General features: G+C 34.4%; 3 protein-coding genes, 1 long non-coding RNA gene and 1 pseudogene across 4 annotated transcripts; 2 read left to right on the forward strand and 3 right to left on the reverse strand.

The window, feature by feature from the left end:
* Positions 1–12800: 12800 nt before the first annotated feature.
* Positions 12801–13502, reverse strand: LOC124941311. The gene is made up of 3 exons (XR_007099636.1): positions 13431–13502; positions 13259–13357; positions 12801–12912 (listed from the first exon to the last, which is right to left on the reverse strand). It is a non-coding gene; the product is annotated as an uncharacterized LOC124941311 (long non-coding RNA).
* Positions 13503–17450: 3948 nt separating this feature from the next.
* Positions 17451–27413, forward strand: LOC124943357 ((-)-alpha-terpineol synthase-like). The gene is made up of 6 exons (XM_047483872.1): positions 17451–17729; positions 25437–25549; positions 25732–25956; positions 26350–26488; positions 26702–26884; positions 27105–27413. The coding sequence occupies exons 1-6, from the start codon at positions 17451–17453 to the stop codon at positions 27411–27413; spliced, it is 1248 nt and encodes a 415-aa protein (XP_047339828.1).
* A 6108-nt stretch (positions 27414–33521) lies between these two features.
* LOC124941692 (enoyl-[acyl-carrier-protein] reductase [NADH] 1, chloroplastic-like) lies at positions 33522–36881 on the reverse strand. Its single transcript, XM_047482039.1, has 13 exons — positions 36688–36881; positions 36292–36578; positions 36090–36199; positions 35951–36006; positions 35783–35867; positions 35676–35723; positions 35041–35115; positions 34856–34967; positions 34701–34752; positions 34551–34602; positions 34287–34344; positions 34105–34203; positions 33522–33804 (listed from the first exon to the last, which is right to left on the reverse strand). Exons 2-13 carry the CDS (start codon positions 36575–36577, stop codon positions 33653–33655), a joined length of 1185 nt encoding a protein of 394 aa, XP_047337995.1. The 5' UTR covers position 36578; positions 36688–36881; the 3' UTR covers positions 33522–33652.
* A 1507-nt stretch (positions 36882–38388) lies between these two features.
* LOC124942034 (activator of 90 kDa heat shock protein ATPase homolog) lies at positions 38389–39941 on the reverse strand. Its single transcript, XM_047482439.1, has 3 exons — positions 38964–39941; positions 38815–38894; positions 38389–38719 (listed from the first exon to the last, which is right to left on the reverse strand). The coding sequence occupies exons 1-3, from the start codon at positions 39846–39848 to the stop codon at positions 38626–38628; spliced, it is 1059 nt and encodes a 352-aa protein (XP_047338395.1). The 5' UTR covers positions 39849–39941; the 3' UTR covers positions 38389–38625.
* An 8520-nt stretch (positions 39942–48461) lies between these two features.
* Positions 48462–51871, forward strand: LOC124943358 (annotated as a pseudogene).
* The last annotated feature ends 20218 nt before the right edge of the window (positions 51872–72089 follow it).

Genomic DNA, 72089 nt, shown 5'->3' on the forward strand with positions numbered 1-72089 from the left:
CTATACCATTGTTTAGGCGCTTGCTTGAGCCCATACAAGTTTTTCCTCAACCTGCAGATAAGATCTTCTTTGCCTTTAACTTTGAAACCCTCAGGTTGTTCCATATATATCTCTTCCTCCAAGTCACCATGAAGAAATGCAGTCTTCACATCTAGTTGTTCAATTTCCAAATCTTGACTAGCAGCTAATGCTAACACAGCTCTGATGGATGACCTCTTCACAACCGGTGAGAAGATCTCTTCAAAATCAATCCCCTTTTTCTGTCCAAAGCCCTTCACAACCAGTCTTGCTTTGTATCGAGGTTGTGAGCTATTCTCTTGATGCTTTAACTTGAATACCCACTTGTTCTTCAAAGTCTTCTTTCCTTTCAAAAGTTTCACCAAGTCATAAGTCCCGTTCTCTTGTAAAGAATTTATCTCTTATTGCATTGCCACCGACCACTTGTTCTTGTTTTCATGAGACAATACTTCTTGATAGGTTTCTGGTTCTCCCTCGTCAGTCAACATCACATACTCCTTGGGAGGATACCTACTAGAAGGTTGTCGCTGCCTACTAGATCTTCTAATATGTTGATCATCAGGTGGCTCTAGAGAACTATCATCATCTTGTTCAGCTTCCTCTGTTGGCTCAACATCAACTAGAGGAGTCTCATCAACCTCAATTTGGACATTTTCCACAACATTGGGTTGTGATTGTGGTGTACGAATCCTACCATTGTCAGGCAATTATTTTCTCAAAGTCTTCAATGGTCTGATCTTCAAAATATACAACATCTCTACTTCTAATGAGTTTCTTGTTAACCGGATCCCAACATCGGTACCCAAATTCTCCGTGGCCATACCCAATAAAGATACACTGTCTCGTTTTGCTATCAAGCTTAACTCTCTCATCTCGAGGAACATGAACAAACACTTTACAACTAAAAACTCTCAAGTGATCATAAGAGACGTCTTTACCTCTCCAAACTCTTTCTAGAACGTCGCCATCTAAAGAACTTGAGGGTGAAAGATTTATCAGATCAACCGATGTCTTCATTGCCTCTCCCTAAAAGGATTTTGACAACTTAGCATGTGACAATATACACAAAATTCTCTCATTGATAGACCTGTTCATCCTCTCTGCGACTCCATTTTGTTGAGGTGTTTTTGGCAGTCTTTAAAAGCTTGATCCCATGACTTTTACAATATTCCACAAATGGCCCTCTATATTCGCCACCATTGTCCGAACGAACGCATTTCAACTTCTTCTCAGTTTCTCTCTCCACTTCAGCATGAAACAACTTGAAGTAATTCAATGCTTGATCCTTAGTCTTCAAACAATATGTCCACACATTCCTTGAACAATCATCGATAAAAGTGATATAATAATGAGCACCTCATAAAGTCAAGGAATCCATAAAACATATGTCTGTGTGAACCATATCTAGGATATTGGGCTTTCTAGATGGAGAAAAACTTTTGAAGGAAACTCTATGTTGCTTACCAACTAAGCAATCTTTGCATATCTTTAAATCTGTGGACTTTAAGCCTTGAAGATCGATTGTCTTGGAGAGAACTTGCATGTCATTTTGACTTAAGTGACCAAGTCGCTTATGCAAAAGTTGTGCTGAACAATCATTAATTGCATTTGCTTCTCCCCCGTAAGACTTAGTCTCTGTCACATAAAGAGAACCGACCTTTTTCCTTTAACTATACCAAAGACCCCTTAGTGAGTTTCTATTTTCTTTCACCAAAGTAACTATGATAGCCCTCATCATCAAGAATACCAGTAGAGATTAAATTCATCCGATTATTGGGAACATGTCGAACATTCTTCAAAAGTAGCTTGCACGAAGTGTTAGTATCCAAACAGACATCTCCTTTTCCAACAATCTTACACGTAAAATGGTTTCCCAACGTGACTGAACCAAACTGTCCACTAGTGTAAGAAGCAAATATATCACAACGATTGGTGACATGATAAGAAGCACTCGAGTCTATCACCCATTGTGTATCTTGAGAAACAAGGTTGATACTATCATTGTCGTAAACAATATCGATGTCGTTACAACCCACATCTACAACCTTACTACTTCATCTTGCTTATTCTTCTTTTGTTCCCACTTTAAAGATCTGCACTGATACTTCTTGTGTCCTGGCTTGCCACAATGATAACATGTATTTTTTTTTTCTCGAGCTGGATGTTCCCCGTGACCTGTCTGAACTGCCACTGCGTTTTTTTGGAGTTTACTTTTACTTCTACCACTTTTCTCAGTCACGAACACCTGACTTGGTGTCGAGAAGCTCTGTTCTTTTCTTCTAGCCTCTTCATTCAGCACGCTCTCTTTCATCATTTTCAAAGTGAGCTTATCTTGTGGAACATAATTGGTAATTGAAACCACAAGTGTCTCCCAACTATCAGGCAAGGTAGAGAATTAATCAAACACATAGCATGAAGCTCATCATCAAATTTCATTCTTATTGCAGCCAACTCATTTAGAATCCCCTGAAAAGCATTTAGATGCTCGGACATAGAAGACCCATCTTGATATTTCAACGAGTAAATTCCTAAATAGAAATGCTCTATTTTGAGTGTTGTTCTTCTCATATAGCTCACTCAACATAGTCCACACTTTATGAGCATTAACCTCAGTAGCTACATGCTGATACACACTGTTGTCAACTCATTGCCTGATTTTATCAACTGCCTTTCTGTTTAGCTTCTTCCAATCTACATCTGTCATAGTCTCTGGTTTGCCTTTATCACCCAAAATAGTGTCTTCATAATCATACTTACACAATAAGTCCTCCATCCGTGACTTCCAGATTGTGTAATTGGTAGCTGTGAGTTTGATCATCGTGTCATTACTACTCAACGATTCTTCCATTTGAATTATAAGAAAATCACCACCAAACGAACTCAGCTCTGATACCACTTGTTGTAGAAATCGAATAATAGAACATGTTTAGCAATCCAAAAATAGACAAGCTACAACAAAGGCCTAACAATTCTTTTTCCCCTTTTGTGTAATCAAATAGGCAGTCAATTCAATTGAGCATCAAACAATCAAGAAATCAAAGAAACAGAGAGCAAGACACCAAGATTTTACGTAAAAAACCTAAATTAGGTAAAAAACCACGGGACACTTCGGCCACTTAAATCATCCACTATATCAAATGGGTATACAATGTTGTTCAATACAAGTCTAGAGGTAATCTAATCAAAATTATCAATTATCCTCATCCTAACTTGTCATTCACATACATTATCATCATCATTAAGATGGCTAACCAAATGGAGAAGAAATTAGAAGAAGATCCTACTGCTTCAATTCAATTGATGACTTGCTGCTTCAATGGAGGAAGAACTGTTAGAAGATGGAGAGAGAACAAAAACTATTTGTTGTTTTTTTTTATTAAATATGCCCTAATGGGGAAATTTGATGAAATGGCCCTCATAAGTGGCTTAATTCCAAAAAAGGCCCGTGTCCGCTAATGTTTGCAAAATGGGCCTTTTTGACTTGCGAAATGTCCATTTTATCCCTGTAATTGCACTTACTCGAATTACACTTACGCGTAATACACTTACGCGAATTACACTTACGCGAATTACACTTACGCGTATTACACTTACGCGAATTACACTTACGCGTAATATGTAATATGCGTACATTGAAAAACGCATATTACATATACGTGCATTATGTAATATGCGTCTTTCATACTATATAAAGCGCCTAATTTTGACCCTCATTTTAAATCTCCAATTTTTAGGGTTTCGACTCTCTGTCAAACCCTATCTCCTTCGATCTCCTTCGATCCCGCTGCTCCGCTAAGGTAAGACATTCTCGTCTCAATGCCTTCTTATGTATTCTAGGATTTTGAATATTATCCAAGTGCTATTATGTTGGATGAGGATTTAGGATTTTAAGTAAATCTTACAAATTTATCTATGTAAATGACAATCAACAACACATGGGTTTGTACTTCATTGATCTATGAAAGTAGAAGTTAAACATTTTGACGGATATGGAAATTGAAGAGGAGAATCCGACGGAGCTTAACACTCTCAACATCGGTAGAGGATTCGCTAGCGTAGGCACATTGATGGATGGAGTAGGCAGAAAGTCAGATTGGACGATGAACCATGAATTCAATGCTCATTTATATTAAAAACATGCTCTTTCATTTTGTCTTCCATCTTCCATTGATGACGAACCTATTCCTATTTTGATCTTTTAGAAGGTGCATCCATATATTTTCTGCAAATTTTCCTTTTGCTGCAATTAAGTAAATAACTTAACATATGGATTAATTACTATGGTACACATTTTCCATTTTCTGGTTTTTTGAAATAAATATAATTTTTAGTTTGTTTGAACATTATTTTCTATTATTGCAGGAGATTCTTGATGGAATTGAGTTTGCTAGGGGTGACTCCAAATCAACCTGGGGTTCTATGCGTGCAGTAATGGGGCACCCATAACCTTTTGACTTGAAATATGTTGTTATTCGAATCATTTACTTGAGATATCATGTTGGCTGCTCGTAGATCTGAAACATTATTTTCTGAATTTGGTCAAAACATGCTGACATTATCATTAGGTTCGAGGTTTTGATTTGCTGACATGGATATATTTTTCATCTTCTTCTGGTAGGTCGGGAAGACGTCATTGATGAATCAATAAGAATCATGTGGTACCCTACATTCTGATAATGATTTCTTTTGTTGAAGTTCTTTGATGTATTTCTTTGTCTAGTGTTTTATTTATTGCTTCGACTCTGTAAGTATGTGAATCGTAAGTTTAGCAATCAGTATAAGGCTACCATTGGAGCTGATTTCCTTAGTAAAGAAGTTCAGCAATTTAAAGTTTGAAGACAGAGCCTTCACTTTGCAGGTCAGCTTTCTTCACTATTAGATTTTGATTGGATTATTTAATTGGTATGTAATGTCAGCACTAGATTCTTTTTTTCAAGATCCTTAAACACATTAAAAAAATGTATTTGGTGGTCACAAAATGATAATGAGGTTAAATTTTGTGTCATTTTCTTTAGGGTTTAACAACGAGATTCAAACACCTAATGATTTGCAATGAACAAAATGTTTATGTTGAATATGCCAATATGGTCATATATACTTGATATAATGGCTAGATGATAATTTATATTCATTTTTCATTCTTTAATAAGTTGAACATGGAAATGTCAGTTTGGTGATGGACTAAATGTCTCACTTCTACTTCCAATTTTCATTACACAAGTTGTTATATATTTAATTTCTCAATATTCTTAGTATAGTAATCAATCCCTGCAAATATGGAACACAGCAGGACAAGAAAGCTAAAAAATTGTATTTTTATATAAGAAAAAAGGATTTTGTTCGAAACCTTAACCCTTCTAGATGGAAAGCTGCATAATAACAGAAGTCTATGAAAAACTAATAGATAGCTGCTTAATATTATTGTCAGGCTGAGGAGAGGCACTGTGAGATTTTTGGCCGACTAATGTGCACTGCCAAAATTGTTGTCAAGCAGGAAGGCCTTGAAGATGGCTTTAGAGTTGTGATTAATGATGGACTAGCAGAATGTAAATCAACACCTTCATGTCCATCTCCTTGGGGGACGTCAAATGAACTGGCCATCAGGCTAAGACTTTATGAAGTTACTTATTAGCTGTGTGAACTTGTGAACTCATAAGACACCGACCGACCAAGTAATTTCTGTCATATGATATTTGTAATAATAACATTGTTAAAAATGTTACATTAGACAATCATAATGTGAGATAATGGTCATCTGGTTTGTGATCTTTTGTTAAAAATATTACTATGACAGTGATATCTTTTCTTTAAGCTTGTGGCTTAATTCTATTTTCTTGTTTGCCTTTATATTTCCCAGAATGACTGGTTTGAGATCATTTCTACATATTTTTTGCCTTTTAAGTGCAAGTACTAAAAGAAACCAGATTAATTTTGACCCTTAAATTAGTAAGAGATGTTTTTCTCAAATTCAAACATAAACAACAGCCATAGAATAAAATAAACATGCATCTGTGCAGTGCAGTCCAAGAGGCACAATCAATAATAAAGAAGTCAAACATATATATAATTAATTAACTACTTTGTAGTGATCATAGTTATACATCCCCACAATTTTATTACTGTATTTCAAGTAAGATAGATTGAGTCTTTCTCATGTTGAAAGCATTGACTGTAGTGGCGTTGTCTGATATTGTATGCAGATGGTTAAACTGATCAATTGTCAAGTCTAAACACGTAAACGAATGCGGGGAGATCGTTACATCTATTTTCGTGTCTATGTTATCAAACACACTCTGGATTGGAGCCAACTGCACATTGCAACGAACTTATATATGGGTGAAATTCTCCTTAAATCTGCTGTTCCAGATTATGTGTTCCATTATGTACCACGTTCACAAAATATGTTGACTCTTCATTGGGATCATATAAAAAAATAGAGTATCACTTTGATATAAACACCATCATTAGTGTAATAGTATTATAGTAGACAAGAGTCAAATAAAACATATGCACCTGCACCTTTTATCATTGGAGTTAACAAACAGAGGTGCATAACTGACTATTGACACAACATCATTGCATTCAAGTATCAAAGGCGAGCAAAGAAAGGTTAAAAATCCGAAAAAGCAAAGAAGATATATAATTGCCTCCTTGTTCATTTTTTGCATATCAGTGGAAAAAAACTATATTTACATATAACCAAGTATTATCATCTATAGGCAAGCTTTTAATGATCTTATTTTAGAATTATATATAAAAAAAACTATTCTTTTCTACACCAATAAGGAATCCAGCTTCAGCTAATGCTGCTAGAAGGCTTCCTTGACCAACATCTTTTCCTGTCACAGCGTATTCACTAACGAAAGCCTGAAATAATAGAGTCGGCCTCAGAATCATCTAAATGTTTCTTGCAATAGTTATCTTTTTGTTAATATATATTTATGGAATTAAGTAAATATAAGACAAGATTTAGCGCGTACCTTTGGGCCATTTCGTGATGTTTGATCAAACTTATAAGTCTTAGAGAAGACATCATCTGCATTGTTATAAATTTGTTGAGAAAATCAATCTATTAACAAAAAATTTAATAACAGAAAGGAAGATTGTAAGAATATTCAGTTCAAATTCTAATCTATACAAAATTACTTATCTTACATGAAAATCATAAAAATCATCTGGATGATCCAATGGTTGAGAAGAACCGTCACAGATTGTCATTATCTGGATGTCTGAATAGGCGTGTTTTATGGCAGAATAGAACTGGAGGTAATTCCCTGAAACAACATAAGTTTTCGCAATTTCAAATAGATTATGCATTTCATTTCAGAATTTTGCCATTTGATGGTTTCACATTCGCAGATCATTGAATACTAACATATTTTATTACTATTCATAAAATATGGATCTTTTTCAATAAAAAATATCATTGAATAGTAACAAAGTCTTCATTCCCAAAGTCTTCAAGTCAAAAGGTTATGGGTGCCCCATTGCTGCACGCATAGAACCCCAAGTTGATTTGGAGTCACCCTTAGCAAACTCAATTCCATCAAGAATCTCCTGCAATAATGGAAAATAATGTTCAAACAAATTGAAAATTATGTTTATTTCAAAAAACCAGGAAATGGAAAATGTGTATCATAGTAATTAATCCATATGTTAAGTTATTTACTTCATTGCAGCAAAAGGAAAATTTGGTAGAAAATATATGGATGCACCTTCTAGAAGATCAAAATAGGAATAGGTTCATCATCAATGGAAGATGGAAGACAAAATGAAATAGCATGTTTTTAATATAAATGAGCATTGAATTCATGGTTCATCGTCCAATCTGACTTTCTGCCTACTCCATCCATCAATCTGCCTACGCTAGCGAATCCTCTACCGATAATGAGAGTGTTAAGCTCCGTCGAATTCTCCTCTTCAATTTCCATATCCGTCGAAATGTTTAACTTCTGCTTCCATAGATCAATGAAGTACAAACCCATGTGTTGTTGATTGTCATTTATATAGATAAACTTGTAAGATTTACTTAAAATCCTAAATCCTCATCCAACATAATAGCACTTGGATAATATTCAAAACCCTAAAATACATAAGAATGCATTGAGACGAGAATGTCTTACCTTAGAGGAGCAGCGGGATCGAAGGGGATAGGGTTTGAGAGAGAGTCGGAACCCTAAAAATTGGAGATTTAAAATGAGGATCAAAATTAGGCGATTTATATAGTATGAAAGACGCATATTACATAATGCGCGTATATGTAATATGCGTCTTTCAATGTACGCATATTACATATTACGCGTAAGTGTAATTCGCGTAAGTATAATTCGCGTAAGTGTAAATCGCGTAAGTGTAAATCGCGTAAGTGTAATTCGCGTAAGTGTATTACGCGTAAGTGTATTACGCGTAAGTGTAATTCGAGTAAGTGCAATTACAGGGGTAAAATGGACATTTCGCAGGGCAAAAAGGCCCATTTTGCAAACATTAGTAGGCGCGGGTCTTTTTTGGAATTAAGGCACTTATGAGGGCCATTTCATCAAATTTCCCCCCTAATGGGCTTTATGAATTTGTCAGGCCCAACTTCTAAATGAGCTGACCCAACAGACTCGCAGGTTAACCATGGTTGCACGAAAGAGTGATCTAAGAACAAGGTGATTTACAAGCATTGAAATAGAGGAACAACCAAGAGAAAACGAAGTTGTTATAAGAGTCGAATTCATAGACCTTAAGGAGATGATCGTCCAAATGTCCAAGCAAATGGCGCTCCTAACCACCAACTCAGCTTAAGATCATGCAAGCACATCTATGAACGAACCAGAACCCCCTCTCCAAACTTACACGAACTCCAAATTCATAACTTTTCTAATCCACCTATACCTAATGTCGAACCTGTCATCAAGGAAGTCACGTACTATAATGATTCTGATTTAGATGGTGAACCGTTTGTCAACTAAAGAAGAGGCCCGATTACAAGAACTAAAAAAGGGGACAACCTGAAGGAAAAGAAAATTCGATTTATGGAGAGAGATATGCTGGTTCAATAAACAGACCTCTTACACCGCAAAAAGAAAATATTATTCAGCTTGAGACTACACAGGGGAAGATAAAAGTCGATTTCCATAAAATAATGAAAGGAAAGAATGTTAAGACATATGACGATTAGAAAGTGGATTAGAAACGTCGAAAAAGCCACAATCCCAAATGATTTTACATTGCTTAAGATTAAGATGTATATTTGTAAGAGTGATCTGTCATTCTTCGTCATTCTTCATAAATGGTTATCTCTCATCCATGATCCCTTTGATGTTAAACTGTAACTTCACTCCAGATCTTTCAAAGATATCTCGATGATATTTCCCTCACATGGTACTTGATAAACAATGCGACACAATTTGAAATAGTAGATGACTTAATTGAGGAATTCATATGCAGATTTATCATGCACCCGAGCTTATACAACCCAAAACAGGACTTGAAACATGTCAAACAAGTCGAACATGAGAAGTTCGCCAAGTATGCCGCTAGATGTATCGAAATTGCGTTAAGCATAAATTATCTCCATACTAGTACTCAATGATTTAATTTATTATTAAAAATATTATTTTAACTTATATGCGCAAGTAAAATTAAAAAAAAATGCTAAAATTTATATATATATATTAATGTTAGTTTATTTGTGCAAATAAATAAGGTAAATAAAATAAATATATATTAATTTTGATTTATTTTATAATTTTGTAGAGATTAAGAAAAATAGAAGTGAACAAAAAAAAATGAGAGAAGCCACGGTCAAACTAATAGTAATATTTACTACTATACATTCCAAAAATATTCTCAATATGTTAAAATTCATCGTGAGACAGAAGAATTAAGACCACTATAAATAGCCAACTAAGACAATAAATATAAGAGAAAAAAAAGACTGAAAAAAATTAAATGAAATCATATTCACAATTTTTAATTTTCAAGCTTTTGTGTAAATTTTTTATTTTGTATGTGCGGTTATTTGAGCGTTAATTATCTGTACAAAAAGTTTATAACATTTTAAGAAAATTACAAAGTAACGGTGATTGTTCTTGCTCTTATTAATCAAAAGAGATGACCAAGATACAAGTAGGGGGAAATTCCATTGTCCGCTCAAAATGCATTTGATTTAAACGCATTGAATCATTTGTTAGCTCATTTACGTATTCAAAAAAAACACATACAATAAAAATAATATAAAAAAAATGTTAGTATATTTAAACAATAAACATTATATTTAAAAAATATAAAAATTAACTTATCATAAAAAATGGAATACAAACTCTCGTAGTTGTAGTCGAATCAATTTTCGTCTTCAAATGACGAACATGATTCATTGATTGAGTCAAGAAAACGGCTCCCCAAGCAAAGTTTTTTATTTCATCAATGTTTCTCAAAAGGTCGAGAAACATGGATGAAACACCGGAGGGATTCATCGATGGACATATAAAACATCCTATTATTATTTGCAACACATAGACCGCAATAACTCCAAATCAATGTGGATATTTTGTAGGTTTCTCTTAACCCCTTCAATAATATTTCAGTGTCACTACGACCTGAAATATAATAGCTGTCGCCCAATAACTCATAACATAATTTTTCAGTTTTTTCTTTTCCAAAGACAGCTTCGCCATCAATGTGAAGACCCATAATTCTCAAAACGTCCTCTAAGGTGGGCATTATACGACTACCTCCGACAATAAAACAATGTTCCTACCTTAGAGGACGTTTGAGAATTATGGGTCTTCGCATTGATGGCGAAGCTGTCACTGGGAAAAATTTTGAAAGAGAAGAAACTAAAAGATTATGTTACGAGTTATTGAGCGACAAACGCTATATTTCAGACCGTAGTGGCATTGAAATATCATTGAAAGGGTTGAGAGAAAACCTACAGAATATCCCCATGGATTCGGAGGATATTGACATATATGTGCGCACCTATGTGTTGCACATAATAAGATGTCTTATATGTCCATCGATGAATCCCTCCGGTGTTTCATCCATGTTTCTCGGCCTTTTGAGAAACATTGATGAAATAAAAAAACTTTGCTTGGGAAGCCGCTTTTATTGGCTCAATCAATGAATCATGTTCGTCATTTGAAGACGAAAATTGATTCAACTACGACTACGGGAGCTTGTATTCCATTTTTTATGTTAAGTTATTTTTTATATTTTTTAAATATAATGTTTATTATTTAAATATATTAACATTTCTTTTTGATATTATTGTTATTGTAGGTGTTTTTGTTTGAACACGTAATTAGGCTAACAAATGCCTCAATGCGTTTAAACCAAATGCATTTTGAGCTGCCAATGGAATTTCCCGTGATTGTTACTTTGTAATTATCTATAATAAATGCGACCTTAGTGTTGTATCAAAAAATAATTTAAAATATAACGTTTTAAAAAAAATGTAATCATAATTGAACAACAGGTTTCTCATTTACCAAAGTTTCTATTTACTGCATAATGACAGCAAGATATATGGAATCGTGTGAACGGGTGATAAAGAGAATTGGTTACCTTTGGATCTCCAGCTCTTCCTAGAGTTGCCTGCATTAATCTTCATTCTGAGAACTTAAAGCTCTTATCTGAACTTCATGTTCATTCCTGAGAAATGTAATTTTCTAGAAAATCGTCCAAATTTGGAAGTTAACAATGTCTCTATCACTGATAGTTTCAGACATAAGCACAAAAAAGTAATAATAAGCCAGCAATAATCTATCAACAATCTATCAATCTACTAATAAATGAGGAGAGAATCCAAGAAATTAGTAATAAGTTGTTGGTCTTATTATATTATCTTTTTGTGAAGTTGTTCAAAAAAGCAAGAACCCTATAGATCTTCTTGCTCTAGAAGATAAAAGGATGAAAAGTTCACTGCATCCCAAATATCAAAGAGAAGAAACACGAATGAGCCAGCACCAAAAATTAAAGCAAATAGTAATGTATAATAGTAGAACCATACCAGGAAAAAGGATGTGAAGACAGAATTGAATACAGCCTCGCTTATATAAGCTTTATCCTGTCCAAGTTCCTGAAATAGAACGGAAAACAGTTGCAACAATTTAGCAATCATTCTTATATAAAACTAAAAAAAACATTAAGCAATATAGCAGGCCAACCAGAAGAAGATAAAAGCCAACATCTTGAAGAATTGGCCCTGGTCAATGTAAATAATGGACTCCTCTAGCAGAAACCGCATGAATGTACTGAATAGACAAAAATAAATTCATTTTTACAACTTACATATCTGGAAAAACATACATGGTGGAAGATAGAAATATGAGCAAATGAGCTATTGGATCATTGCCAATAATTCAAAATTCACTGATATTCTATTATACTAAATTAGTGTCTCTATAGGCAGGTTCAGTGTTAAGATTGATTTACATAATTCAATCTGGGACACCACATAAACCATTTCAAAAGTTTTTCCAATTTGGTTGAATATGAGCGTGTTCTTCAATTGTTTGGCATGGCCGGGATTTTCATGCTTCAAGTTGAGGAGATTTTCTCGTTGGAAGTTCTGAACAAACAGCTTCTCTGACACCAGGTCGACAAGGATCATGCATTGATCAATCAATTACGCAATAGCCTTCTTCATATTATAATTTAGTTTAGTTTCGAGCTAAAAGACAAAAAGCTAGTGATGAGACTTAGATCAAGATGCTAATATGATTAAACATGAAATATGACATCTGGTTACAGAAATTATGGTAGACTAGATGCACACCAGTAATGAATAATACCTTCAGGCCAACAGTGGCTAGCAACACAACGCAGTAGACACTTTCTCCTCAACATGTGGGATGTTTTCGAAATTTTCAGGTCTGTATGCAATCGCAACACAACGCAAACTTCTGGCTGCAGGCAACAGAAATTTTCACAAGATAGGAGTTAAATTTGAAGTGTGGAAGGCATCAGGAACATCTTAGTTAAGTCCACCAATTTTATTTGTATCAACTTGAAGTTGAAAAAGGAATAGAATTAAGATCACACAATCACAAATGAAAAGGCTATATCATCATCATGTGTAAAAATGATGCTAAGAGTAAGCTTCAAGTCCCTATATATCTATAGTTTCATAAGACAGCATCAAAACCCTAAGAGATACTTAGAATGATTCAAAGGAATGCGTATAATAATGAAGGTTTAACACTACTTTGTAGTTTAACAAATTATTATCTGTGAATACATTATATTGTATTACCAGCTTCAATGCAACACCTCCGCGTTTCTTCTCCGAGTTGAATGTAAATGCTTGGAGGATAGAACTAGCTTTTCTAATTCCTTCAAAGTCCATCCCAATCTACAATTGTGAAACTACAGTGAGGTTCTCTATAAACTGAAATAACAAAACATATATAAATTATCAATCATACGTTGACACCCCACTGGAGAACGGCTTTCTCTGTAGAGGATCAAGAAAATTTCTACATTCACAGGACCTTGAAAAACAGCATGAACAGAAGAAAATTTGTCTCGTCTTTTAAAGAGCTAAAATACTAAAGTTCTAATAACCCTAATGAACCTGACCAGTAACAGAAAATTGACACACATAACACCAAGGAATTTCTTTCCTAACCTGATTTATCATCACATCAACATTCAAAACAAAAATGAAAGAAACAAAATACATAGCTTCAATGATCAGGTTGTCAGACTCCTGAGTGTTGAGTTGTGCTATCAAGGTTCGAGTGTGCGACCGGCGTGGATCTGCTCTGGCGCGGTCCGAAGTCTGGAGAGAGAGTGGAGAAGATAGGTCTAGTCTACAGAGAAGCCAAAAGGCACGAACTAATCCGAAGAATGAAAAGGAAATGGGCTCTTTGAATTGGTTTGGGCCTATTTTTGTTTTTGAGATATTATTGGTCCATTGCTCGCAAAATAAAAATAAAATTAAATTAAAGTTAAACAAAAAATTTAATATATACATAATTTTAAAAATATATCTAGAATATTATTAATTATAAAAAAAAAATTTACTAAGATATTAATAAATATATATAATTTAAATAAAATAAATTATTCAAACTTAACTCAACTTACTACAGGACAAATATAATTATATTTGTTAATATATATACATAACTTAAAAAAATTCAAAAATATTATTTTTATTTAAATTAATATCTAATAAACTATTAAAAAATATATTTTTTAAATAAAATAAAATTAAAAATTGTCCAAAGGAAAACATTTCCAAATAGGACATATATATATTACTTCTCAATTTCTCAACAAACCTAATTCAGCACCAACTCTAGACTACTTGGAGGGTTTTTTTAAATAGGTTCATATATTTTTTTATTTTAATTTGATTTAAGTCATTCTTATTTTTAACATTATAAAATATTGTGTTTTTTATTAAAATATTTATACTAATTATAAACTTAAAAATATTATAGTCAATCAAAAATATTAATATAATAAATTGTAAGCAAACAAATATATATCATCTAAAGAGTTTAGGACTCAATTTAGAATTTAAATAGCTAAAACAAAAAAAAATTAGGATAAAGATGATAAATAATAAAGTGAGAGGGCCTAAAAACAATTATGATAAATAGTTTTATATAATTAGATGCGTTAATATTATAATCATATTTTGGGGTTATATATATATATATATATATATATATATATATATATATATATATATATATTAACATTTTAAATATTTAACCTTCTAAATATTTAACAATCTAAATATTTACTGTATATCAATATTTTGGTACGATAATAGTATTATATCATTTATATCGAAAAAAATATATTTAGACTTAATGTGTTTATTTTGAAAAAAAAAATATAAAGCCTTCTATAGTGAAATCAAATTAGTTTCATATATGGTAATAAAATATTGATGTATTTATATATTGAATAATATTAATGTTTAATTTTATTTTGATTTCATTTTCAAAAATTAAGTTTCTATAATTGAATTAAGATCAAGTTTGTTTGAAGAATAAAATAAATGTATTAAGGTCAGAGACATTAAATAAAAACATTGAGGATTAAGTTTAAAATTTATTTGGATAATGAAATAAATTTAATGAGATTAGTTAATGTTTAATTTTATTTTGATTTCATTTTTAAAAATTAAGTTTCTATAATTGAATTAAGATCAAGTTGGTTTGAAGAATAAAATAAATGTATTAAGGTCAGAGACATTAAATAAAAATATTGAGGATTAAGTTTCAAATTTGTTTGGATAATAAATAAATTTAATAAGATTAGTTAATATATTTATAACCGTTTAATTTTGCTGAAAAGTTGATCATAGTTAAGGGAATCTAATTTTTAAAATTAAAATGTAATTATTGATAATTTAATTAGTAATTATTTATTTATAATTATTATATATATAATTTATTAATATTATTTCAGTATTTATGCATTTACCAATATAACAAAATTTTAAAAATTTGTACATTTATCAAATACCAATTTTTTTTTTTTTTTAAAAGTACTCTACATTAACAATTCAGAATACCAACACATAATATTTAGGATATTTTATGAAATTATCCTAATCCTTATTCTCATCAATGAATCGACACCTTTAATAATAATAATAATAATAATAATAATAATAATAATAATAATAAATCAACAACCTTTTGCTTAAGTTAAAATATTTATGATAAAGCATATGGTAATAGTTGATACCTAGACAAATAGATACCATACCCTAAACTAATTATAATAACGATATCAGTTACTAATGTAACTTAATACCATTGTTGAACCATCATTACAACGAATTTTGAAAACAGTCATTATAGGTTGCGGTAAATATTATGTATTAGCTATCTATTAATAATCTAGAAAAAACTTCCTCTTAAGTCGCATATTTAGCTCGTTACTTATTTAGTAGAGCACTCTCTCAACACTAGTGTTAAAACAACTAAGAAGATTTTCGTGTGATGCACACGGATAAAAATATATTGTTATAACGTCTCACGTTCATCAAATTTGGTGTTAAATTTAAAATATAAAGTGTAATTAACCTAGTTGGTTAAAGAGTTGTATTTGTTTTTGTTAGGTTGGGAGTTCGAAACATACCTATAGCATTTTTATTTTTAGTTTTAAGTTTATGGGCGAGTGAACCCAGAATCCGACTCAAATATTCATTACTCTCACATATATATCCAAATTAACCACATTTTTCGACCCGACAATTCGGACTTTCAAAATTAAGTATATAATTATATATATATATATAGATTTGTTGTTAGTATGTACACATATTTTTCAACACAGATAAAACCCTACTTAAAAGTTAGACAAATATATATATATTTAGATAACCCTCCATTTTAATTTATGTTCTTCCCAAGCCAACCATAACATCAGAGTCCGTCCTGAGACAAGTTTAGTTATACCCTACACTAAGGCAGACCCACCTCCTCCTATCCAAAACTAAAATAAAATGATCCATTTTTATTCTTTTCTTTTTCCAATTCAAGTAGTATACTTTTTTTTTACTTGTGTCTAGACTCTAGACAATCCACAATTTTGTTTATCATGTCAAGTTCTTTTAATTAAAATGTCTTATTTTATTTCTATGATTTAAAATATATATTTATTCAAGTGATTCTCATCCGATTGTTCAAAACATATCTTTTGAACCGAGAAACAAACAATCATTTCGTTTTATTTTTTTGTAAAATATTAAATAATATGAAAGTAGTAATGAAAAGGGGTTGGAAGGGATTTTATCAAAATGTGCACAAATTGATTAGGGCATGCCAAATAAGGAGTAGTGGGGTGAATTGCCTTAATGAACCACTCCGACCAAGGTCAAACTTATCCTAACTAATCCTTCACCATAAGATAATACTTTCGCTTAAAATTTCGAGCATAATTTAGAAAAAAAAAGTAATAAAAACGCGGTTAGCTCATTGGTAGAGCACAAAACTCATATATATATGTAAAGTCATAAATTAGAGCTTTTATAACCCGGTTTCTTAAAAGTTGTAAAGTCAACCATCCTGGATATCCATTATCAATGGTATACTTAATCGTAGCCCAACTCACCATATTGGGGTTTCATATCTGAGAAATTTAACCTATTTGGGACTTGAAGCTAGGAGAACATGCAAGTGGAAAGAGGGGCCAAAGAGTTCTTGATTACTTGTAACCTTTCGGCTTTAAACAAGACTTTCCTATTCCATTTTGTTTTAATTAATCTAAACTAAAACAAACGGACCCGAATAAAAACAAGAGAAATAATATTAATATACATTGTGATCTTTCTCAAGATATGATCATTAAAGAGGGTAATGGATATTTTAAGTCTTATTTTATTTTGGGTTCATTTATAAGGCACTAATTTATTCTAATCTTTACTAGGTACCAAACTTCTTATGACATTTAAAAGGGTATTGAGTGGACTAACTATGTCATCTTTTGCAGATGTTTTTGACAAATTTATAGACAAAAATGGGAATTTTCAGAAGTCTTTGTCTAATGATACTATGGGGTTGTTGTCCTTGTATGAGGCCTCGTTTCTCGCAGCTAAGGAAGAGAGTATATTGGATGAGGCGAGAGGCTTTTCTACAAAACACTTAGAAGAAAACTTGAAGAAAATAAAGAATCCATTTTTGGCGATGCTCGTTAATCACGCTCTCGAGGTTCCTCTCCATTGGGCGATGCAAAGATTCGAGGCAAGATGGTTCATAGTGTAGGTTAATTAGATGTTCGCAGCGGAATAATTTATAAATCTAATCTAAACATCTAATAATATGATCATGCATAATTAATAGAATCATAATATATAATTTATATAAATATACCTTTGATGCGTGAACCGGATCAGATCTGGTAGTAATAAATAGTCGAGAGCCTCACGTGTTGCTCCTCTACTTGGTCCACACGAGCCCGACTAGATCTCTTTATTTTCGACTGCTAGGACGAAAAAGACAAAGGGGAAGCAATCCAATTGCTAGATTAAAAGATGATTTCTTCCTCTTGGAGTTCTCACCGTAATATAGCAAAAGTCGTTTTAAAAGAGGAACAATTCTCTCTCTATTCACTTCGTTTTCTTGCAAATAAGTGAATCTTTTGTATTAAATAAAATTCCATAATTAACCATTGATTATATATTATTTTATTTCACAAATAAATAATATTTCTTATTATTAATAATATCTAATATGTATTAATTATATATTATTTTATTTCACAATCTTAACTCTATTAACCATTAATTATATATTATTTTATTTCACAATCTTAACTCCATAATTAACCATTAATTATATATTATTTTATTTCACAAATAAATAATATTTCTTATTATTAATAATATCTAATATGTATTAATTATATATTATTTTATTTCACAAATAAATAATATTTCTTATTATTAATAATATCTAATATGTATTAATAATTAACCATCTTTCTCGTTTATCTAGTCGATCAACTCTAAGTGTGTGACCTCATATGACCCGATTACAATAGTTATAGGTTTAACCCCATTAATCGTAGTTGGCTTCTAGCAAAGCACTACGACTCCTAAAATAATCGGATTAAATTATATCTATTAATTTGTCCTATCCAAGTTTAGTCATTGCACATTAAATTAAAGGACACAATTACTTCAATCTCCCACTTGTCCTTAAACAAGTGTGCAATATAAGATACCTTTGTCTCTTAATGTCTTATTTGATGATATGGTAACATTCATACCTTTCTATCAAATATGTTTCTTGAACTCTGAGTTTGAACTGTCAATTAAACGGATGATTCATATTAATCCATCCGAGCATGGCCATGCATTTTCAGTTCACGCTCTTCAAGTGGCCGAGACACCATTCCTGTTCAATGTATCACAGTATACATGAAGTAGGAGGACTTCTCCATTCTTGTATGACTATGGCTCCCACTCAATTTTTAGCAATCCCAACTATTGCCTTTATAACTCCCTTTTACGGAAAGCGTTTAACAGTGTCAAAGAAATACCAATCATCAAGTGAGGCCACAACATACTCATGTCTGAGGAATCTACTAAACATGGTTTAACTTAAAACTCTACAATATCTTTTGGAGAGTCTTAAGGTGGGTCAGTCTTACATGTATCATCCATACACATATATGTAATTGACTAGACATCTCCATGTCCTTATAGCCCATGAAACCTAACGCTATCAGTCAACTTACAATATAGTAACTTATAAAATCATCTATGTCCATTTGATAATTTCAAACTATAGACTTTTAATAATTCAAAACTTCATTTCACTTAATGGGGTTTCATTCATCAGAACACTTAAGGTGATCCCATTTGTTAATAATGAATTATTTGGACATATTATTCAATATCGATAAAAACAATATAAATAAGAATGAAATATCATATATCATAAAATCATCAAGTCAAACATAAAACTGGTGTCTAACACTCATAAATACATAATGTAATACAAAAGCAAACTCAAAGTCATTCTCCAATGTGCTTGAGACCCTTAGCCCTAGTGTGACTCTCATGCTTGGGCCTAGGCATAGGTTTGGTTAATGGATCTACAATGTTGTCATCAGTATGCACCTTACACATCCTAATATCACCCATAGTGATGATGTGTCGAATAAGGTGATACTTTCTCATAACGTGTCTGGATTTAGAGATCGAACTCGGTTCCTTTGCCTGAGCTATGGCACCATTGTTGTCACAATAGATGTCGATAGACATTGAAATGCTAGGAACAACAATGAGTTCATCTAGGAACTTCCTCATCCAAACGGCCTCCTTTGCTGCTTCACTAGCAGCAATGTACTCAGCCTCTGTTGTAGAATCTGCTACAGTACCTTGCTTGGAGCTCTTCTAGCTCACAACTCTTCCGTTAAGGATAAAGACATAACCCGATTGAGACTCAAAGTCATCTCGGTCAGTCTGAAAGCTTGCATCAGTATAGCCTTGTACGATCAATTTTTCATCTCCCCATATACTAAGAAATCATCCTTTGTTCTTCTTAAGTACTTCAGGATATTCTTAGCTGCACTCCAGTGTGCTTCTCTAGGACTTGATTGGTATCTGCTACACATGCTCAAAGCATATGCAACATCTGGACGTGTACATACCATGACATACATGATAGATCCTATAGCAGAAGCATATGAGATCTTGTTCATCTTCTCAAGCTCAGCAGGTGTTTTAGGACACTGCGTCTTGCTGCGATATACACCTTGTTGAATGGGTAAAAATCTCTTCTTGGAATCTTGCATCTTGAATCTATTAAGAATCTTATCAATATAAGTTCCTTGACTTAATCCAAGAAGCCTCTTAGATCTATCTCTATACATCTTAATTCCAAGTATGTACTCGGCCTTTCTTAAGTCTTTCATTGAGAAACATTTCTTCAGCAATTCTTTTACGGACTCTAGCATCGGAATGTCATTCCCAATAAGTAGTATGTCATCCACATACAAGACTAAGAAGGCTTCCTTACTCCCACTAAACTTCTTATAAACACAAGGATCCTCTTCGCATCTAATGAATTCAAACTCTTTGATCTTTTCATCAAATCGAAAATTCCAACTCCTGGATGCTTGCTTAAGTCCATAAATGGACTTCTTAAGCTTGCATACCTTCCCAGCATGATTTGGATCTTCAAAACCTTCAGGTTGTGTCATGTACACATCCTCTTCCAAAAAACCATTTAGAAAAGCGGTTTTGACATCCTTTTGACATATCTCATAGTCATAATATGCAGCAATAGCTAGGATTATCCTAATGGATCTAATCATGACAACTGGTGAAAATGTCTCGTCATAATCTATACCATGAATTTGTCTAAAACCTTTGGCAACTAGTCTTGCCTTGTAAACAGATGTATTTCCATCCTTGTCATTTTTTAGTTTGAAAATCCATTTTGCTTCCTATGGGTTTTACCCCATCTGGCAAATCTATCAAGTCCCATACTTGATTTTCAAACATTGAATCCATTTCAGACCTCATGGCGTCAAACCATTTATTGGAGTCTGGACCCGTCACTGATTGCTTATAGGTCGAAGGCTCACTATGTTCTAGCATAAGAACATCAAGGCTTACATTTAAGATGAAATCATCATAACATCTTGGTTGTACCCTTGGCCTTTCCGATCTACGAGTGGGTTCAACTTGTTCAACAACTAAATCCGGAACATGATCTACAACTGTTTGTAGATCCTCTTGTTCTGGTTCTTGGATGTTCTGAGGCCCTGAGCCTTCAAAAGTAATCATCTCTGCATCGACATCATCCATGTTATTTTGTTGTTGAGTTTGTTGCTCTTCATCATCTTGAACTGTTTCAAGATGAATATTTCTCCCACTTGACTTGTTGGAAAGGAACTCTCTTTCCAAAAAGACACTATCCCTTGCAACAAACACTTTTTGCTGAGTTGGATTGTAGAAGTAATAACCAAAACTTACTTTTGGATACCCTATAAAAAAGCATTTATCTGATTTTGGGGCAAGCTTCTCTGTTTGTAAACGCTTTACATAAGCTTCACATCCCCATATTTTCAGAAAAGACAACTTTGGAACATTTCCAGTCCATATCTCATATGGAGTTTTGTTTACAGTTCTTGACGGAGTCCTATTTAGTGTAAGTACAACGGTAGTGAGGGCATATCCCCAGAAGGATACCGGAAGATTAACAAAACTCATCATTGATCGGACCATGTCTAACAAAGTCCTATTTCTCCTTTCAGACACACCATTTAGCTGAGGTGTTCCTGGGGTAGACAACTGTGTGACTATCCCACAGTTTTTCAAATGATGATCAAATTCGTGGATCAAGTACTCACCACCACGATCAGATCGAAGTGCTTTTATTTTCTTGACACTTTGAGTCTCTACTTTGTTTTGAAATTCCTTGAACTTTTCAAAGGACTCTGATTTATGTGACATAAGGTAAATATACCCATATCTACTCATGTCATCAGTAAATGTGATGAAGTATCTATAGCCACCTCTAGCTTCAGTGCTCATTGGTCCACATACATCAGTATGTATTACGCCCAATAGTTCAGTAGCCCTTTCAAACGTTCCTTTGAAAGGTGACTTTGTCATCTTGCCCATCAGACATGATTCACATGTATCAATGGATTCAAAATCCATGTCTTTTAGAAGCCCATCTTAGTGGATCTTCTTCATGCGATTCGCACTAAAGTGACCCAATCGACAATGCCATTGGTAGGCCTCACTCAAACTATTTAATTTTTGTCTTTAGTTATTTATGTTATACAATTCTGATTTGAGATCCAATACAAAGAGTCCATTACTCATTGGAGCAGTCGCATAGAAAATATCATTCTTAAAAACAGAAAAATTTTCATTTTTAATGCTAAATTCAAAACCTTCAGAATGTAATACAGCAACCGAAACAAGGTTCTTAGTAATGCAAGGAACATAATAACAATTATTCAGTTCTAATATTAAATCAGAAGGTAAAGATAGACTTAAATCTCCTATGGTAAGTGTAGCAACATTTACTCCATTTCCAACGCGTAGGTCTATCTCTCCTTTCTTCACTTGTCTTTTATTTCTAAGTCCCTGCACATATGAAATAATGTGAGCACCACATGCAGTATCTAATACCCAAGTAGGACCATTATTTAATGTGAGAACATCGGTTGTCATAATCTCAATAACATAAACACCTGAAGTGGAACTCACAGTCCCGTTCTTCTTGTCTTCTGGGTACTTGGGACAATTTCTTTTCTAGTGTCCCTCGGCCTTGTAGTAAAAACAATCATGATCAGCAGCCATCTTTGGCTTCTCACCACCCTTGGGTTTGGCAACTTGCTTGCCTTTCCCTTGGTTATTGTTCTTTTTCTTAGCCACCTTCTTAAACCCCTTCCCATTGTTGACATTTAGAACTTCCTTCTTCTTGTCATCGATAATATTGCCTTCAGCATTTTTAAGCATGTTATGGAGCTCATTCAGATCATGTTTTAGACCATTCATATGGTATTGCATTCTAAATGGTGTAAAACCATCATGTAAGGATCTAAGAACAATATCAGTGGCCAACTCTTGGTCATATGGGGTCCCTAGATTTTCCATCCTTTTGAAAAGCCCAGTCAGGCTAATCACATGAGGACTCACTGGTTTTCCCTTCACAAGCTTGCTATCAAGTATAGCCTTGTGAGTCTCATATCGCTCTATCCTTGCCTGATCCTGAAACAGCGTTTTCAGTTCAATTATGATAGTATAAGCATTAGAATGCAAAAACCTCTTTTGCAATTCAGGCTCCATTGCAGCTAGCATGAGGCAAGTAACAGGTAATGCTTCAGTTTTCACCCGAGTTGATGTTTCCTTCTCCTCATCTGATGAGGTTCCGGTCACAATAGGGATAGGGGTAGTTAGGACGTCCTCACGTCCCTCAGACTTGAGAATAATTCTCAGATTCCTTTCCCAATCAAGGAAGTTCGTTACATTGAGCTTGTTTTTATCAACAATTGAGCACAAAGAGAATTTCAAATTATCGTTCGACATATTCTACAGAATATAAATGACATACAAATCAGTTTATGTTTTGAAATTTGCAAAATACTTATAATTGAACAATTTAAAATAAGTGAATGCACATTTTATTCAAGTTTTTATAGTCCCTTATTAATAAAATGATTCTAAGATCCCATTACAGACAATCCCCAACGTACTTTTGCACTGCCTTAGGTCTTGTGTGTTCAAGGTAAGTAACAATTACTAATTATAACTTCTTATAATTCTTGGTTGATGATCCACATCCAATGTAGGATTCATCCCCATGCCTCAAGATCCAAAACTTTGCCTTTTGGTCTCTTGTTGGGTACAACCGTATCAAGGTTTATGAAGCCCCGTATAGATTCATCCTCAGAAGCCTAAGGTTAAGGAAAAACACCCTCACTTTTGCGAAACCTATCCAACTAAAACCATAAACTTCATGGGTCATGACACGAAAAGGCATTGCCCCAATTTTCTTTAGGAACTTAAGTTTTGATTGTCTTTTATTTATTAGTGAAAATTATTATAAATAAAAACAATGCAATGAAAATTGTGATCCTAGTATGGCCCCTAAGATGCAAAAAAAATATATATATAAAGAACTAAACTTCTTTGGTCTCCATGCTTGCACCCTTCATGGATCTCCATCCTTGAACTTCATGGTTCTTATTTGTATTACATAATTATTTATAATAATCTAATTATCAAAATAAATTACAAAATACATAACGATACGTAGATCGTGTTATAAGAAAACATAACGATGCTCAGATCGTATTTCTGGGCCATACTAGAAAAATATTAATCTTTAATAAGTGGGATTTCCTAACTTTTAGAAAACAAATATATCATATTTATTTGATCCAAATATTTATATAATCCAATTAAAATAAATATTTCTTTTATTTTCTTAAAAATAGTTTTACATCTTAATCTATGTAAAATTATATCATCGATATAGATCCGCATCAAAATTAACAGTTAATTTATTGATCCTTTCAATATATGCAACCTTGCGCTCTGATACTACTGTAGGTTAATTAAATGTTCGTAGTGAAATAATTTATAGATCTAATCTAAACATCTAATCATATGATCATGCATAATTGATAGAATCATGATATATAGTTTATAGAAATATACCTTTAATGCGTGAACCGGATCAGATCTGGTAGTAATGAATAGTTGAGAGCCCCACGTGTTGCTCCTCTACTTGGTCCACACAAGCCCGACTAGATCTCTTTACTTTCGACTGCTAGGACGAAAAAGACAAAGGGGAAGCAATCCAATTGCTAGATTAAAAGATGATTTCTTCCTCTTGGAGTTCTCACCGTAATATAACAAAAGCCGTTTTAAAAGAGGAACAATTCTCTCTCTATTCACTTCGTTTTCTTGCAAATAAGTGAATCCTTTTGTATTAAATAAAATTTCATAATTAACCATTAATTATATATTATTTTATTTCACAAATAAATAATATTTCTTATTATTAATAATATCTAATATGTATTAATTATATATTATTTTATTTCACAATCTTAACTCCATAATTAACCATTAATTATATATTATTTTATTTCACAAATAAATAATGTTTCTTATTATTAATAATATTTAATATGTATTAATTATATATTATTTTATTTCACAAATAAATAATATTTCTTATTATTAATAATATCTAATATGTATTAATAATTAACCATCTTTCTCGTTTATCTAGTCGGTCAACTCTAAGTGTGTGACCTCATAGGACCCGATTACAATAGTTATAGGTTTAACCCCATTAATCGTAGTTGGCTTCTAGCAAAGCACTACGACTCCTAAAATAATCGGATTAAATTATATCTGTTAATTTGTCCTATCCAAGTTTAGTCATTGCACATTAAATTAAAGGACACAATTCCTTCACATAGATGCATATGGAAAGAAAGAAGATGTGAATCTCACACTCCTCAATTTTGCTAAGTTGGATTTCAACATGGTACAAGCCATACATCAAGAAGACCTTAAACATGTTTCGAGGTGGTTAAGAGTCCTTATAATCTTATTTAACCAATTGAGTTAGTGACCTTCTCATCCAGACATCATAGACAATGAAATCCTAGCATATGATCATTCATTATTCACAAATATTATTTTATGTCAAAATCCATAAACACTTCTTTCCAATGTTAAAACTCCAATTAAATACATGTATATTGTAGATGGTGGGAGAACTTGGGATGGGGTAAAAAATTGCCCTTCCTTAGGGACCGATTGGTGGAATGTTACTTATGGTCCTTGGCAGAGGTGTATGATCCAAGACCTGAATCTCAATACTATAGAAGGATGTCCACAAGGGTGAACCAACTTGCCACATCCATTGATGATATTTATGATGTCTATGGCACTTTGGATGAACTTGAGCTGTTAACTGATGCATTTTTCAGGTTAAATTTTTGTCCTCAATTTTATTCTTAGATATATTAGTTATTTTTGGATAAGTGAGATTTGTTTTCATTCATCTATAGTAAACGCGAAAATCGCATAAACGTGTCATAAGTTAATGAAAATATGATAAAAGTGAAAATTATTAATTAAGAGGGAAAGAAAAACACTCAACACTCAAGATCAAAGGAGTTGAGACAACTTGAAACGTTGCACACTTGTAGTTACGTGCTAACTTAGCTATTTGCTGTTTTGATAGACAAATATCATTTCAATTTAAGAAGTCATATTCAATACTATTACTATAGTAACATAATTATTATATGACCTAATGAAATATTATCGATTTGAAAACTTGGTTCTCTATGTTATTTATGGGTTACTATAACTGGAAGGTGGGACGTGAATCTTGTTGAAACCCTGCCAGACTATATGAAGATATGTTTCCTTGGCAATGTCAATTCTGTCAATGAATTAGGCTATGAGGCTCTTAAGTGTTTTGGAGTTAACGCCCTTCCTTATCTCATCAAATCGGTACATTCCTTTCTTCCCAACTTCTACAACTAAGGTTGTTATTCATGTTTTTGGATTCATAATTGCAATTGGACATGAATGAAATTGTTTCATTCTTTAAAAAGAAAAGTGCAATTGGACATATAAGACTTTTTATACTAAGTAGATTAATTAAATGACATAGCTCATTATATTTGTGTACATATATTTCTTCTTATTTTGTATTCAATGCAGTGGACGGATTTATGTGGGTGTTATATGAAAGAAGCCAGGTGGTTTTATGGAGGGCATGTGCCTTCTCTTGATGAGTACTTAAACCATGCATGGATGTCTAGTGCAACTCCTATGATGGTTGTTCATGGATATTTTCTTTGTATTTCTGCTTCTAATCCCATCACTAAGGAGGGTTTGGAAGCAGTTAAAAACTATCATGATATCATCAAATGGCCTTTTATGATCTCTCGATTTGGAAACTTCAAAGGCAAGTCACTCTACATTAATATAAAAGAATAGTTAATTATGAATGCATTGCAATATATAATAAAGTTGTAGATGTTATCAAAAACACTTTTATCTAAGTGTTCAAATTAATATATATTTCTTTGATTATTTTATGATTTTAATTTTTGCTTTGTAGAAAGAATTGAAACGAGGAGATATTCTCAAATCGGTGCAAATTTATATGCATGAAACTGGTGCATCAGAAGAATCGGCTCAGCAATATATTAAAGAGCTCGTTATAGAGACATGGAAGAAAATAAACACAACTAGCGTAAGGCCTGATTGCCCTTTTGGGAAGAAGTATGTGGATATAACAACAAACATTGCGAGAGCAACTCATTACATGTATCAATATGGAGATGCACATGGACATAATATTAAAGGGAAAAACAAGGACCGAATCACCATGCTCCTCATCGAGCCAATTCCGATTTCCTTTGATTGATGTGAATTATCCAAATTTATATATGAGAGATTGTAATTTAATAAAATGTGTCGATTGATGTTGATGTATTCAACTATGTAAGTTGTTATAAAATAGAGTTCTATATTACTATTTATAAGTGCATATGCAATAATAATAAATAAAAATATGTAAATAACGTAAAATATACGTGAAATTTAAGATATGAGAAAACAAATATAGTGGAGAAAGCACTCACAATTCTATTAAAAATATATTAAAATGTGAGATTAAAGAATTATGATATTAAGGAAACCTAATTAAGATTATACATTTAAAATGTCATATGATCAAGCATAGCCTAAAATCTAAGTTTTTTTATCCTACTGGACCCCGATCAAAATTGATATGTATCACAATGACTAACATTTCCACGTTAACACTGATCGAGTATCACAAAATAAAACGGAATTTAAAAAATATCGACAACAAGCATAATCGTTTCCAACTCTTCTAAAAATCCTTATGGCTTACTACACAATAGCTATCAACTAAGTTCGATAAATGCTCAAATTTTGGAATGAGAAGCGTTTCCATTATCATATCAACATTGATATCAAGAGTACAATATTGGTCGCAAAAATATTACAATGAACAATTGCATCACATACAAAAAAAAATGATATTGCACATCAAAGTGATTAATTCTTTCATGAAACCAATTTTTCATTAAACTTTAACCATCAAAAAGTTATCATAATATGCCAATTCTTTTTGAGTTTCTTGAATATTCTTTTAAAACAAATAGTTTCTTTACAAATTTTTGTAATAGTCATGCATTCTACTTTTGTAATAGACAATGTGATTTTTCTATGTAGATTAACCGTAATCCCTGAATCCGAGTATCGTTACTCGTGAGAAAATACACTACAAATACCTCCAAAAAAATCACTAGGCTATCACATCTCAAACTCAAAATGTACTCATTAAGATATTTATAGTTTATTAGTCTTACTCTTTAAGGAGTTCATATTATTGTGATTTTTTTATTAGGACAACACAATCTCCCCAACTTATTCATGTGACGTCCTCGTCGCGATTTCATTCATAGTCTTATTCTCCCCAGTTAGGACTCTAGAAGTGACACAAGTGTCACTTTGTTCTTACGGGATTCAAGAGGTGTTTCCCATGACACTTTGTTTCTACTGTCGGGTTGGCTCTAATACCACGTGTAATTCCCCAAACTCGAGTACCGTTATCAGTGAGGAAAATAGACTACAAACTCAAAAGATACCCATAAAGATATATATAGTTTATTAGCCTCACTCTTATAAAGAGTGCATATTTATTATGATTTTCTAATGTGCGATTAGGTAACAATAGCCTTCCAACTAATCGCACAATCGCTAATATACAACAAAACCTATGAGAGATCTTATTTTGTCAAGATTGCCACATAATTAGAGTAGACATAATTGATTACTCCATCTTTAGTCTTTCCTAACTATAAGGGAACATTCGTTAAACCTCTTAAATAGAGTAAGATCCACTAACCTGGTCTCCAATGATTATTTAATTTGTAGGTATAACTATGTTAGACGAATGAGAGTTGGCCATTTGGATTGCGGATTATGATCATGATCACCCTCTTAACTTTGGAATATTTAAGTTAGACAGAACACTTAAGTTTATTGGATCTAAGGTCAATGAGAGGCTAATGAGTCACCACATTGGGGAAAGACAAATATGTCCCACTTTGGAGGAATTTTAAGCAATTTTTATGATTAGGAGAGCAAAACTCTTACACCTTAAGCCATTATCAGAATCCATTTCGTTAAGGAAGGTTCTCTAGGAGGATTTTGGTTACACAAAGACTACATCGGATAACTTGGTCAAGATAAGTGTCATCAATATCAAGAAATGGCACGCATTGGTGGTCCAAGACAGAGTTATACCTAGGTTCGCAAAGTCGAACCTCATGACAATTACAATCCTTTTAGCCCACTTCTTTTTAGCTCCATCCAACGAACAACCATCAGCCAAAGTACTTGAGATGGCGTACCACATGGAAGGGGGAAGCAAAGACCCATCTGGGATTATCCTAGCCGAGACACTTTTGGGCTTAAACGAGCCTAATCAACCCAATGCTATGTCAATGAGAGGTGCACAATTGGTCCTCAACATATGGTTGATCTCGATAATCAAGACGATTCCTCCTTTACCAATAGATTTCAAGTTCAACACCATAACCCAAGGAGATATTTTGAACTTGGCAAACCCGAAGCCTACAATCAAGAATGACATCCCTATATGACATACCATGCCTTGGTATCGCATATCAGAGATGGCACACATGATGGATGACAATCCCTTAATCACGCTCTTCGAATTTGAGTCCACTATATCATATTACACATTGCCTTTGTTTAGGAAATTTGGCCAAGATACGATGCCTCCCTTCGAAATGAATGTCTTGACTAGAGATGGAAAGTTCGACTACAAGATGTACGTCTCTCACTTCGAAAAATGGAGCCAAACAAAAGTAGTAAAGGTATCCAAGAAGAGGATCAATTATTTGGGCGATGCTATGAAAGAGGCGGAGTAAGCTCAGAAAAAGACGAGTACAAGCAAACGACAAAAGACGAGATCGAGTGTAGTTTAGATTCACCTTTATGTCATTTTGTAATGTATTGGACGTTATTCCTTCGCTTATCCTTGAAAAGCAGTTGAGTGCAAAATGTAAATGTGAGGAAGAGGGTGTGGGAATGTTTATAATCATTTGATTGTGTGTTTTGACATTAACCCTTACATTTAATACAATATATCATTTTCGCATAAATGTGGAATATAAAGTAGACGTCCATTTCCCTTTAGAAACACATATGTGCATAACGATGATATGGCTTATCACGTGACAAATTAACCTTACTTCTTGACCCGCGGGTTAACCATGCTTGCATGAAAGAGTGATCTAAGAACAGGGTGATTTACAAGCATTGAAATAGAGGAACAGCCAAGAGAAAACAAAGTTGTTACAAGAGTCGAATTCATAGACCTTAGGAGATGATCGCCCAAATGTCCAAGCAAATGGCGCTCCTAACCACCAACTCAGCTTAAGATCATGCAAGCACATCTATGAACGAACCAGAACCCCTCTCCAAACCTACACGAACTCCGAATTCATAACTTTTCTAATCCACCTATACCTAATGTCGAACCCGTCATCGATAAAGTCACGTACTATAATGATTCTGATTTAGATAGTGAATGTTTGTCAACTAAAGAAGAGGTCCGATTACAAGAACTGAAATAGGGGAAGAGGAAAAGGGCCTGAAGGAAAAGAAAATTCGATTTATGGAGAGATATATGCTGGTTCAACAAATAGACCTCCTACACCGCAAAAAGAAAATATTATTCAGCTTTAGACTACACATGTGAAGATGAAAGTCGATTTCCACAAAATAATGAAAGGAAAGAATGTCAAGACATATGGCGATTAGAAAGTAGGATTAGAAGCGTCGAAAAGGCCACAATCCTAAATGATTTTACATTGCTTGAGCTTAAGAAGTATATTTGGTTACATTGCTTGATCAATCATTCTTCATCAATGATTATCTCTCATCCATGATCCCTTTGAAGTTAAACTTTAACTTCACTCCAGATCTTTCCAAGATATCTCGATGATGTTGCCCTCATATGGTACTTGATAAACAATGTGGCACAATTTAAAACAGTAGATGACTTAGTTGAGGAATTCATATGCAGATTTAGCATGCACCAGAGCTTAGACAACACAAAACAGGACTTGAAACATGTTAAGCAGCCAAATATGCCAAATATGCCGCTAGATGTATCGACATTGCGTCAAGCATCGATTATCTCCATACTAGTACTCAATGATTTAATTTATGATTAAAAATATTATTTTAACTTATATGTGTAAATAAAATTTAAAAAAAATAGGCTAAAATGTTTATATATATATATATATATATATATATATATATATATATATATATATATATATATATATATATATATATATATATATATATATATATATATATATATATTAATGTTAGTTTATTTATGCAAATAAATAAGGTAAATAAAATAAATATATATTAATTTTAATTTATTTTATAATTTTGCAGAGATTAAGAAAAAAAAAAGTGAAAAAAAAGTGAGAAAAGCCACTTGAATGGGCAAACTAATAGTAGTGTTATTTACCAGTATAAATTCCAAAAACAAATCCTCAAAAATATGTCAGAATTCATTGTGAGGCAGAAGCATTGAGACGCAAACAAGACAATAAATATAAGAGGAAAAAAGGTCAATTATATTCACAATTTTTAATTTTCAAGCTTTTGTCTAAATTTTCATTTTGTATGTGCGGTTGTTTGAACGTTATCTGTACAAAAAGTTTATAACATTTTAGGAAGGATTTAAGACTAGTTCTAATTTTGTCTTAATTTTATTTATAAATTTCAATTTGATATATTTTAGTTTGATATATTTCAATTGCAGTTTAATTTTTTTAATTTAATTTATTAATTAAGATTCACTACTAACATAATTTGAAAGTTTTTTTATTGAATTTAATTTATTCTTTTAATCTTATATTGAAAATATCTAAATTTAAATTGTGAAATTGAAAAAAACAGGTTTGTTGTGCTTAAACTCCTTGCTCAAGAACAAAAACTCCCCAAAGATATAGAAACCGCAGAATTTGCAGCAACGGGAGGTTGAAGATGAAGTTCGCTAACCAACCCAAATGTTTGTTTCTATTTTATTTAACACGATGTTATTGTAGTCTGGTTCCTTAAACTAAATGACCTAAACCTGAGGTCTATGTGTAAAACCTTTTATGGGAGCATATATAACATCATAGAAGGCTGTATGGGTTGGGCTAATTTTTATGGGTAGGACTAATTTTTAAAATTCAAACAAAATATTTATATTGAGAAGGCAAAAATAACTTCATTAGTTTGGATTAATTTTGAGTTTATTTGTGAATTTAAAGGGGTAACTAGTTGAGTATTATTTTCTTGCTGGAAATTAGTTTGGGCTTTACAAATGCTAAGTACATTTAACTTCATTTGGCATAATCTCATTAGAAAACTCATTTTGAGCCAATTAAAGATGGATTCATTTTTGAAATGAATTTCATTAAGGCAAAGGCAATTGATGCCATTAAAGTCATATTATTCTTACTTAATATATAAGATAAAAATTGGCACTGAAATGGCATTGAAATCATTCTTAGGCCTTATTTGGATTGGAGTTATTTGAATAACCTGGAGAGAGAGAAAAATAATGATTGTGGATGATTTTGAGAAGATAATGATTATTTTTGATAAAAAGACTTAAAGAGTATTGATATATATAAATAAAATAAAAAATAATAATTTAAAATAGAGGGTATATTAATATTTTGATTAATGAAATGAGTGATGTAATTGATGAAAAGTGATTGATTGAAAAACTGATTTGGTATAAATTAAATAAAAAACCTTACAAGGAGGAGACATTAGTTTGGTAAAAAATATGCAACTAAATATAACTTCTTGTAAAGAATAACCCTTCTAACCCTAAAATATTAGGAAGCTAATTCTCCTTATTCTTTGAAAAAAAATCTTTCATATCATTTTTCTTTTAATAGTGGTTTCAAAAGTACTTTCCATAGTGATTAAAGTGTTAAATCACTACAAAATTTATTAGACCAATAGATTCTAATAAAAAGGGAGACAATGAAGTATGAAACTGATTTAAGAGTCAAACTTATGTCTAAAATCAACCTTTTGATAAATGATTTCATTTTATTATATTATATTTGCTTATATGTTTGTAACATCCTAATATGGATATAAGTTTTTCCTTATCCAAGTTCATTCATAAAAGTAACGAAATTTGGGATGAAAATTGTGTTTGTTTTCTAATGTTGATTTATTCAACTAAATACAAACTAAAAAAATAATCATCTATGGCCTTATTTAGTATGAAGAACTTGTGATAACGAAATATGTCAGCTTGTCATCTATCTTAAAGACATGCATGGTTTAAGAAAATTCTCTATAGGATGAACAAGACAAGCACAAGAGAATGTCTTAAAATAGCCAAAAGATTATTAATTGTAGAAGGCATTTCCCAATTGATAGTCCATTTGAGACTGAACCTAGATGTAAAGCGAGACAGATAACTAAAAAAGAAACGATGCTCAATTGTCACTCTTATCTCTTCATAATAGCCGATTAGTCTGAATTGGTGTAGAAGTGAGTAATCTAGTTACCAGTTGGAATATCAAGATTGGTGAAAACCGGGCTGTCGACTCCAACTCCCATAGCGTTCAAGCCATTGTCCACGTAAAGAACACTGCCAGTTATTGCTGAAGCCAAAGGTGATGCAAGGAAAGCTGCTGCATTCCCAACTTCATCTGTTCCAATTAATCGAAAGCATAGTAAGGTTGCATTTAATCCCATGTTAAAAGCTGAAAAATTATAATTCTTTCTCGAGCAAATATTGTTTTGAAACTCTTTCAAAATTAGTCAATTTGTAGATTCCAATGGAGGGAAATGTGGAAAAATAGAGCTTCCACTCACTTAGAGCTTCCACTATGTTGCTTTTTTTTGTCCATTTGGTTGAACTGGGATATAATTTGTCAGGTCATCAATCTGAGAACTTTGCGGAAAAAATAAATAGAATGCACAAAGTAAACGTAGTGATTGAAACCCACCTGCAGACAGTTCTTTTGCAAAGGGTGCATTCTTTACTGAGTAGTCAATCATCATTTCAATGAAACCAATAGCTTTGGCAGCACGACTTCTTAGTGGGCCTGATTAAGCAAAATGCAAAATTCAGTTTGTAGTAGTATCAAAGTGAAAACTTTTAAAACTTGCTGGCTTTAAGCCATATTACCTGCAGATATTGTATTGACCCGGATTTTGTTCTTTCGTCCTGCCTCAAAAGCGAGTACCTTCAAAATACATAGAAGTCTAGTAATCGGGAAAAAAATGATGAAAAAAGCTGACATATTTAGAACCTAGTATTCTGTCACGATCTCTTGGAAAATTGTCAAGGTTAAAAGATTGAAAAAGAGATTTTATCAACATAAAAAAAGTGTATGTAAATATGTTTTATTCATGATCAACATAAATTGTTTTGATAAAACAGAGGACTTACTTTTGTGTCACTCTCAAGTGCAGCTTTTGCAGAACTCATCCCTCCTCCATATCTGAAAGAAGATGAGTTTAAAAATCCATAATAACATATTTCAAGAATTTATCAGGAGAGTTAGATTCGTGTCGAGGTGCGAAAATGACATATATATACCCTGGAATTATTCTTTCAGAAGCAATGTATGTTAAGGAAATTGTAGAACCACCTGCAATAGAGAACTGAGTCAATTCTTCAGCATTACATGTTTGTGTTACCAAATTAGCGATGATAACAGTGTACACAAAAAAGAGATTGGGACGAAATAATGCCTGGATTTATTATCGGGAGAAAATGCCTAAGTAGTGATACAAAGGAATAACTAGACGCCGAGATAGCTGCTAGATACCCATTTCTAGATGTCTCCAGTAGAGGTTTACTGACCTGTATATGATTCATTGGCAATAAGAGATAGAATTTTAAAGAAATAATAGAATGTAAAGGGAGAAAATAGGACCTCTGGTCCATTGGCAAGTGAATGGACAAGTATGTCAATGCTTCCATAGTCTTGCTTAACACATTCGACAACTTCCTGCATAAAAGAAATATAACTGTTTAATGGAAAAGGGATCAGCTTCGTAGTTTCCTTATTCACTCATGTATTATGTATTGTGATCTTATCATAATTCTTAATGTAGCTTAAAATAAATGACTTTGAGCTCTCGACAATGGGGGATTCATTCCGGTAAAGAATATAACACATTGTTTTGTTATACAAAAAAAAATATGATCCGAAATATCTACATTGTTATAGCCAAATCAGATCATGATCCATACAAAAATTATATACTAAATGAACCAGAAAACAACACTAATTTGAATCATGGTCTAGAAAATAATTTGTTTACAAAATGAAGCAACAAAATCACACTATAGTATGTATCATGATCAAAAGTAATCTGATTGGCAATTTTCTAATGGGATTGTGACATATTATCACAAAATACAATTTTCCAACATATGCATGAAAAATTCAAAGTTCTTTTCTCTCATACTCCTTAACTAGCCAACTAAGCATTTTACCATTTTCAACCAGCCCAAACTTCTGTCACATAGTTTCATTGAAGTGAACGAAAGATCAAGAAATGATACCTTTACAGTCCAATTTGAGGATCCTGCATAACGTTTGTTTGCTTTGACCTGCAGATAAAAAAATTAAAAAAACATTCTTATATTATATTGAAGAAGAATAAACATACATCTTCAGGAACATCCTCTGGACTGTCATAAACTGCATCCAATGGATAAACTTTTGTGATCTCCATTAGTGATCCATCTGGCAGCCTGTAAAATAATGTTCAAAATCTTATAGATGTAGTTCAGCATAAATCTAAGTTAAAAAAATGAGAATTCACACTCATTCATACTTGCGTGATTCATCAAATTTCCCACGTCGAAGGCTGCTCTCAAATATGTTTAGTGCCTGCAACAAAAAAACTTATATGAGAAACTAAACACATCTTTTAGGTTAAAGACAACTTCAGATCATAACAAAAGATAACATACAGGCACCCATGTACCAACAAGAATCTCAGCTCCAGCAGCAGCAAGAGATTTGGCTATTGCCCACCCATATCCATTATCATCAGCTATACCAGCAATAAATGCTCTCTTCCCTGCAATCAATTGTACCCTTTCTAAGAATACTCTTCTATTTCAAATTTTCAATAATTAGCTATAACTTATGAAAATATTAAGCTATTTTAACCTCTCAAATCAATTGGAAGTCCAGGAAGTGGAGCCACCGTGTCATTTGACTCAGACACTGCCTTTGGGATGATACTTTGAACCCTTAAGGGAACAACAGGGTTGAAGCTTTTCGAGAACTGGGTTGTTGAAATATGATTTGAACTAGTGAATCTTGACCATGAGGATGTGGGTTTCTTTGTTGCGGTCAAGAAAACCATTTGACCTGGCTTAGAAACTTCATGAAGGGAATAAAGAGAGGATCTGCTCTGTATAATTTGCTGGGTGGAGAACACAGTCGATGACATTCTTCAAGTAAAAGATAGTTTAGTTCGCATGAAAAGACAGATCTGAATCAGTCATGTTTGTAAGTGAAAAAACAGTCGATTCAAAGATTACAAAAGAAACTATGGCATACCTTTCCGACGCTGATCGTTGTGTTCGAGAAATGGAGAAGTGATGGTATAGAGATTAGCGATGGAAGTATGATATATGAAGGTTATATAGTATATAGCTGTTGTGTACTGTGAATTTATGATGTTCGATGAAATCGAAGTTGATGGATGGTGGTTCAGGACAGTTGAACATTGGAGACGTCGATGCAGAAAGTACTGTTTTGCCCCTCTTCTCTTTGTTGGACACTTTTAATAGTTGTGAGATGTTAAGTCATAACTCATAAGTTGCTAATACTAGAATGAGAAATGTTGTTTTTTACCCTAGAGAATGCATGTATCACAAATATCTTACCTTAAATTTTATATATACATATATATAAATAATTGATTTTGAAAATTGTAAATTAATTAGTAAATAATAGAAAATTAAAATATATAATTAATTATTGATTTAAATACAAAGGGTAGAAACCATTTATATAAATAAATTTTCAACACTTATTTGAATTCTTAAACGATAATGTTGAAGTAAAGTAAGTTAAACGAATCAATACAACAGTGTCGAAAAAATCTTTATGAGTTACCGTCAAAATTATCATTAACCGAGAGTTAATAAGTAACGCCAAAAATAATCTTACAAATAATTTACATGTATGACATAAATATGTGAGAAACTCAAATAAATTATGAAAAATACTTCTTATATATGAAAAATCAATTCTAATAATTTTTTATTGAAAATAATAAAATAAAATTTAAATAATAATCACAATACAATCGAAATAGTTGAGTAATAACAGTTATAGAGATATTATTCCGATTAAAAAATTTGAAACAAAAATTATTACCGTTTGGAAAAATAAATTATCAAACCGAATAAAAAACATATCAACACAAATATGAATGATAAAAAAGAGAAACAAAACTTTGTTCCATTGTTAAAAAAAACATATAAAGTTATAAAAAGTTGCCAATATATATTTTTTATATAATAATTTACATTACATCAAAATGACTAAATTTTAAATTATTACATAAATATAATTACATTTTTATTTTTATCTTTAACTCATTTTCAGTTTCAACCGTTTCATGTCATATATAAATAAAATAATTTAAAATAATAATCATGGTTCATTGAGTTTTGAATTCACATAAATAATACTCTAATATAACAAAATCAAAAAATTAAAACACAAAAGGTGAAACTGCAAAAATCGGCAGAGAAAACTTATATAAAACTAAGAAAAGAAAATAACCCATAAATTTAAATGAAACCCCAATTCGAAAAGAAGAAAAACTAAAAAAAAAAAAAAAACTAAACAAAGAAGAAAAGTTTCATTATATGTTAAAAGTTAGGTTATAACAGATACTAAATACTAACAAATTACTGATATTTGTAAGAGTATATAAGAGACGAGCCTAACCAAACTCATCAGATACCCGAGACTAATTTGTGCACATCTCAATTATGGGGGCGGTTATCATAGCACCAACCGAAGTAACATAGATTATTTTATATGAGAATCGAACTCGAAACATTTTAGATAATAAATTCCTATGTTCTAAGCTAATTGTGCTAGATTTTACAACTCTTGGTTGCACAAGAGGCTTCCAATGAATGTAAGCTATGTTCAAGCTTCTTTTCACATTCCAAATTCACAATAGTTAGTCTAACCAAACAAATTCAATGGTCTTTCATTTGAAAGAAAACTCACCAATTGTAAGGACTTAACCATCTAACCTAGCTACTCAAACATAATCCAAAAGTTTAAGCACTAGCAAATGAACAGAATCATCCAATACTGAATTCAATCTGCTGTCTAGAAAAATAAGAATAAGAATACCCAACACATTATTGTGTCTAGAGACTGATAAATTGGCAATGACAGATACCCATAGGTAATAGAGATCAAGAAACTCATAAATTGGTAAGAAGAGACAGAAAGAACTACTTGTTGTTATAGTCCAAATCCAAAAACAGAGCGAATCTTGAGCAAAATCAGATCCCTCCATCCTCTCTCTGTGTTCTCCACCACTGTTGAATTCCCATATCTGCATTCACTCCCAATTAACAAGAAGAATCAAGAACAGTGCAGTATTATACTATTATCAAAATATGAAAATCATTTGTATATTGAAATATAAACCTGTCTTCTTCCGGGACATCTGTGTGGATCAGATTCACAATTGTTAATCCTGGTTCAGGCTCTTCCAATGTCAAACGAACCTATAAAATGCAATAGTATATCAATTTCAAGAACCATGTTTTTCAAAGATTTGAGAGCAAGAAACTTACAGTTGATAGAATTCCATCAGGCCAACTTCCGAATCTCCATTTCTGCACTATCAGCTTTCCTTCCTCTAATTCAACATTAGTCCCTGTAACTGACCCATCAAAAATACTGAAACTCCCACCAATCTCCTTACTGATCTTAGCATTGCTTTGAGTGAAACCCTTCCACCTATTCTCATCCATTAATATCTCATACAAATCTTTCGCTCTGCAGCTAAACTTCTCAGTCATGGTTATCGTCTTGAACCCTTCTTTCTGCTTCTTCTTAGTCTTCTTCATCTCATCCTTTTTTACAGGCGCAGCAGCAGCAACAGCCACTGTAGATCCACCAGTTGCTGCAGCTGCTGTTTTCCTGCTCTTAACCTCCAATTCATCATCTTTTGCCGGACCACCTTTAGCCATGGCAGCAACATAAGCTCTAACTTGTTCCAACACAAAAGGTTTCCCCTTTGCAAGAAAAGCATCCTTCAATCTCTTCCCAATCGGACCCTCGTCCTTAATCATAACCTTAATTTCAGGATCTTCATCAGCATTCTCATCAGCAATATACGGGATCTCTACTGTTCCATCAGAAATCAACAAACTTTTACCTTCAGCATCTTTCGCCTCGCCTACCCATGATAAAGTTAGACTAATCTCGTAACCAGGGATGATCTTTCCCTTACGAATGTTAAGATAGGCTTCACCGTCGACTTTCTCGACCTTTTTTGTTTTGATATGAATGTTACCTTCACCGTCGAGCAATGTTTGATCAGATAAGAGTTTGGTGAGAAGATTTCGAGACCAATCAAGGCAGTTGGTCTCCGCCCAATGCCAGTTGTGGACATTTGTACCATCTGGTCTATCCTCTACAATCCATCGCTTGTCTCCTTCCCCGTATTTAGCCATATGCAGATGAAACAGGATCTTCACAAAATTGAACCAGAAATGAATAAGAGAAACCGAAGAGAGAATAAGGCGGAGGCGGCTTTTAGTGTGAATGATGTTAGGGTAGACGAAAGTGCGGAAAAATCAAACGATTGGAAGATTCTAGAAATCATATTGATCGAAAATAAAAAGTTTCCAAAATTTTAAAAATAAAAATTGGAATGTAAATTTTGTAAAATTTTAGGAATTTGTTTTTTTGATTTATTATTTTTTTTACTAAAACTCACATTTTTATATTATATGTTAATTATTTTTAATTTATCAAATCAAAATATTAAAATATTTTTATTTTATTTTTATAAAATTTAAAATTTAAATATAAAAATATATCATAATTCAAAAAACTCAACTATCTTTTTTTTTGTTAAATAATTTTTTTAAAGACTCAACTAATATTGATGATATTTTTTTTTTATAATAATCAAGGATTTATTTCTTGATTTTACAAAATATTTAGATATCCAATTGTACACCAAAATTGTAGGATATTTAGATAAGGTTTTTCAAAATAAATTTTAATTTATTTAAAAATTATTGATGGGAGTAATTTTGAAAAAATATTTTTTTTATAAAAAATAATTTAAAGAGTATTATTATATTATGATAAATAGTTAATTGAATTGAATTTATATTTAACTTAACTTATATTTAACATCTTACTATTATAATTGAAACAACACAAATGAATATTTACAAATAATTTGTGTAAAACTATTAAATAGGAACATCTTTTCTTTTGTGACTATTTGATAAAAGTGAAAAATAGTTTTATTATATTTTGTATGATTATGAAATGTCAAATTAATATTTTTTAATATATAAAACTAGCATTATTAACCGTTATAAACTTTAATTTAATTTAAGGTGTTTTGAAAATGAATCAAATTAATTATTTTTTATCTTCAAAAATAATTATAACATGTAACTTTTAATGTTATTGTACATATAATTCAATGTTATTGTACATATTATCAAAAGTCGTACATATAACCTTCAAATTTTGAAATTCAATGGTATTGTACATATAACCTTCAAAATTAATTGGAGCCAACAAAATGTAAGTTATAGTAAACTTGTATATAATAACAAAAATTATTTATTATTTTTTTAATTTTAAAAAATGAAATTATTGTCAAGAAAATATAACAGCACGTAGTTGAATACATGAACGAAATCAGGATTTGAAGATAGTGAGAGTAATGGACCTCACCTTATGGTTACACAAGGAAGAAGTCAAATAGTTCAGTGTCGACGAAGCGAAGACTAAGGCTTTTGAATTACAGTCTTTTCAGGTTCGCGAATCAAGAATCAAAGTATCAGTTGGTTTGATCGAGGACCGTGACACCTCAAACAGAAAGAAAGGACAACATTTAAGAGTCGCTCCTCTTGGAATGCGAAGCATGATTTGAAATCGTGTACTAAAATACACTGAATACTAACTCCATCTCGATGCAAGAAAACTACAAACAACCTCTGTAAACAGACGTTTGTTTTCTTGGACCTGCGCTTGAAATTCGTTATACTTGACACACTAGCACTGTACGGCTTTTTGGCCTCGCCCTATCTTTCTTCAGGCATATTTTTAAAATAAAGCGGTGGATTACTCGGATCGAATTGGTTGTCGTGTCCCTGTGCCCAAAAGTAAGGGCGAGTTGATGAGATGGACTCCAAAATAATTTGAAGTGGATTTGAAAATATTTTTGAGAAAGTTACGAATAAAATAGGTAGATTAGCGTAGATTTTACCAATTTTTGAGAATTAGAAAAATAAATAATTAATGAAATTAAAAAAAATAAAAATTAGAGTGTTATATCAAATTTTGAGCGTGAAAAAAAATTTGGGAGTAGGCTCATCTCTAACGTAGATATGCACTTGAACAACTGTCGAAATATTTTATTAAATCAGAGAATATAAATAATAAAATAGTTATTATAGAATGTGTTGCGAAGATACATAAGATACTGCATCCTTGTGAGACTTGACATTAGAGTTGGCATGCGTGCATTAATTGACAAATTTTGTTGACACAAAAATAAACTTGGATCGAGTATTGAAGAGCATCAACTAGACAATGAGGAATTATAAGTAACATGGGCTTGGCACTAATAAGAATCGAGTATTGAAGAGCATCAACTAGACAATGAGGAAGTATAAGTAACATGGGCTTTATTGTATTGATATCAAATGCTTGTGAGAATATAATAAATGTATATCAAGTTTTTGAGTAAAAATGCATCATTCAAACCTAATAGATAGGTGGAAATGATGTGATCAATTGAAAATATTGAATTTTTTAAAAGTATTATTTTGTTACACCTATATTTGAATTCAAAGAATTAATAGATCTATTCCATCCAAAATAATCTTAAGAAACTTAATATCTTTACCTCAGTTTTTCATAACACTTCATAAAAGATTTTAATAAATTTTTAGGGCATAATACAAACAAAAAGTTATATCAAAAAAAATTCAAGTGAATTTTATTTTTTACATTTTGACAAAGTAAAAATTGATATGCCAAAAGACCCAATATTATATTTGTACACCAAAATATATTTTGATATTGGTTCCATGTGAAAAAAAATGGTGATCAATGTCTAACTTGGACTCTAAATTATGCTTCCAAATTATGCTTGTTTTAAATCATAAATAGATTTAAATATTAATAATAAAAGTAGATCATGAGATTGTGTGCAGTAGACTATTTTATAAGTGTATTAGAGGGAAAAAGTGTTAATGATACTAAATAGGTCAACACTTTGGTAACAATAAGAGATAGAATCAACAAAATAATAGTGAGTTTTGCAACTAAATTTAATGTTTTAGCATAATCAATATTATTTTGTTGATAATTTTCTTTTGTCACAAATCATGCTTTGTGACAATCAATGGAACTATCCATTTTCAATTTTTGAGTTAAAAACTCACTTATACCCAACAATATGATAAGATGAATAAGAAAATGTCTAGTTAGAATCTATAACAGATTCCCACACATAATATGTGTTAGCAATGATAAAACATGTTATTTACTTATTTCAGAGGTGATAACACTGAATTTAGAGTCTTTAACTCAATTCAGACAATTCCTTTGTTACTTTCTTCTCATTTTGTTGGGATAGAATCAGATGGTATGGTAGACTTATCTAATGTTAGTGTGAGATTGTGTTAGACTTTAAATTATGACCGAGCCTTTCGAGTTCTTTAATTTAAGAAACAAGTTCTTGATTGTAGGGACCAGGGACAAAATTCAATTCTCAAGCGCAGCGGACATAGAATGAGATGAGAATTCGAGGTTAAGGAGAGAAGAGCCAAAGGGGAGAAGAGAAATACCACCTAGCGGTCCAAGAAGGGGGAGGAGGGCCGAGAGATAACTTAGAGCACCAAGTTCCAAAATATTCAATTCATAGCCCCAAAAAGTGGGGTGGGCATCACCATTTAAAGAGGCTGGTTTACCCAAGAGTATTCGGTTACAACAAACTTTCAAAATAACAGAATTCAGTTCAAGAGAAATAAGAGAGAAACTAAACAAAATAGAATTATTCCATAAAAAACATAAACTGGCCCATATGGACACTTGGGCCGAGAGACGAGTGCATAAAATATTTTAGGACCGAGGTTTTTGATGAGCAGCCCGTAACATAATCTCCCCCTTCGAGGTTCGTCGCCCTCGACGAAAAGAACATGGACTGGTCAGCCTCTAATACGCATCTTCAACTTCAAAACTATTGCTTCAGTTGGGCTTCGGCACATTCAGCAAGGGTCGCAACATAAGACCGTATTTTCTCAAAAAACTTTCGGCAGAATCGCTTTAGTAGTGGAACTGGCCGGGTCCTTGCGGTCCTTTGCGCTGCCGGGTCGCTTGCCACTCCGCCCATGTGAGGAATTTCTGTGCACCTAAGGTCAAGTTTTTCAGTGTTTAGAGCTGGCCTTGGTTGCTGCAATGTCCCCAGCGCCTGGTGTAAAAATAATTTCTTCCCACTTCGATTAAACTCCATACTTGGCTCAAAAATCCAGGCCAAATCTTTTTCCTGAACCAGCATAACAGCAGCATCAAAGGAGCCATAGCTTCTAATTAAATTGTTAGGAATATCTTCCAAGGTCAATGCCTAGAGTGAAACAGTTTGGCCTTCAAGCTTACTCTTTACTTGCATTTTGGCAGCAACAATATATTCATCTAGGGTCTTTTCCAGCTGATTTCCATGCATCAAACTGGTCTGCGACCGAGGAATTCCTTTTAGGACTGTGGTTCTGTCTTGCTTCTCATAGGATAGGGTCAGCTTTTCAAAGTCCCAAGAAGACGGGCCTAGAGTAATCAGCCATTCAATTCCCAACACAATATCATATCCGTCCATGGAAATTACCTTCATTTCTGTTTGGTATTCATTGCCTTCCATCGACCACTTCAAGTCCTTGCAAATACTAGAACATAACACATTAGACCCATCGACCACTCTAACTGATTACACCTGGGTTGCTATGCTTTTGTGGTCTATTTTCTCCAAAATCCTACTATTGATAAAATTGTGGGTGCTGCCTGTATCAATCAGGATCACCACCGGTAGGTTCCCAACTTTGCCAAGAATCTAGAGCGTTTGGAAAGCTTTAGACCCGGTCAAGGCATGTAAGGATATGGCTGGTTCATCCCTTGAGCCGAGCAATGAAGGTAGATCATCTAAAACAGGTTCTTGGTCAGGTTCTTGATCTTCTTGATTGGCCGAGACCATGAATAACTTTGATTTACACCTATGGTTTGGTTGGCATTTTTCATTGCAAGAGTAGCATAGGCCCTTCTTTCGCTTTTCATCCATTGATGCTGGGTCTAATTGCTTAACATGGCCCTGTTTTGCATTTGAAGAGGACCCATATGATGAATTCTTGAAGTCAGTATTGGTGCTCGACCCGGCTGTGTTGAATGGCGTGGGTAGCAACGGTGCTTCAGCGCTGTACAAGTTACCACTGCTCATTAAGGACCGATATGTTGCTTCTTGGACTTTAGCCATGGCCATGGCTTCGTTTAAAGAATCCAGGAATCGCAACCTGATGCAGTTCGCAATCTCTTCCCTTAGACCGGACAAGTAGCAATCTATGACGTACTCCTTTGGCATGCTGTAGAGTTTTTGAGAGATCGACATGTATCGCAGATTATATTCTTGAACCGACCCAACCTGTTTTAAATTCATCAGTTGTCTCATTGGTGTGTCATGTATAGAGGGCCCGAATTGAGTCATAAGGTTTCTTTTGAACACGTCCCAAGATAAGGCTTCCATATGATTTCGGTTTTGAAGATATGACCCGTACCACATTCTTGCTTCTCCAGAAAAATGAATGGGGGCGATTTCTAATTTAGTGGCATCCTTAGTTTTGTCCACTCTGAAAAATTGTTCGGCAGAAATTAGCCAGCCCTCGACATCCGACCCATCAAACCGAGGAAAATCGACCTTGGTTAGCCGAGTAGGAGGAGCATAGTGTTGGTCGCAGTTTTGGCCAGGGTGCGGGGGCCTAAATGGTGAAGGACCGTGGCAAGAATTATCATCATAGGGTCTGTGGAGGGGTTCTTGCACGTTTCCAGATGCCCCGCTCTCAAAGGCTGCCATTCTTTCTTCAGCCGCATCAAATCTTCGGTCTATGGCAGCTTGCATCGCGGCTGTTTGTTGGGACATGTTTTCAATAAGGGCCTTGAGCGCATCCATTTCTGATTACTGGCGAGTTTCTACCATGTTGAGAATCGGCCAGCTCTGATACCAAGATGTTAGACTTTAAATTATGACCGAGCCTTTCGAGTTCTTTAATTCAAGAAATAAGTTCTTGATTGTAGGGACCAGGGACATAATTCAATTTTCAAGCGCAGCGGACATAGAATGAGATGAGAATTCGAGGTTAAGGAGAGAAGAGTCAAAGGGGAGAAGAGAAATACCACTAGATTACACCTAGCGGTCCAAGAAGGGGGAGGAGGACCGAGAGATAACTTAGAGCACCAAGTTCCAAAATATTCAATTCATAGCCCCAAAAAGTGGGGTGGGCATCACCATTTAAAGAGGCTGGTTTACCCCAGAGTTTTCGGTTACAACAAACTTTCAAAATAACAGAATTCAGTTCAAGAGAAATAAGAGAGAAACTAAACAAAACAGAATTATTCCATAAAAAACATAAACTGGCCCATATGGACACTTGGGCCGAGAGACGAGTGCATAAAATATTTTAGGACCGAGGTTTTTGATAAGCAGTCAGTAACAGATTGTTTCAAAGTTTGTAACAAAACCATCTAACAAAGGTCCTAACATTTTATAATGGAAAACTAAAAGTTGATAAAAAGATGCATGATATATGAACACAATGCATGCTCCATCACATGGGCAAAGAGTGGCACATTATTAGGAACTAGAATCGAGAATTAGGTTAGAAGGAAAGAATTGATAAAATTGTATTTATGAACAAAGTGAGAATAACCATACAGATAAAAAAAATTTGTAACTACTAAATTCATTCAACTTTCATGAGGGAGCAACCGAGGGTAGGATAAACTAAATAAATACTAATATGTAGCAAAAAAAATATTAACAAATTGTTAGGATAACTTAAGAATGTTTACTTAATTTCAAAGTATTACACACTTATATTCCAAAATAAAATCCAAATATGATACAACCCCTTTTAGGATTTGAGTACATCGTGAATTGAAGATATTGAATATTTTTCTTTTATTGTTGTCAAGTTCAATTTTCTTATAATCAACACCCATCTTGGCATCATTTTTCTGCACTAACACCATTGGGGAGGAATATGCGCTATTATTATATCATATAATGTCGGTGCCTAACAATTTTGCAATTAATTTCTCAATCTCATTTTTCTATACTGAATGATATTGATAGGGTTGAAGATTGATTGTATTTGTGCCTTTTTGAGTGGTAGTTTATAATATATTTTTTTTCTCTTTGGAGGCAGTATAGTAGGCTTCTTAAATAAGTCTTTATTAGTATCTTAATAATTGATTCAAATTTCCCCCTTATTTTTCAGTTGTTTGAGTTGATTGAAAAAAATGTGTTTGTGTTGGTGTTGTCGTTGCTGGTATCATATATGTCATTCCATCTTTTTGTAGCAATATGCACTAGTAAAAAAAGTTATATAAAGTTAGAAAAAACGGACGTTATTGATCGAAAAACATACGTCCTTATTGAAAGACAGTTCAGAATTTTCGAACGCCAACAGACCCTATAAAGGGCGACAATATTGACCAATAACATCCGTTCTTGTTAAAGACACTATTGACTGATAGTGTCAGTTTGTTTTACGGACACAGTTAACTAATAGTTTCCGTTTATTTTACCAACGTTATTTATGATTTGTTTGAAATTTTAAAATCGAAATTGTCATTTCTAAACCTGTACAAATTAATAAATAAGATATAAATATAATCCTTAAAAAAACATAAATCAATTCAAAAAGTATCATTAACATTATTTTACAAAATATTACAACCCACATAAAATATCATTACCATTGTTTTACAAAAGATTGCCACCTACAACCAAAAATTGAGAAAATCAATACGCCTATGTGCTGAAGTAAATATATTGCATATGTATTGTAAAATCATATCTTCCATTTTGTTTTTCTCCATTTCAATAAGTTCACTTAATATTTTAACCACAATTTTTTTCTTTCTACTAATTTTCTGATTCCTACCAAAGAGTTTTTTATCTAGAAAACTGAAGATGACAATTGTTTTTACTCCATTTTCCGTTATTTTTGCGAAGGCAAAACTTTTATTACTTTATTGTCTTCTTTTGGAAGAAAAAAACTTAAATACAAAAACAATTGATTTAATTTATGTATATAAATAATTATTAATACATAACTAAATTTAAAAAAAAAACTTTGTTCTATTGTTGATTCAGCATCCTGTGTATAATGATAATACAATACAAACAATAAATAAACATCCCTTAAATTTTTATTAAAACATTCATTTATATGTAATTTTTCAAAGTATCACAACTAATAAGAGGATAAGCATTTGCTCTCAAGTCACTTTTACAATACACCAACTAAAACACACATACTAATTTTTGTAACAGTCCATAATGTTTGTATAATGCTTGCTAAACAATGATCACAAGGGTATTGTTTAAATGTAAATTTAGTCCATTTAGGAAAGTATTAACTCTTTTGAAGAAGCAAACTTCAACTCTCTAGTTAATATTTATATGATACAAATTCTATTTATTTGCAGTTGTAGTAGATAATATAATTCTGATTGTAACCATGTTTGCAACAGTTAAACAAAACTAATAGTATAGAATCAATATCATTTCACCACAAATAAAAAATTAGAATAATGAATTAGACAAAATATATACTTCCATTGACATTTTCATATGATTTTACTAAACCATTCATTATAGAATCATGAATTAGAAAAAATAACAAGAAAATCTGAATACTACATCACCTTCTTTCTCATGGCCACCCTTTAGATTCATTTTTAACCCCTCCATATTTACCGATCTAATCAGCTTCTTCACCTATGCATCCAATATTTTGTAGTCTCCTCGTGACGATTTGTAGATGATGACTCTATCGCACAACAGATCGAGTAGTCAGCTTAATGCTAAGGCCCTGGAGTTTATCGATGACCTTGGCTTTGTCGAGGGTCGATCTGACTCAACTGAGGGTTGTGAACTTGTGATACCTCCACCTCAATCATCGCCTCCCGGATTAGTACGTGTCTACTAGGTCTTACATCTCCATTTCATGTAATAAGAATGTATTGTTCATAGACAATATTGATGAGCTTACTCAGAGATTATTGAATGTTGAAGTGTTTAACTAAGTCTTTATCTACCGACTTATGCAAACTACTCTTTGTTATTTACTTGTATTCATGGGTAGATAAGAAGAGGCGTATGTATTTGATCTCGTCTATAAAGATGCCTATCTAAGAGCATGTGATGTGATATGTTTGGAAAAAAAATTAGGACTGCATGTTAACTTTTAGATTAGTCTATTTGCAATTCAAATAGTATGTTCAACCTTGTTTCTTGCCGTCTATAGAAAAGCTCCATTTTTATCATATTTTGTAACGTTTTGCAGGTGGAGTATTATTTTAGTGATCTCAATTTAGATAATACAAAACATTTAATAAAGATCCCCGAAGGACATGATAAATTCTCTATCTATATCCAACTTCTTGGCAGTTAGTGTCTGTGGTATACTTTACATGAAGCATTTATTTTCTTTTAGGAATGTTGATGTTTCTGTTTGTGGTAATTGGAGGTTTCCATTGGGTTCATGTTTATGTATTTAGTTGTTCCATAGGACATGACAATTATGTCCATGGTCTTGTCATATTTTCTTTTAATTGTTGTTCCTTTTGACCTGACAAATTAGATAGGTTTATAAAGATTGAGTTTAAGGCATACCTAAGCCCCCAGACTCGATTTATTCGTGAATTCCGAAAAGAGACATTAACTATATAAGATGTAGTTAAAGAAAATTGTGGGACATGGAGGTTTTCTTGCCTCAGCTTCTTTGTGACTATCATATAACAATATTTATCACTGTTGACCCATAGTTATTTCTGAAAGTATAATATATATCCTCATTACTGATAGTTCTATCCACACACATGGTAGTTATAAATTCAAGATTTTATCTGTATTTCTCGCTGAAATATTTCTTAAGATTATTGCATCTTTGTCTGCAATATAGTAGTGGGGAAATATATCGGAAACAACTCTTGGTAAATGCTATATTTTTTTAGAAGAATATGTTGTAAAGGGTACAGAGGAACCTAATTAAATGAGCAAGGATTGAACTCTATTCTCATTTAGATAATGATAATTGTGCTTGTTAGATTTGTTTCACTTTAAGTTGACAATCTTGCTATTCTACTAATTGAGTTGGGAACATTTTCCTGCAGATTACTCTGCTCAAAACTTGGTGTCCTTATGTACTAATATATGTGGTAATCATCTAAAAATTTCTATTTTGATTAAATACTAAAAATATTTCCTTCCATTAATATGTTTATATTGATAGTTGACGAAGTTATAATGTGAATACATGATAAGAAGAATCATTAAGTTCAACCTTTGTCTGTAGATGGAATTCCTTGTCACAAATCATACTTCAAGTGTAGTCATTATAAGAACACTCTTGTAGTAGTTTGATATTAAATTTGTGATAATCTTTTTGTTTATAATTTGCATACAATTAAGTTTTTGTTTATCATTTCAGTTTATTGATCTATATGTAATAAGTCTCTGTATCTGAGCAATTACTCTTCAATGGAAATTGTTTTATACTATAAACCTCAGTTTGAGCAACTTATGAAGGAAAATTTTAACTTTAACAAAACATTTTAGTCATGTATGTATTCAGTTTAGCTGATTTAGTTGATGAATTTCATGTGTTCTCTCTTAATACATAATCTGTCATGTTTTTTCAATAGCTGAGAAATCAGTTGAGAAGTTAATTCTATTTAAGGTAAAGTTTATCTTCATTGTACATCCTTTAAAGAGAAACTCAAACAATATTCTATTGATTCAATTTATTATATGTCCTTACAGATAAAGTCTCATAGTAAAAAAAACATAAGTTTTTTGGTACACAAGATAAATGTGCATGTAGCCTAGACAACTTATCCATGGGAGAAGGTATATAAACTAGATCCTATTTGGCATTGTTTCACTATTCTAATACTAAAATTAATCTATATTTTCATCATTTCTATAAATAAATGCTAAATGAATTCATGTTCAATGCAATTGTTAATTATGTATTCGTTGAATGCATCATAATATTGCCAAACTGTAGGATGATTAACAAATTTTAATTCTTCACAGATGACACATCGACATATTTTGAAATGTAAGTTTCTACTTCATTCTTGTGGGAATTTATCTCTATGATTCATTTTTCCAAAAACAAATTTATTTTGTATTAAATGTATGCACTATCATTTATTTGATTTGAGGCATTTTTTGGATGAAATTGTGAACATTTTATGTGCAAAATTGGATAGAATAACTAAAATTTGGGTTATAGTTGTGGATTGAATTGATTTTTTTTTTTATAGATTTTATAGTTTGTGAGCTTTACTAAATTTGATTAGACAAAACCAATGTTAATAACCTAATTAATCATCAAAGGTTTTATATTTTTGTTTTTTTAAATAGCCAAGTGAATGTCATATTTTTTATGCTATTATATTGATTAACTTTCCAGGCCTTATTCTGAACGTGACAACAAACTGGAATGTAGTTATTATGATTAGAAATGATCTTGATGAGTCATTGATTTTAACATGGTATCATTATAACAAACAATACTAGAAGTAAACAAACTTTAATATAATTGCAGGAATGGGATACACCAAAGGAAGACCTCACGGAAGGATGGAGTATTACGAATAAATTGTCCTATATCGTCTAGTTGGATTTGGACTCATTAGTTCCAGGTTAAAGATCAGATTGAGATTTTCTTTTACTTTCCTTTTATAAGCTTCCAAAAAACTGTAAGGGGCGATGCAAGAATCAGTGTAAATAACAGGGATGTCATTCATGTTCCTTTTGGATCCCCTAATGGCAATATAATAATCTTTATTAATGATTGGTTAAAAAGAGTCCTGAGGTTTTTTTGAATCTATATCTGTTTGTCCAGTTTTAAAAACTTTAGTTCTTCAGTACAAGTCAGTAAACCAGTCTTATTTATTTGAAACTACAATAGTTTAGGAAGTATATTGACAAGGTTAGCAATCTTGGATCTCCTGATCACATTCTTTTTAACGAATTAGGTTCTTATCGCTATGATCAATCACTTGTCCCTAAATTTAATATTTATGAGAGAATATTTATTGAACTAGAAAAAGAACTATCGTTTCATAGTTCATAAGCATCTCCACTAGCTTGAATTACTGAATCCAAAACTATAACCGGTTACTTGTGGAAACGAATTTACAAGCTCGATTTCTGAAATAGATTCATGGGGAGAACTCCAAAAGTTTATACATCTGTCATAAATAGAACTTACAAGGCTTTAATGGAAATTATATTTCAGAATAATGATACAAAAAATATCTAAACCTATCACATGGACGGTTATGCATTCTTTGTTGTTGGGTGAGTGTTTTTGAAGAATTTTGAAAGATCTAATGTGTTTGAACTCTGTTGTACATAATGGATTATGGGCTATGGACGGAGAATAGTAGAGGAACTTTCAATAAATGGGATGTAGTTGCTCGTTGCACAACCCAGGTAAAATACCATTTTAGTCAAATTTGAAAATTAAGTTAAAGTTTGGAAATTTTAATTTATATAAAATGATAGGTGTACCTAGGAGCATAGACAACCATTTTAGTTTATCTTATTAACCTTGGAATGTGAAATATTCGTTCAGAGAGGCTTGATTCGTGGTATTTGGGGCAAGAAGCTTATGTCAGCATTGTTAACCCTGATAAAGATTAGAGGGAGGTTTCAATGGTTTTACTGAAATCAAAATAATGATTTATTTCCCGTTGTTCATGTCGAGACTCGAGATAGATGTGTCCTAACGTGATTATTTTGAATATGGAATTTTATTGTTGGCATGCAAAATTTGAGAAACTGAATCATCTTTGTGTTGTACCAGTACTAATTGATGGAGAGATTGTTGTGGCTGACTCTCTTATGATTCTTCTAGCTCATAATTAAACAAAAAATTAGTTCATTATTTTAGATAGAGATCATTTAATTGAACTGAATTATGATCTCAGAACAATTTTGGCAGTATCCAAGAAATCGGTAATTCAATTAACCTTCTTTTGTCTTTCGTCCTTTAGATTGAACAATGGATGACATCTAATCATGTTTAATCTTATTATTTTATGATTTTTGGAAGGAGTTACTCTAATGACTATGGATTACAATAGTAAAAGGAGATTATTAAAAACGAATTGAATGAAACTTGTTAAAGAGTTCAAATTCAGATTTGATGTATTTTATACTCACTTTATAAGATTTGTTATTTGAGTAATATAAATATTTAATTTTTATATTAGAAAATTGTATTTCAAGATGGTTTTAACATTCTTTCTAATTAATAATAGGTACATTAGACATTAGTCGACAATTTTAAATTTATGTATTCAGCCTTTTAGCGGCAGTAATTTATTCTAGTAGCCATTCTTTAACGATAGTAATTTACTCCTGTAGCCACTCTTTTAGCGACAACACTTCCTCTTGTAGCCAATTTTTAGCTACGGAACCAATATCGTCAGCTGGCGACGGGTCCATTTACCGTGGCTATTAACCTTTAGCGACATATAAATGTACAATAGTGACGATATTTACCGTCTCTATAGAGCTCTTTTACACTAGTGTATAAGTTTTCTCTTGATAAGAAATCACAAACCAAGAGCATAGTGTTGGCTTCTATAGAGAATCCGAGAAGTGATATTACGTTATTATGATGCAAATACCTAATAGTTTCAACTTTCGATATAAATGGTTAATATTGTAGGATTCAACACCATCACATAATAAAACAAAAATTTCAATAAACTCCAAAAAAATGAAAAAACAGACTTTAAATCCTAACTTAGGTTAACAAACAAAACAACAAAAAATATACAATGAACCCACATTTCCAAATTGATATGCATCTAGAGAACATAATCATATAAATCAAGAGATGATCATACTTAAGATTCCGAAGAATTCGGAAAACAAACGATATGTCAGACAAGAAATAGGGAGAGGATAAAGAAGAAGAGCACTTGGATCAGAGTTTAGAGACGTAGAGGGGTAAGTGAGCGATTTAGGTAAAATTAAGACTTATTTAATTGAACATTATTTAACCCACCTTTAGCGTTCGTTTTTCAAATTGATGTTATTTAACTCACTTTAAGCGTCTGTTTCATCATACAGACGTTATTTAATCCACCTTTAGTGTCTATTTTTTATGCAGACGTTATTGAACCACATATGTCGTCCGTAGAATATACGGACATTATAAACCAACGTTAAAACTCATTTTTTTACTAGTGATCTAACAATTTTCATAATTCATCACTTGTATTTTGAATTCTTTGTGATCTTGCAATTTGTGTATTCTTTGTGATCATATAATTTGTGTTGTTGTCCTTCCCTTAAGAAAATCATAGTAAGAGTTTTAATTTTAGTAAATTTCTCCTAGACTTGTCAACCAATCAATATCAAGTATCATATCGTAAGACATAACGGTTAAGGTACGCATATTTTTTTAAAATTCCAAACTTTGAATATTATCAATTAGATCAAGTCATATTGATTTACTATGATTAGAAGAACCATTTGCAATGGTGACATCAATATCTTTTGTAGGTGATAATGACAAAATATATTTTTTATAACTCATTAATTAAAAAAGTTATATGTGTTGTGTGAGTCAACTAATATGAGAATCAAAAAATTGCCAATAAAACTTGTTAATCTCATGATTCAAAATATATTTTTGGTGATAGTATTTAATGACATTTCATCTTTTCTTTAGAATCTCGCAGGTGTGTTTCAATTTCAGGTATTGCTGTATTTTTTATATATCTCTTCATTTTCCAAAACATAAACAACAACTTGACATTTATGCCTCTCACAATTATAACATAAACATTTAATCTCCTTCATTGTTTTCGTAATTGATCTCTTGGCTTAAAATTAATCATCTTATCTTTTTTACCCACTTTATTGTACATGTAATCCTTCTGTTGCATTGCAGCATACGTAGCTTCCTTTTTTTGCCAATCTAATTGATGGTTGAAGTCTCATCGACTCCAATATTCATACAAGTTCTGTAATTTCTTTATATAAGTGCTAAGGTAAGCTTTAATTTTATGATCCATAAATATTTGCGGTAATCGATCAAGAGTTTCTTCAAATTTGTCCTTAGGGTTTTGATGCAACTAGTTTGCCTTAACTTTTAAGATCATTAACAGGATCATCATAATAATTGGGACCAAATCTTTTTCTTATATCTATTTTCAGTTTTTCTCAAATTATTATTTTTTAATTCATATTCCTTCTCCTTTTTGTATAAGAGGAGAACCAAAGTCTTGCTATTAGGAATAGATAAATTACAACGATATTGTTAGGATCGATGTCGATTACAGAGACAGGGGTCTAACTATAGTTGGAAACTTTTGACTTTCAATTCGATGTTAATCCTGCGAGGGATTAAGATCTGTTTATATTATTCGCAAATCTTCACAAGCTCTTGAACAAGTTCAAGTGCGGAACAACTTGCTGGATTTAAAGTGTCAGATGAAAGAATGCAATGGGCGGAAAGAAAATAATACAGGGAGTTTTATGGATATTCGGAGATAAAAACTCATATGTCACCCCTTCTTCCTCAACATGAAGGATAATCACTAGAAGACTTTGATTTATACAGAAGCCGCACAAACCCAATTAGAAAACACAGAAGTTAACAACCACATGTTTCTGGTCTTCTAACTAACTCTCTATTGAATAGAACAACCTTTATTCAACTTATAACACTGAGATTTCATATAGAAAAGACAATAGATAAATTAAAGAATAATCACAAGGAGAGTAAGCACAACACTTGACATTTTTTTAATTCTTGCACTTGTGTTCGTATGATAATCAAGTTGATAGAGAGGGAGAGTAATTCGCCGTTGTCGTTGGATTTCTATTTATACTTGAAAAGCACCAACAGTCGAATTTGACACATGTCAGCAATCCGTTGGATGTATGTCAGATGTACGAGCTAGTACAACAGAGTATATGCGTTTGATCGTGGACGCACCAGATTGTATTATAGAATATTCTTGAGATCGTGGTGTACAAGGCAGTATAAAGCATGAGCTGGAATATTGAGTACATGGCACTTGGGAAATAAAAGCGTGCTCAGTGATAAAGAGTATTGCTGATTGTCAAGCTGATGAGCTAAGTGGATGATCAGATGTCTCTTCAGACGACCGTTGAGGCACAACAACATACGTTCCTTCAGATGTCTAACGAAGTTGAACAACGTCCAACTACGTTCTTCTTTAGACTAACACGTCTAATGAAGTTAGACGACGTCCGATTACGCTCTTCTTTAAACTGGAACGTCTAAGAAGTTCGAATGACATCTAATGGCGCTCTTCTTTAGACTACCACGTCTAAAAAGTTTAGACGACGTCTAACTGCGCTCTTCTTCAGACTGTCACATCTAAGAAGTTCAGACGACATCTAACTGCCCTCTTCTTTAGACTACAACATCTAAGAAGTTCAGACGACGTCCGATTACGCTCTTCTTTAGACTGGCACGTCTAAGAAGTTAGACAATGTCCAATTACGCTCTTCTTTAGACTAACACGTCTAAGACGTCCGGACGACATCCAAATACGCTCTTCTTTAGACTGGCACGTCTAAGAAGTTAGACAACGAATAATTAAGCTCTTCTTTAAACTGGCACGTCTAAGAAGTTCTGACGACGTCCGACTATGCGCTTCTTCTTCAGACTTCCATGTCTAAGAAGATTAGACGACGTCTAACTGTGCTCTTCTTCAGACTACCACGTCTAAGAAGTTCAGACGGCGTCTAATTGCGCTCTTCTTTAGATTACCACGTCTAAGAAGTTCAGACGACGTCCGACTACGCGCTTCTTCTTCTTCAGAATTTCACATTTAAGAAGATTAGACGACGTTTAACTGCGCTCTTCTTTAGACTACTACGTCTAAGAAGTTTAGATGACATCCGACTACGCGCTTCTTCTTCATACTTCCACGTATAAGAAAATTAGACGACGTCTAACTACGCTCTTCTTCAGATTGCCACGTCTAAGAAGTTCAGATAACGTCTAATTGTGCTCTTCTTTAGACTACCACGCCTAAGAAGTTCATATGACGTCAAACTGCGCTCTTCTTTAGACTACCACGTCTAAGAAGTTCAGACGACGTCTAATAGCGCTTGCTTCATCATCACTATCAGATTGAAGACTGGTCGCTTCTAATCTGTTAGCAACTTCAGTGATTTCATTAGAATTGCTTTCAACAGATTCATCAAAGACTATATGATAGGATTCTTCAACAGTTAGAGTTCGATTATTATATACTCTATAAGTTTAACTAACTGAAAAATAACCTAACATAATTCCAGCATCTGCCTTAGCATCAAATGCAGCCAAATGATTTTCCTAGTGTTGTGAATAAAACACTTACATCCAAATATCCGAAGATATGAAACTTTAGGAACACTTCTATAAAATATTTCGTAATTTGTTTTATTAAAAAGTTTGTTTATCATTGACCTGTTTTGAGTGTAGCATGTTGTGTTTATGGCCTCTGCCCAAAGTTTTTGAGAGACACCTGATTCAGCTAGCATAGATCTTGCTGCTTCCTTTAGTGTCATATTCCTCCTTTCAGCAACACTGTTTTGTTGTGTAGTTCTAGCTCTAGACAGCTCTTGTATAATACTAGACTCCTCAAGGTAGTAAGTGATAGAAAAATTAAGTAAGTTAACTTTGTGGAACCGGCCAGATAAACTAAACAGTTGTCAACCTTCATGTGCAGGTACAGATCAAAACCGTATGAACCGGTTGGCGTTTCAAAACCGGTTGCTACTATACTTCAAAGAAACCAGTTTCAAGTGATCAAGTTAAAGATCAGAGGAACCGGTTTTCACTTTCTCAAGCGACCGGTTAGTCAAGGCAAAAACTTACATACCAACCGGATAACACTGCACAAGACACAAAAAACCGGAAGGTTCAGAACAATCATACTCCTAAAACCGGTCACTCACATCCATAAAACCGACTCCTCCTAAAACATCATCTAAAGTCGCAAACGTTGCTTCAACCTGAAACAGACATTTCCGCCCTTGAACCCGGTTCAAGAGTCTGTGACAGTTTGTGCAGTGCTGAGAACGGTTATAGTCTCTAACCGGACTATCACCAAAGTGTGTGTGTTGTAAGCGACCACCCTTCCCGAAACCGGGAAACACCCCGGTCCTCCAAGGGCGTCCCTGATCCTAACAAGTGGCATCAGAGCGAGGTTCTTAGCACTCAAGCAACCAAAGAAGATGGGAAGCATGACCCACAGCGACAAGCCACCAATGCTAAACAGCGAAGCGTTTAGCAGTTGGAAGAAACAAATGTATCTACATCTGATTACGTTAGATGATGAGATGAGCCGAGTCCTGAAAGAGGGACCGATCAAGATCAACAAGGAGGAAAACCTATGGACGAGTAAAGATTGAAGACGGAGTAACCTGGACAACCATTGCATGAGGCACATCTATAAGGCTATAGATAATAACACTTTGAACAAGATATCAGAGTGTAAAAATGCAAAGGAAGCCTGGGAAACGATTATTCAGATTCACGAGGGAAACGAAAGAACCAAGGAGAACAAAATCCTGGTGGCTACACAAAAATATGAAAATATACGGATGAAACCGGGAGAAAATATGAAGGAATTTAGCAACCGGTTCACTAGTGTAGTCAACGAGCTTCAAACACTCGGAAAGAAGTATGACAACCGAGAAGTAATCATCAAAGCCCTAAGATCTTTGCCAAGCACGTGGGATATCAAGACCATGGTGATGAGGGAATCAAGCACCCTTGGGCATATGAAGTTGCATGATGTGTTCGAGGATCTGAAAGCCTACGAATTCGAGATCAAGTCTCGGATCGAAGATGAAGCATCCACATCAACCGCAACTAGAGCTTTGGTTACATCGGTGGAACCGGCGGCTCAAGTATCAACCGCACCGGCTCCAGTCAAAAACACCGATCAAATTACCGAAGATGTGATGGCGATGCTATCTCAGAAATTCGGGAAATCCATGAAGAAGAGCCAGCCACCATCTAATAATGATTTTAATTATAACTATGTAGATAAATCAAACAAGAGATGTTATAACTGTGATGGTTTTGGACATTTCAGGTCAGAGTGTAGAAAACCAAGAAGAGACGATAGAAAACCGGAAGGAAACTATCAAGGAAACAATTATCAAGGGAATAACTATCAAGGCAACCGGTATCAGGGAAACAACTACCAAGGGAACAACTATCGGGGAAACAACAACAACCAACGAAACGACTACCGAAGAAACAATGATCAACATGCTGATGAAGGAAAGGAAATTCAAAAGGCGCTCATTGCATCTGATGGTGGAAGCGAGTGGGCATACTCCGATAATGAAGATGGTGAAGAGAAAGTAACCTGTTTCATGGCAAACGACGAAGAGGTATTCGATTTCTCTTCTGATGAGTTTATCAAAGAAGATCTAGTTTCTGCACTCAACCAAATGGTTGCTGAGTTCAGAAACATATCTGCTTACATACCAACTCCAATAGAAACTAAAACCGAACAAACAAATAATGTATATGATAAAACGTGTGAAATCGAAATGTATGAACCGGATGAACTATTCTCAGATAATGAGAAGACAGTTCAACCAGTAACCGAAACCGATGAACGAGCAATGTACGTCACGGCTGCGTGGGAGAGATCACGTCAAGCAGTGAAACAAATGTGTAACTACAAAAGACACCCGAAGTGTAGGTACGGTATCGGTTATGAACCAAATAAACAAAATGAAACAAAACAAACTAACGGGATAAAACTCACGAAAAATAATCTTCCATTTATAAAATTTGTCAAGAGCTCACAAACCGAAAATGACCTAAAACCGGAAGAAACGCTTAAGTATGTAAGTCCTAACGAATCTGAAAAATGGCTTCATCCTGAGAGAAGGAAAGTCAACCGGAAACCAAGTAAACCTAATAAAACCCGACATCAAAGAAGCCCATCACCACATAAGGCATTCTTGAGCAACAGCCAAGAAGATAAGCCAAATATTATCAAAACAATAACCGGGAAAGTGATCCGACTCATTCAAGTCTGGATCCCAAAGGGACTAATCAACCATGGACCCAACTGAATGTGGGTACCAAAAAGGTGTAAATAATTGTTTGTTGCAGGTTAGGAGGAGCAACCGGCTAAAGAATTCGGAATGGTACTTAGACAGCGGATGCTCAAGGCATATGACCGGAAACAAGGAGCTACTAACCGACATCAAGTACGAAACCGGAGCAGTCATCACATTCGGGGATAACTCAAAAGGTAAAACCGTGGGCAAGGGTAAGATTGTCCATGGTGAATTATCCATAAGTAATGTACTATTGGTAGAAAAACTAAGCTTTAACCTGTTAAGCATAAGCCAAATGTGTGATGTGGGCTACAAAGTTGAATTTCATAAAAACTCATGCCTAGTCAAAAATCAAGATAATGACACTTTGCTAACCGGTAACCGGATAGGAAACATTTACAAAGTAAATTGGAAAACTGACTTCGAAAAACCTGTGTGTATGATAGCCGGAAATGATCCAAACTGGCTTTGGCATAAACGGTTAAACCACTTGAATTTCAAAACAATTAACTTTATTTGTTCCAAGGAACTAGTTCACGGTTTTCCAAACGTTAAGTTTTCAAAAGATAAAGTATGTGCTACATGTCAAATGGGGAAACAAGTAAAATCATCTTTCAAAAGTAAAGGAAATTATCAATCTGAAAGATGTTTGGAACTCCTGCATATGGATCTGTTTGGTCCGGTTAAAGTAACTAGTTTAGGAGGCATGCATTATACTATGGTAGTTATTGATGATTACTCCAAATTTACTTGGGTTACTTTTCTAGCTTCTAAGAATCAAGCAACTCCAAACTTGATTAAACTGATTTTGAGAATACAAAATGAAAAATCCATTCGAGTAAACAAAATCAGAAGTGATAGAGGAACTGAGTTTATAAACAGTAATTTAACTACTTTTTTTGATGATTCCGGTATTAGGCACGAGTTGTCTAGTGCCAGAACTCCTCAACAAAATGGCCTGGCTGAGAGAAGAAACCGAACTCTCAAGGAAGCCGCAAGGTCAATGATAGCCGATTCGGGTATCGCTCAGAAATTTTGGGCTGAAGCTATCAACACCGCTTGCTATACACAAAATCGATCTTTGGTAACTAAACGGTTTTCTAAAACTCCATTTGAAATTTACTTTGATCAAGTCCCAAGTGTACAATATTTTCGAATTTTTGGCAGTAAATGTTTTGTTCACAATAACGGCAAGAATTACTTGACCGCTTTTGATGCTAAATCCGATGAGGGAATAATGTTGGGATATTCAGCTGTGAGTAAAGCCTACATAATATACAATACTAGGACTTTAACAGTTGAAGAAACCGCACACGTTGTTTTCGATGAATCGGTTGAACGAAACACTGCATTACCCTTCGACCTTCACAACAGAATGGAAAATTTCAATATCTATTCTGATGATGAAGATGAGGTTCCGGTTTTTAGACGCTTTGTCAAGGACTAAGCGGTTGATGCTGAAATTCAGCCTGATCAAGCTGCCTTACCGCAGAAAGTTGACGCTTCGGTTTCTACTAAAGAAATCGGTCGGTCTGACTCTGTTCAACCTACCGATCAGTCTAACCTTGATCAGCCAGCCAAAAGCTTGGTAGACACGTCTCGGATTAACCTCAGAAGGAACAAAAATCATCCTCTTGAACTAGTAATAGGTAACATATCCTCACCCGTCCGAACTAGGCAACAAAATTTGGATCACTATGGAAACTCTGCTTTCATATCACAAATTGAGCCGAAAAAGGTGGATGAAGCATTGTCAGATCCAGATTGGATATTGGCAATGCAAGAGGAATTAAACGAGTTTGAGAGAAATAAAGTCTGGTACCTAGTCCCTAGACCGAAAAACAAACCGGTTATAGGTACACGATGGGTATTCAAAAATAAACTCAATGAAGACGGTTTAGTTACGAGGAACAAAGCCCGGTTAGTGGCTCAAGGATACAAATAGGAAGAAGGCGTTGATTTTGAAGAATCATTTGCCCCTGTAGCTAGACTTGAGGCCATTAGAATATTTTTAGCATATGCAGCTTTCAAAAACTTCAAAGTTTTCCAAATGGATGTTAAGAGTGCTTTTCTAAACGGTAAAGTAAATGAAGAGGTGTATGTTAACCAACCTCCAGGTTTTAAAAATCCAGAACACGAAAATCATATTTACCGGCTGAATAAAGCCCTTTACGGTTTGAAACAAGCTCCAAGAGCTTGGTATGATACATTAACACAATTTCTATTTGATCACAAATTTACAATAGGTTCGGTAGACAAAACACTTTTCAAATTTGAAAGGAAGGAACAAATTTTACTTGTTCAGATTTATGTTGATGATATCATATTCGGATCAACCGATCCAAAATTATGTGACAAATTTTCGAAAATGATGACTGATAGATTTCAAATGAGTATGATGGGGGAAATGAGCTTCTTTCTAGGACTTCAGGTTAAGCAGATGGAAGCCGGAACCTTCATAAGCCAACCGAAGTACACAGCCGAACTGCTGAAGAAGTTTGGGATGGATACATGCGCAGAAGCGGCTACGCCAATGAGTCCTTCCGTGAAGCTGGACAAAGATGATGATGGTCAAGCCGTTGACATCACAGCATATCGAGGAATGATCGGATCGCTGTTATATCTAACAGCTAGTCGACCTGATATTTTGTTTGCGGTTGGAGTGTGCGGGAGGTTCCAAGCAAATCCAAAGCAGTCTCATTATACGGCGGCCAAAAGAATTCTAAAATATCTAAAGGGAACTCAAGAAGTGAGGACTTTGGTACCCAAAAGACTCAAGTTTCAACCTCATAAGCTACTCAGATGCCGACTACGCAGGATGCAAAATCGATCGAAAGAGTACTTGTGGAACCTGTCAGTTCCTGGGTGACCGGTTAGTCACTTGGAGCAGCAAGAAACAAACATCCGTTGCAACATCAACCGCAGAGGCGGAGTACATAGCGGCTGGAAGCTGCTGTGCACAACTTCTCTGGATCCAACAGCAACTAAGGGATTTCGGAATAGAAGCCAAGGAGTCTCCAATCTTTTGTGACAACACCAGCGCCATAGCGATTACATACAATCCGGTGTTGCACTCAAGAACGAAGCATATCGACATCCGACACCATTTCATCCGGGAGCATGTTCAGGAGAAACACATCCGGCTGGAGTATGTCTCGACCGAGCAACAAGTAGCGGACATCTTCATGAAACCGCTACAGGAAGCTAAGTTTTCTTACTTCCGAAATATTTTAGGACTTACTAATCTTAATCAATTGATATAATGCATGCACGTAAGAAACCGGGATATGTGTTCAGGGAGAAGCTAAAGCTTCTCAAACCATATTCAGATAGGCCATTAATAAGTCAAAAATGCTAACCGGGAGGAAGTCTCCGGTTATGTCCGATTACTTCATAATTTCAAATCAAATGTATATTTACTATACGATTGAAATAACCGGATTGAAGTGGATAAGATAAATCCGAAGTTGAACAAGTGTTGACGAGTATCAACATTTCTTCACAATTGGAAGAAAATATTCTACTAAAACCGGTCATGGAAAACCGCTCAGTATAAATGCATTCTGGTCTGATAGAATGAACTTTTCCGGTTAACCTGGGATGACTGACTGAGTTTTCATGCATATTTTAAAAAATGAAGCCTGTAATTAATAAAAACAAGTCTACCACAAGAGAGAGAGACTCACATCTTGTCAATAGATATTTGCCATCATTGTTATCTTAGTAATAATTAGATTTTACCTTGGAAATAACCATTAGTTACTTCAACAAGTTATAGTCTATTAAGTAGCTGATGACATCATCAAGCATGCTTAAAACCTCATTAATACCAGCCGAACCCCGGGCTATATAAACCAACTATGATCCTTCACAAAACTTCACAAGATCACTATTCACAAGTTTCATTCTTGAGATAAATTTGCTCTCTCAAAAAAAAAACATGAACACCAACTCCTTAGCAAAGAAAATCCTATTGGCAGATTTTGATTCAATCTACCAATATGAAGATCACGAAGTCAAGGAAATGTTCTTAGCCATAGAAAGAAGCGGGCTAAGAAGCTTTCTTGAGAACAGATTCATCCTTGACTACCTTGTAGTCGAAGAACTCTTCCAAACCGGAAAGGAAGTGCACCGAGATATCATCGTTGCACAAGCTTACGGTCAAAAATTTCTATTCAGCGAGACGGATTTCGCTGTATATTGCGGTTTGCCCAATGAAGGGGTAACCGACCTAACTTACTCCCCGGTGACAATGGAAGAGATGTGTCGCCGGTTCTCAGGATCAGATATCCTGGTTAAACCCTGGGGTGCCAAAAGTCAACTTTCTCATAAGTACCAGCTTCTCTGCGAGATTCTGGGAAAATCTGTCTTGTGCAGAGAGAAAAGTTACTATTACACTCAAAGGCTCTTCGAGATGATGATCGCTGTAACGGTTGGGACACCGGTTAACTGGTCCTGGATCATCTTCAGTAACCTGAAGAAGATGCTCCTTTCCAACAAAACCGGCTACGCTCCTCAGCTGAGCGGTTTCTGTGCAAGTCTGGACATCCACTCCGGACCCTTCGTCACTCTTCATCCAAGGCATGTGCTCACCAAGGAAAGAGTACAAGAGATGATCGACCGGTGGGAAGCTGTCAAAGCTAGAAGAAATCAAGCGGCTGAGGCATCAAACGCTCAAGCGGCTGAGTCGTCGAATGTCTAACCTGTTCCTTCCTCTTTCCATTTATCTCTTTTTCAAAACCGGTAATTTTGTTGTACTACCGGTTTTGTACCTCAATTAATGAATCAGATTTCCTTCCTTTTTTTTCAAAATCTAAAATATTCAATGTGCCATATCAAAATAAAATCATATCACTCTTGGAAACACAAGTTCTCATTATCAAAGCATGCCTGACTTGACTAGACAAGACATGCCTTTATTCTCTTGGAAAATCACAAAGTCATTAATGACTAAGCATAAACGGCTAGATTCTTCAAATATTCCCATTAAATGCTCTCAACTGTTCCAGGCTATAAAAGGGGATGATGTTATCCATTTTCAAAACACGCCTCCAAGCATTCCTTCTCTCTAAAACTTGAAAGTTCAAAAATCCTTTCAAGATCTTCCTCACTACTCATCATCATGTCTGCCGAGCTAAGAAATACTCTTATCATTGATTTTGAAGATATCAAAGATAGCGCATATTATGATTGCATCTTTCAGCATATCATAGATTCTGGACTGCAAGGCTTTCTTAAGGGTTCAGACACCATCCTCGTAGAGGAGGTGTGTGAATTCTTCAACAATGGTCATATCTTAGATGATGGAAGCATCCGCACCATCGTCGACGGCCAATTCTTCCAGTTCAACGAGGAGGAATTCTCCACCTTCTTCCACCTTCCGACCGAAGGTTTTTCTGATTTCCCGACGCCGTACCTACCGGCTAAGGAAGATTTTTTCAAGATCTTCTCTTCTTCCTACACTCCTATCAAGGACTTTGGGAAGAAAGAAAATCTCGCTCCTCACTACCAATTCTTTCACGATCTGGTCCAAAGGTCTATCATAGGCCGAATGCCGAACTAGAACTACAGCCGGGAGGCATTCGACATTATGATAGCCATCATTCGAAACTCCTCCATCAACTTGGCCACCTATCTCTACAACAAACTGAAGCAGCTCATGACCGCTGCAAGAGGAAGGATCAGCTACGCTCCTCAAATCACCCGGTTTCTGATGTCCAAGCGTCGCAACCTTGGAACCGGTGTTCCGGTTGGACCATCCAACACCATCACCATACTCATGATTCATAGGTGGTTATCAAGAATTGAGGAACGGTTTCCTCAAAACACCATTGAAAAGTGGTATGAAAGGAGGATGGAAGGAGGATGGTTCACAGAAGACTAATTTTCTTTCTTTTCTTTTCCGGTTTCTGGTCATTTTGCTGTACGACCAGAACCGCTTAATGTTCACTTTATTAATGAAACAGTTAATTTCCAAAGTCTCCGGTTTTTATTCATATCCTTCCTTCCGGTTTTACAAACTTACAAAGTTAACTTAAAAACTTCCGGTTAACAAGACTTCAAGTGAAACCGGAACTTCGAGCAAAAGTGAAATTTGAAAAAATCTTAACCGCCCACAGTTTTACCCCCCAAAGTTTACCGCCCATTGAATTTCCGCTTTTACCGCCGAAAGTTACGGCAGTAACTTTTGGAGGGAAAATTGGCGCCAAAAGCATCAATCGACGGTTTATCTTCAAAACCGCTCAGAACCGCCACATATATAAGTTCATATCATCCCATTCAACACTTGTGCTTTCTCTCTCTACAAATTCTCAAATCTTCAAAAGCTCTCATCTCTTCGATCTTCATCGTTCTTCATATGTTCTTCACAAAATCATCATGGATCTAACCAAAGCTCCATTCCAATGGATGTTACAAGTAGATTTCATAGATATTGACGAACATGCCGAAGACAAGAACAAGGCTGTTCTTCAACTTCTGAGGGATTCTAGGCTGGAAAAGTTTCTGCCTGGTCCGTTCATCATCTACCCGGCGGCGGTGACGGAGTTCTTGGCGACGGCGACACTGTCAAAGAGGAAGGTCTCGGCGACTGTCAACGGGAAGACCATTCTCATCACTGAAGAGCTTTTTGCTGAAGCTCTCGGTCTGCCCAACACAGGTTCGGACCTAAAGATTGACTTAACCGATGCAGAATCAAATGCTGCCCGGTTGGTGGTTTCTTTTTCGGATCAAGATCTGGTGATCCACAACAGCCGGAGGAATAAGCTCAAACCAGAATACAGATGGCTGTTGACTGTCATCGCCCGGTCAATCCAGGGAAGGGGAGGCAATTTCGACAACCTCACAAAATTCAAACTTAGAATGTTGCTGGCTATTGTCCGAGGTGACAAGGTGGACTGGGGATACGTTATCTACGAAGAATTCTGCCAAATGGTGATAAAGAAAGATGGCCGGGTGCAGGCCTTTGCTATGCAAATTGTTAAAATCCTTGAGTTTCTCAATGTGGAACTAGGTGAAGGCAAACCGTTTTCGATCTCCACTATTCTTGACTCCGAGTCCATGATCGAAAAACCGGAGAAAACAATCAAACTCAAATCCTCAAGGACAAAGTCGTCCAAGGGAGCCAGTTCCTCGGCTCCGGCTGAAGAAGAAACCAAGAAAAAGAAACCGGCAAGAAAAGATGTTGAAGCCGAAGCCCCACCAGAACCAAAGAGGAGGAAGAAGGTAGCTGCGAAGAAGAGTTCAAAGAAACCGGCGGACTCCGAGAAAACGCTTTCCTCGGACAATCCACCGGAAAGAACCGCAGGCGTCTTTCAACCCATTCCCATCAACACAGTTATCCCCGTTCCCGTCCCATCTCATTCTCCAAGGCAAACCGAATGCTCGGGGAGCCAGGTAAACAAATCCGTTTCCAAGGAGGAAGCAGAGGTAAGTATTCACTCTGAAACCTCCAAGTCACCAAGTAAACGAGTTGAAGAGGTATTAGCCAATGTGGGCTTGAATACCTCAAAATCAATTGATAATGTGGTCCAAGAGATCACAAAGGAAACCGAAGAGGACGACGTGTCAAGTCGTCGGAAGCCAGTAGATCAGGTTGAGATACCTGATCAGAATGAAGCACAACCGGTCGAAGAGGCGGCCAATACAACAGAAATTACACCTCCGGCTCAGGAGGGAAATTTTGAAGAACAGGAACCTTCCGGTTCCGCAGGAGAGAAGACAGCCTCAGAAATCCAACCAGCCACAACACTTGAAGGTTCCACTCAAGTAAACAAAGGCAAAGGGGTCCTTATTGAAGATTCAACTACAACCGGAACAGGTACGCTGCAAACCGGTCCGCAACAAGAAGCCATTACCGGAGACGAGGTCATCTTCACCGCAGAACAAGAAGATGAGATCTTCGAGGAACTTATTCGAGACATGAACAAAGGGGCAAACGATGCGTTAGCTCCATACCTCTTATGGGTGAAGCTCAGATGTGAAACGAAGTTATCCGACATGGCTCCAGGGCTGAGCGGTAATAAGCATTGGGACAGTCTTATCAAGCTAGAAGAAAGGGCCCTCCAGCTAGCTCACACAGATCTTATTCAACCGGCGTTCAGCAAAACAGCAGTCATCCTTGAAAACGCCCGGCTACAGGCAGTGGAGAATGCCTTTCAAGAAACCCAAGGATCGACGCTAAAGCCGATTGAAATGAGAATGGCCGAACGGTTTATTGCGGTACGAGAACAGCTTGTACAAAATCTTGATCGTTTTGACATGCAGTGGAGGAAAGGTTGTCAACGCCAACTCAACAATGTCGAATTATATCAAAGCAAACCATTCTTTATGAGTGGTGAGACATCCGGAACCTCTGAAAATTTGGAACAAGAATCCTCTCAACCGGTCAAGGCTCCAAAGATCGATCTGATCAGGCAAGCGGTGGCTGAAACAGTTAACTCATGCCTTGGAAATTTGAAAGCCACAACCGACGAAAGAATTGCAACGGCTGAAGATAACCTGTCAAACTCTATAAGGACCATGATGGACACAGCTATGCAGACCTCTGTTAAAACCATGATTGCCGAGTCCGTCCAAGCCGCAACCGCCCCATTGCTGGACATGCTGCAGGCAATGACAATTCAAATTGAGGACATGTCCAAAGCTCAGGTCAGTACAACCCAAACACAAATAGAATCGGACGCTGAAACCGCCAAGAAATTGCAAGAAGAAGAAATTGAAAGGGTCCGGTTGCAGAAGGAGATTGAAGAAAGAGATTTTGAACTCGCTCAAAAGTTTACCGAGGAGGAACAGGCCAACATCAAGGAACTTCCACTGATTCAATCGTCCCACTCAATGGATACAAGGAACAAGAAGAAGCAAAGCGCAATTAAGAGCGTGATCAAACGGGCAGAACAAAGAGTAGTTGTACCGGTCGTGACAAATGCGCAACCGCTCGATGAAGAAGAAGAAGACCCGAAGGAACTTAACCGGCGAAAGAGAAGGGCAACCGCAGGATCACCCTCCACTCCAAGCTTCAGACCTTCTAATGTTCCACCGCCTCCACCACCAAAACCAGTTTGTGCCAACTTTGGGTTCAAGAATAGGGGTACCGGCCACTCAAGTGTATGGGCCGGAGTGCTGATTGATGCTGAAAGACGTGATAGAGAGTGGAAAGCAAGAAAAGAAGAAGAGAGAAGACAGTTGGAGAAGGAACTTGAAAAATAAAAAGAGCTTCACAAGGGGGGATCATCCACGCCCTAAATCTCTTCCTTTATTTACTTCAAACAATTATGCCTTACTATGTTTCAGAACTTGGTTACTTTGCTTTTTTTGATAGGCTCTCACATATTTGCTAGAAAATCAAACTCATGCTCTTGAAACATTTTTCTTCAAAAAAAAAATCAAAACACATGATTTTAAAACCGGCCACACATTACATGTTTTGAATATTTATTCTAAATAATCAAAAAGGGAGAAATTGATAGAAAAATTAAGTAGATTAATTTTTCTAACTGGCTAGCAAACAAAATTTTCAAAACCGGCCACACATTACATGTTTTGAATATTTATTCTAAATAATCAAAAAGGGAGAAATTGATAGAAAAATTAAGTAGATTAATTTTAAACCGGCCACACATTACAATTTTTGAATATTTATTCTAAATAATCAAAAAGGGAGAAATTGATAGAAAAATTAAGTAAGTTAACTTTGTGGAACCGGCCAGATAAACTAAACAGTTGTCAACCTTCATGTGCAGGTACAGATCAAAACCGTATGAACCGGTTGGCGTTTCAAAACCGGTTGCTACTATACTTCAAAGAAACCAGTTTCAAGTGATCAAGTTAAAGATCAGAGGAACCGGTTTTCACTTTCTCAAGCGACCGGTTAGTCAAGGCAAAAACTTACATACCAACCGGATAACACTGCACAAGACACAAAAAACCGGAAGGTTCAGAACAAAAGCCGAAAAATTCAAACTTCAAGAGTGACGCACCATGACGTAAGAAACGTGTCTTGAAAGAATAAAAGAAGATCAGATCCGATCGGAAGCATGCGAGGAAAGCAATGATGCTTTATTGATCTGAAATTGACAACCGGAGGTGCATGCCCAACACGTGTCCAAATCTGAAAACCGGCTACGTCATCTTCTGCTCAGAGCTGCCTGCATGAATGCCAGGTGTTGATTAAAATGAAGCGTGCAAGCAACCTCTCTGCATCAGGCGTGATAATGATCAACCAATCCAGAGGAGAGAGAAGAAAGTAACCGTTGGCTACTTTCAGCTATAAAAGGAAGATCAAACGTCTTCATTTAACGCAGCAGTTGTGAGAATCATCAGTTCTGAAAGTTGTAGATTACGAATTACGAAAAGCATTAAGTTCTAGAGAGATAAAGTCCTATACTGTAAAACCGGTGTGTCTAAAACCGGAAGCACTTTGTGTGTTGTTGTGTTGAGTTATTGTATTACATCAAAGAGTGAGTTTGGTGTAACCGGCGAGTAGCGAAGTTGGGCTCGACCGGCAGTATTGTTGTAACTCTAAGAGTTAGTGGAAATCCTTCTCATAACCTGAGAAGAAGGGGTGACGTAGGAGGGTTTGCTCCGAACATCCATAAACAAATCTTTTGTCTCGTGTTCTTTCGTTGCTTTCATTATCTAACCTCAAACCAATCATACTCCTAAAATCGGTCACTCACATCCATAAAACCGACTCCTCCTAAAACATCATCTAAAGTCGCAAACGTTGCTTCAACCTGAAACAGACATTTCCGCCCTTGAACCCGGTTCAAGAGTCTGTGACAGTTTGTGCAGTTCTGAGAACGGTTATAGTCTCTAACCGGACTATCACCAAAGTGTGTGTGTTGTAAGCGGCCACCCTTCCCGAAACCGGGAAACACCCCGATCCTCCAAGGGCGTCCCCGATCCTAACAGTAAGACAATCGTCTATTGGTGAATTCGGTTCCCCGGTCACTTCTAATTCTTATAATAATTAAGGATTTTTCATTTTAAATTCTTCTAAGGATCTTTATCGAATTCTCAGCAGTTTGATCTTTAGAAGCTAAAAATATAACCCAAGTAAATCTGGAATAATCTTCAATACTGACAAGGGAATATCTAGTTCCCCTAAATTGGTGACTTGGATTGGACCAAAAAGGTCCGTGTGCAATAGCTCCAAACATCGGTTGGATTGAGGATTCCCTTTACTTTTAAATTTATATCTGACTTGTTTGCCCATCTGGCAAGTAGGACAGACCTTTTCTTTTGAGAACTTTAATTTTGGTATTCCAGAAACTAAATCATTTGAACAATGTTATTAATGGTTTTAAAATTAAGATGGTTTAATCTTTTATGCCATAGTCAATTTTGATCATTTTTGGCTATCATGCATAAATGATCAGACGTCCTATTTTTCCAGTTCATTTTGTAAAAAAATTCTACTCTACTTCCGGTCAGCAGGGTGTTACCATGCTGATCCTTAACCAGGCAAGCATGTTTTTGAAAATCAACAGTATATCCATTGTCACATATCTGGATGATACTAATCAAATTGTAGCACATGTTTTCAACAAGTAGCACATTGTTAATGGTGCAATTACAATGGATAATCTTACCCTTACCCACGGTCTTACCCTTGTTGTTATCTCCAAAGGTGATCTTAGGTCCAGTGCATTTCGTCACTTTGGTCAGAAACTGTTTGTCACCAGTCATGTGTCTGGAACAGCTACTGTCCAGATACCAAACCAATTCCTCCAAACAGCTAACCTGATGTACCTACAATTACACATATTTACAACTTTTTGCTACCCACATTTAATTGGGTCCACAGTTGACCAGTCCCTTGGGAATCCAAATTTGTGTTATCTTGATGGATTTTCCATTTTGTGTTGTGAGCAATGCGTATGATTTAAGCTTGACAGACGTTTTCCTGCCAACAGCTGATCTGTTAACTATAGAGGATGGTTTTTGTCAAAAACTTCTTGACTTTTTGTTAAGTTTTGATTTTCCAGAGTTGTTGGCTGCACCATTCTTATGTTTCAGCCACCAGTTGGCTTAACATAAGTGATCCCATCCTTTATACTTAGATCTTCACAGCTCGGATCAGTTCCTTTGTTAGTTAAATGTTCCCTGATAAAGTTTTTAGACTTAAGCTCGCATTTCACCGGGTTCAACTCTTTACAGGACTTGTCTGTGCTGCCATTGTCATATCCTAAACCGATTATTCATCCGGTAGGCCTCAACAGACTAATCTGCTGTCTGATTGCATTCCCAAACTTCGTCTAGGAACTTACAACATATGTCAAACGTTGGTTTTTAGAAGAAAGTG

The sequence above is a fragment of the Impatiens glandulifera genome, chromosome 6, assembly GCF_907164915.1.
Source record: "Impatiens glandulifera chromosome 6, dImpGla2.1, whole genome shotgun sequence".
NCBI lineage: Eukaryota > Viridiplantae > Streptophyta > Magnoliopsida > Ericales > Balsaminaceae > Impatiens > Impatiens glandulifera.

Excerpts from the sequence above, each read along its gene's own strand:
- LOC124943357 (XM_047483872.1), top strand. The coding sequence starts at position 17,451 with ATGTCATCTTTTGCAGATGTTTTTGACAAATTTATAGACAAAAATGGG. Across the intron at positions 25,957-26,349 it reads TTAACTGATGCATTTTTCAG|GTGGGACGTGAATCTTGTTG; the intron begins GTTAAATTTTTG and ends TATAACTGGAAG. Across the intron at positions 26,489-26,701 it reads TTCCTTATCTCATCAAATCG|TGGACGGATTTATGTGGGTG; the intron begins GTACATTCCTTT and ends TATTCAATGCAG.
- LOC124942034 (XM_047482439.1), bottom strand. The coding sequence starts at position 39,848 with ATGGCTAAATACGGGGAAGGAGACAAGCGATGGATTGTAGAGGATAGA. Across the intron at positions 38,895-38,963 it reads CTGATGGAATTCTATCAACT|GTTCGTTTGACATTGGAAGA; the intron begins GTAAGTTTCTTG and ends TGCATTTTATAG. Across the intron at positions 38,720-38,814 it reads GATGTCCCGGAAGAAGACAG|ATATGGGAATTCAACAGTGG; the intron begins GTTTATATTTCA and ends GAGTGAATGCAG.
- LOC124941692 (XM_047482039.1), bottom strand. The coding sequence starts at position 36,577 with ATGTCATCGACTGTGTTCTCCACCCAGCAAATTATACAGAGCAGATCC. Across the intron at positions 35,116-35,675 it reads CCTCAAATTGGACTGTAAAG|GAAGTTGTCGAATGTGTTAA; the intron begins GTATCATTTCTT and ends TCTTTTATGCAG. Across the intron at positions 34,204-34,286 it reads GGTCAATACAATATCTGCAG|GCCCACTAAGAAGTCGTGCT; the intron begins GTAATATGGCTT and ends TTGCTTAATCAG.